General features: G+C 39.7%; 1 protein-coding gene across 1 annotated transcript; it reads right to left on the bottom strand.

Annotated features, from left to right (window-relative positions):
* Nucleotides 1-16,002: 16,002 nt before the first annotated feature.
* TXNRD1 (thioredoxin reductase 1) lies at nt 16,003-53,430 on the bottom strand. The gene is given in 18 exon segments (XM_032221776.1): nt 16,003-16,739; nt 21,221-21,355; nt 23,452-23,547; nt 26,404-26,511; nt 26,899-27,055; nt 27,688-27,764; nt 29,195-29,287; nt 31,466-31,714; nt 33,424-33,504; nt 33,506-33,529; nt 36,126-36,223; nt 36,226-36,262; nt 36,855-36,916; nt 36,919-36,981; nt 38,214-38,226; nt 38,228-38,287; nt 44,415-44,537; nt 53,282-53,430. Coding segments are annotated over 18 exon segments (1,608 nt in total). The 5' UTR covers nt 53,351-53,430; the 3' UTR covers nt 16,003-16,676.
* Nucleotides 53,431-60,948: the final 7,518 nt, after the last annotated feature.

Below are 60,948 nucleotides of genomic sequence, written 5' to 3'. Positions count from 1 at the left end.
CAGGGCTGTCAAACTCACGGCCCGTGGGCTGAATGCATCATGGCACTGGCCACACCCACACCCAGTTTAACAAAGGGGGGGGAGTCCCAATACGTCCACGTGGTGTATGGCACCCCTGCTGTTGAAATATGTTTTTTTTAATAAATGTTTTTTAATTTTAATTTAAAACAGGTACAGCATCTTCTTTACATCTGTAGAAAATGTATCAATCAATTACAGATAAGTTTTGGTACATCTCCTCCACAGTCAGACCACATAACTCATATTAACTCAAGCATTATTATATATCCATTTCATTTACTGTATTATTATTTAGAATATTTAATAAAAGTAATAATCTTGAACATACCTGCCCACACCGGTGGGAAAAGGAAAAAAAAAAAGGGCAAATAAAAATAGAAATTAAAATAAAAAATAAAAAATAATACAAAAAAGACAAAAACGACAAGAGACAAGGCAGGAAACAAAACAAAACACAGGTGTCTATTATGAAAAAAAAAGAAGTATATCAACTGGTTACGACATGCTTTGGTGCTTCTCTTCCATTAGCTCATATTAATTCAATATCTTAACTCGGATTTTTACCATATCAACATCATTATACCTCCAGTTTTAATTACCTATGGTTATTTAAACATCCTTCATCCTTAGCTATGCTAAAGAATTAATCCATAACACATGCTGACAATTCATTTACTTATTTGTAGAATCCTCTATTATCATCAAATCCTCATGTCCTATTTTAGCTGGACATCCATAGTATTTAATTATATCATATATCATAACATTTTCCCAGTATTGATTAACATTTGATTGTATGTATTTTATTTAGTTTTTTTAATAGTGATAATTATTGTAGTTAATACTCTTTATGTATAATCTAAAGATGTTTTCTCATATCCAATTGTTAGTTATCATATCAACTCCACATTATATACATTACTATCAATATCAATTATTATTCAACTATATCTGTTACAAAAAAAAAGCAATTAGGTTTAGCTAGTTTTCAATTGTATTCTTCAATCTATCAGCCAGTTCCAAATTATATATATTACTATCCATATCAGTCATTATTCAGCTATATGTATTACACATTAAGGTAATCAGATTTAGCTAATTTTAAATTACGTTCTTCCATCTGTCAGCCAGTGTCTCTCCAGTGTCCATCTGTGTCCATCTCTCCAGTGTCCATCTCTCCAGTGTCCATCTGTCAGCCAGTGTCTCTCCAATAGCAAAATCTTCTCAAACCAATTGCCACGCGTTGGATAAATTTACCAAATGTTTTCATAAGCAAATCCAGACAAAGATATTTTCGCACCTTTGGACTCTGAATGTCAGTGATGAAATAATAATGTTGTCCTGGGCTTGTAAAATTTTCCAAATTAACTTTGATTCTCAAGTGTGGATTTTCCATTCCTCCTGCACTCTGTCTCTTTAAATGAGTCTTCTTTATAGCTCCCCCCCTCCTTTCTCCCTCTGAGATAGACCAGACACCATTTCTCACATTTTCCATTTGTATTTCAGGAACATTTAAACATTCAACGATCTCAGTTTTTACTTCATATTTAAAATCAGATGATCCAATTTTCTTTCCAGCCTTTGATAAGAGTCAAAAAGCCCTCTACATGCGGAAAAAAGAATCTGAAATGAAATCTTAGAGGTATTTTGAGACGCCATGATGTGTCGCAGTTAAAAATTGCAAGCTCTTTTTTTTTTCCACAGACTTCGAAACACTTTTCTTATTCTCTTGCAGGCTGTGCAATCTTATCTGATCGTAAACAGAGCCAAGTAATAAAGTAATAAAAATGTCGAATCGTGCCGGGCTAATTAGTAGAAAATAAATTTTACGATCCACTTAGGGAGAGTCAGAGGGGGGAGGATGTCGAGGAGTTTCTTGAAGCATTTAAGAAGTAAAGTAACCACCAGCCATAAATCCATTAAAAAAAGCCAATTCGCCGCTAAATTTTCCTATTCTTTGGTTTAGGTTAGCTTAAGTTTTTAACGCGAACAGTCTCTCTTGGATAATAAAATCAGCTTACCAGATGACATCACTTCTACCATTCTTAGGGGCAACCTGCAGTTTCAGTTAGCACGCAGCTAATCCAGAAAGGAATTGGCACGAGGAGTTAATACCCCCCCCCCAGAGACTTGCGGGTGTCTCTGAGGTCCTGGGTCTCTCCTCACCTTCACTGTCATCTCCGGGACAGCTAGAGTTCAAAGAACCCGTCCAAAAATCCTTCGGTATAGAGGAATTTCAGGAGTAGCCTGAAACTCCATCTTCTCACTGCTAAGCCCCGCCTTCTTTCTCCCTGTTGAAATATGTTAACGTACTTATTAGTGTTCTGACCTAGGCTTCCTGAGACAGTAAAAAGCACATGCTTAGTCCAAAAAACCCTCTTAGTCCAAAAAACCCAAAAAAACCCAGCCAGTAATGAATAACAAATAGTTTATAAAGAGTCCGACAGAAGTCTGCCAAAGTCTTTCGGGATAAACTGATAAGCACCCACCTTTATCTCCCTTGAAATGCTGCCAAAGACCTAATTGGCAATTAGCTTTGCAAGGCCACACATAGCACAGAGTTCAAAACGGAGCTTCAGAATTTAAACTGACCAGCATGAATAAAGTTATTCCTCCAAAGGTTTCACCTCCTTTGCTCCTCTTGTATGTCTTATGGGAGGGGCCAATCATCTCCAAGCTTTCTGGCAGGCCTGCACATGTGTGCGCTGGGAACGGCCCCCCTGTTCCTCTGCCGTCGCTGATGTCTGACTCCGGAGGCTCCAGAGGTAGCACATAACTCCCAGATGGCCCTGGATCCCTCTCTGTCTCTGACACAGACCCCTCGGCCGAGCCTTCCCCAGACTCCATGACTAGCCCGTGTTCCTCCCAATCCTCCATCACTGCCAGGACTCTGCAGGCCGCCGGCAGACAACAACAATTAGTTAGACATTGCCTAAATTCAGCCCTAGGCCTAAACTCCTAAAAAGGCTAAAAACCCTATATTACTGTGTGAATGTGTTGGGTATATAAGCATCTCCCCCTTAAAGTTTAACTTATATCAGAATAACGGGAATGTGACTCTTGCTTGAAAGAGAAGGCTGTCTTATAACTTTTATGAGAAAGTATTATGAATCTGTGCTTGCTGAAAGTAAAACAAAGTATGAGCTTTACTTAGAAAATAACCTGGTGATAGGAATGCTAAGTTACTTATCTACAGCTAAAGCTGCTACAGTGCTTTTATCTTCCTCTGTTTTGAAATGACCATCATCTCACATCAAAGCTGGGTGGCTTCTTTTTTCTAGCAACTCCAATGATATGACTTTTATAAGAAAGGGTATGACAGGAATCTTGAGAATCCAGTAACAAGTCCACATGCATAATACATTTTTGTTGTCAGATTGTCTCTGTTTTTCATTGCACTTTAGTGCACTCAATTGAATTCCCTTTTCTCTCAGTTTCTCGTCATTTTCCCAACAACAACAGCTCATCTAGTTTGTTATTATTTTTATTATTATGATAACTTTGATGAGCTGCTAGAATTGGCCCTAATCGGAGATCCCATCTTCTCCCGGCCAGGTTATAGAAGCTTGGTGTGGGAAACCTAGAATCCTTGATGCCTTTTGATTTGGCTGTCAGATTTCTCCACTCCTACACGAGTAGAGAGCCTTAGAGAAGAAGAAAAGACCTTCACTGTTGCCAGTTAAGATACTATAAACCAGTTGTGGGCTGCAACCCAATTTAACACCAGTTCAGTGAGCGCGCACATGCCTAAAAGTGCTTGTTCAGAATACAGCAATTTTGAAGCTCGCTGCCTACCTTCTAAGGCAGCCCCAGTAAGTAGAACAGCAGAGACATGGAAATCACCTGTGCTCGTGAATCAGATTGAGCCAAAAGACAGGAAATATACTAGGGATAAGCGGGGGCAAATAGGTGGAGCCACTGATCTTCAGAACTACTGGTTCACCCAAAGCGATCCAAACTGGCAGCAGCCCACCATTGCTATAAACTTAAATAGCTTAAAGAAGTAGCAGTGGCTGAATTTTAAGGCATCCATAGGAGCTGAATTGGCCCCTGGTCCATTGGTTCTACATCCCTGCATAGATGTTAAATCTAGAGAGAGAATGGTTGTATCTTATCTTTAAGATGGATTAAGGACAGATGCATTTGTTGGAAAATTGGGCTTGAAGAAAGGCAGACTTGATAGTCCTTGACACAGAGTACTGCCTTGACTCTGAGCAAAACTGCCAAACAATAAATCCGGTAATTCATTTCCCTTGTAAAGCTAGTGACGCAGAACAACCTGGCCAGCAGTTTCATTTTTTCCCCCCAAATAACATTTTTAAGTGACCTCCTCATCTTCACCAATTGTGTGGGGACATGTAGCTATGATAAATCCCATGCAGGCACACCGCTCATTAGATAGATGGGATAAATTATGTTGCAAGTTGTGCGTCAATCATGAAGTGAGTGACTGATGAAAAGAAATGAGGGATTTAGAAACCAAGCAAGTAGTAAAAATTGATGATAGGACCTCCAGCATCCCTTAAATTGGAGCCAGCTGAGAATTTAGTTATCTTTCAGATTTGGGCCTTTAATTGTACCAATTTTATAGATAAGATACCATGTTAAAAAAATTGTACTGTATGTATTCTCAATAAACAAATTTAAAGGCATAGTTTCTTAGAGCAGCTGTACCCAATGATAATATGACTGGGCAGATATATCACAGACTGCACTGTAAAGCTAAATTAAGATGTCACCATACACTTATTTAAATTATCTTTGCTATATTTATATTGGATGAGGGTATATTTCACTGTGTTAATTAACGATGAGGATAAGGTGTGGAATAAATGTGTATGGTTTTATAAAACATGGCATTTCATTTGCGTCCTTTCAATATATCTTGAGAGGAACAGGGAGATTTATTTGTATGCTGTTGCCTGTTTAGCGAGAGCCATTTCTCTCTCCCTTCTGTGATGAACGGCATAGCATGTATACAGGGTGCCACCTAATGGAAGGAAATGCAATCTGCTTGCTGTGAGGAAGAAAATGGATGTTCACAAAAGGAACAGAAAGAATAATAATTACATGTATGACTACATATTAGTGTACGGGTATTCCTCAATTTAGAACCACTTATTTAATGAGCATTCTGCAGTATAGTAGTATAGTATAATATAGCCTTTATTGTCATTGTACATAATACATACAACGATATTGGTTTTAGCCTCACTGGTGAAATCCATGACAAAATATACAAACAACATAAATAATATGTTGAATAATCCCTGTGCAAGTAATTAGGGGAGGGGGGAGAAAAACTAGTTATACGTTTCTGTGTGTGCGTGGAGTGATTGTGGTTGTGTTTAAGAGTCTGACCGCCCAAGGATAGAAATTATTTTTAAACCTGGCTATTGTTCGGCTGGCTATACTTTGATGTCTTCTGCCTGATGGAAGAAGTGCGAAGAGACACTGACCAGGGTGTGAATCATCTCTGAGTGTCTTCCTTACTCTGCTAAAGCAGCGAGACCTGGCAAAGTCATCCAGTGGTGTCAGAGGGCAACCAATGGTTTCTTGTGCTGAATTGATCATTCTTGTTAGGAATATAATCTAACGGTTGGTTTGGCAATATATAAATCATGTAACAATGCTATACCTGTTTCTTTAAATCATACTGTAAAATGTGATCGGTTGCTGTTTTCGTCAATCAGCCATAAGAGGGAGTGTTGACTGTTAGCTCTCTGTCTGTCAGATGCTGGGCTGATCTGATCTGAGTGTTTTGGAAGCTGGCTGTTAGAAAGTACCGTGAGCTATTGTAAGTTTTGCAACTGCTAGCAAACTTTGAGTACCAGATTGTTTGTATGATTATGGACTATGTTATTGGATTATCCCTTAACGGAAAGACATTGATGACTGACTGTCTTATCCGTGTATGACTTGGACTGTTTGATGGACTCTGATACCTCTATTTCCACGAAAGTAAAAGCCTATTTAAACTGCAATGTCTCTGTATGCTGGTTTGTGTGTTCTCCAATACAACTCTCACAACGCTTCTCTGAATGCACTCGCTCTCCCAACGGGGAGCTTACCTAACGACTTTCTGTAGTTCCTTCCTGTCTACAGCAGTTAAACCAGCATACCATACTGTAATGCAGTATGCGAGGACACTTTCTATTGTGGACCGATAGAAAAGGTCATCAGGAGTTGTTCCACTTGATTTTTTCAAAGTTACAACAGCATTGAAATTAGTTACTTATGACTGGTCCCCACACTTATGGCGATTGCATCATTCCCATGGTGATGTGATCAAATTTGGGTGCCTGGCAACTGGCATGTAAATCTATGACATTGTAGCATCATAGAGACATGTGATCTTCATTTGCGACCTTCCCAACCGGCTTCTGACAGCAAAGTCAATGGGGAAGCTGGATTTGCTTAGCAATCGCAGGGTTCACATAACTACAGTGATTCGCTTAACAACTGTGGCAAAATAGGTCGTAAAATCAGGTATGACTTATTTAATAACTGCCTTACTTAGCAATGGAAATTCTGGTCTTAATTGTGGTGGTAAGTCAAGGACTATGTCTATATAAATAAAAATTATAATTGTGGGGATCAATAGGTTTGTACAAATAGCTATCCGCTAATATTTCATGCATCAAAATACAGACACATTAATATATGATTGATAATAGCATCCTTCTTCTTGTACCAAAGACCATAACAGAGATGCTCTTTTGCATATGTGAACCAATACACATCAGAGGTGGTATTCAGACAGTTCTCTCCGGTTCAGGCAAACTGGTAGCACCGGCTGCGGAGGATCCACCCTCCTGCCCCCAACATAATGCATGAGCACTGCACATGGGCAGACAAGGTATGTGTGCTCACATTCGCGAACCAGTAGGGAAGGTAAGTGAATCCCACCCTTGATACATGTACATACACACACTTGCTCTTTGCTAAAGGCTATTTGGCTATTGCCCTTCACAAAAGGATAACAGCTGTCCTCCCGAGACTCAGGAAAAACAGCTAGGAAACCATCACTGCTGTCCCACAGACTCTGTCACCCAAGACTCACTTATTCTATTGGTAGGGCAAGTCTCAAATAAAATTATACAGTAAAGAAATGAGAAGTTATAACAACTGAGTTCATACAATGAAATGTGTCCCTCAATCTCCTAGTAACTCCTGCTTGGAAGGAATCCCTTGGGGAAATGCCCTCTGATGGTCTTTTTGTATTTTAACAGTTCTGTTCCAGAGACAAGCACTGAAATATAGTTGATGTCTTAAGTAAGTCACAGATACGTAGGTGGAAGGGAGAAATGTCCTTTAATGACTGTTGTAAGCATGTATTTTTCTGAAATTTAACAATAGAGAACACTGTTTTAATAAGAGTCATGATATATAAGATGAAAACCTTGGCAGAGCTGGCATTCCATTCCCAAAATGGCTATGAATGGCATCCTCTGTATTTTTTATTTCCTGGTTAAAACTGCCAAACTGATGACTCTGTCTGCTCTATCCAGAATGAAACAACCCTTTCCCCATCCATTTCTCCATCTTTCCTGACAATCTGACCTTCAGATCTATGGGATTTTAACTGTCATAGTTTCCGGCTAATATTGGTCTGTGATTACAAAGGTTGGAGTCCATCAACTCTAGAGCATAGCAGATCAGGAAAATCCTTAAAGCCAATTATCCTATCCCAGTCTCTATCGGATTCCTTCTCAAGCATCTTTTGCAAGCATTTCCTGAATCAACATGACCTCACCTTTTCAGTGCTGTCCTGTTTCTCTGCCAAATGTTACTTCTCTAATGTAAATTGGTTCACTAATTATTGCAATAATAATATCAGAACAGCACTTGAGGCTTAGAAGATAGCATTGGAGACAGTTTTCTCCTAATGCTCTTGAACAGAATTGTTTTAGTGGAAATCATTTTCTCTGATTCTATTAATTAATTGTACAGCTGAACAATCTGTTTCTTGTTGCTTCCTTATGTGTGTTAAAACAGCATACTTGGATGCAAAGCCATAAACAATCTATAGGCATTAGATCATTTCTGCTGCTTAAAATACATTTTCTTTGTATCTGCTATGCATCCCCCAGACAAGTCTCCTAAATAAATATATTCTGAGCTATAACATCCTACAGGGATGCAGACGATAATATAATGTACATAAAGCTATTTGAATAAATCAGTGCATACAATAAGAATATTTGTCATCAAACTACGGAATTCTGATTCTAAAACAAGTTATTTTGGAATTAGGAAGAAACTGGAGAAATTCATAGACACACTTCAGCTGTGATATTTGAAAGGAAATAGAATTATTTTATTTATGTTTAATTGGGAATTCTTTTATATGCACTTTTCTAAAGTATTGAATATTTATCCCAATAAGAGTTCTTTTTAAAAAGAGAAAAGGAAAGAAAAGATTTTTGAATGATTTTAATCGGGTTTAATAAGTTTCCCTTGAACTGAACTCATGGGAACCACAACAACATAAATAAGTTCTTTTCTTGGAAATAATATTTGTTTCCTTGATCCAGATCCAGCCCGCAGGGTGCTTAGATCTGGCCTGCAGTGCTGCCCTGGAAACAATGAAGGACTGGCCCGTGGTGCCTCCGCCAGTAAAAATGGAGCTCAGGAGGACTCTGTATGGCCCTCTCAGGCTCCGTTTTCAGCTGCAACAGCCTCCCCAAGCTCCATTTTCACTGGCAGACGGCTACAGGAGGCCATCACGGCCTAAAATGGAACTTGGGAGCTCACTGGCAGAGCGCTTGGGCCTCCACAGGTGCCCTGACATGAGTGATATAAAGCTGGCCATGCCCACCCTGGCCACACCCACCCCTCTCCCCTGAGATCAAACACAACCCTGGTGCAGCTCTCAATGAAATCGAGTTTAACACCCCTGACCTAGGGTATATTAGTGATTCCTACTTTCTATTTTTCCTCCTTTATTTTTCTGAGAAAGAAACTTCCAAACTCAAAAGCTACTTACGTAATGATATATTCAGAGTCCATGAAAGATTCCCATTCTGTTACCTGGACAGCACTTTTAATCAGTCAAAAGGACAAAAGCTGTCCTTTTAAACACAAACACAACTTGACCCAGAGATTTGTGCTCCTGCCCAGCCTGTTGCTGAGATTTTCTACACAACCAATTGGCTTTCCCTTTCATAATCTAATTAAAGATGCCTCTGGCTTTTGCATTTAACCAGATTTCAAGAGCTTGGCACTAATGCCCTTCAATGGCTGATGATAGATTTGAAGCTGATTCTTCCTAGTGATAGTCCAACATCTTAACCCCTGCCACAACACTGTTTGTTGAAAGCAACCTCCATAGAAGGAACTAGAGAATTATTTTGCCATGCTTTTTTCTGCCCTTTTTTTCACTTCTCAGTCTAGTCTACAGTCCTAAGTTTATAGAAGAAAATAGGCTGAAATCAAATCATAATAGGAAGTATGTATAGTCGAGATCACCATCTCTTTTTATCCTTAGTACCTTCTTCTAATGTTGCCATATCTGGTGAGGTTTCAGGGGTCTTGTCTCTAAAACCTCACATAAAGTTCTCAAATTATCTTGAGCTCAATTCAGTTGCAATATTCTCTTGTCAGATGTTGATCTTCCTGTGAAAAGCTCTTTGTGAGATGTGTGACATCTAATAAAGAGTCATCAGAGGACACAAGGATGCTGTTTGTATTGCTTGACCCTTGATAGACCGTACACAGTAGAGGAACACACCTTAGATAGAGAAGGCACGTTTTTACATCTTCCAGCTTCCATCCATAGGAATAATGAGGCTGAGAAATCAACTTCTTGTAATAGGCAGGGCTAAGCAAGAGTGTTTCAGATTTTCACTCTATATAAATATATACATACATACACACACACACACACACATACACACACTCCAGGAACTCCAGGAAAGTGGGCAGTGAATTAGCCTGCATACTATGTGTTCTAGAATTTGATCTCAATCCTGGAAGTAACTTGAAATTAATCCTCCATACCACTAACCAAAATTTACGGAACAAGCCACATGCATACTGTACTGTTGTATTTTGTACACAATTTTGCCATATATTCTATCTCTACAAATAATTCCCACAACTGCATTAATTGTATTATTTTCACCAATACATTATTTTGGGGTTATCTTTCTATAAGTGGCCATTTTTCTATACAGATTTTGATCGGGCACTTACAATGCAATGATCGAAGAACTGCAAATGTTGGGTAGGTCATTGAGCTTCAATGTGCTTTTCAGTTTAGAAATGTTTGCAGTCCAAAAAGCTCGAAAAACCCCTAACGCTGTATGCTAACTCTTACTCATCTTGTCTAATACAAGTGCAAAATTATCTAAGCTGAATTAAAAGGTGAAGCAGAAGAAATCTTTGCTATCCCTATTTTCATTCTGCCTGTACACATGTTGACAGGTAGAACAAGAAACATATTGCATTATGACATAGATATCAGGGAAGATGTGCCTGAATAACCCCTCCCCTGAGGCTACATGCCTTACTCAAATCTGTCAGAACATGCTCAAATGTTGCCTTACTAAATGGTAATCTTCCAGATGTAATGAAACAACAATTTCCATCATCCTCAGAAAGGCTGCTGTGGAAGCAGAGAATTTCAAAACTTGATTTGATCTCCTCCTCCTCCTCCTCCTCCTCCTCTTCTTCTTCTTCTTCTTCTTTCCCCCTCCCCCTCTTCCCTCCCTCCCTCTCTTTGCTGCTTTGTAGAATTGTGAAAGTTGTGTCCACAAGATGTAACCTTATTTTAGTGATTAACAGAGGCCTGTTTTGTTAAACAGAATGTCTATACTGAATGTTTCTGATGTCCTTGCTACTGAAGTGTTTGCTATTCCACTCTGCTTCTTAGTGACATCCAGAGACATCTGATTGGTAAAACAAGACGGCAGACTAGACTGATCTTTGGTCTAATCCATCAAAATTCTTCTAACATTTTCCCCCGCACTGCATAGACCTTATCTACTTGCTGGCTCCATCATTCCCAAATGAATTAATAGCAGCCACAGAAAAAGTTATACACCATTCAGCAACATGCCATCCTGTCCTCTCCCTCCAGGTATATCCCGAGTGTCTGTTAAAATGACTAATTAGCTTAAATCCTTGCCTTTATAAATTCAGAAATAAAATAATTTATGGAACAGCTTGTGTCATAGTATCTTTGGTCAGTGTCCTTGACTTTAAATCTACCCTTCCTATTCTTCAGCAATGTATTCATTTGTTCTGTTTGTTTCTAATTGTTCTGACCTAGCCTTCCTTAAAAAAGCATGAAGCAGAGTCCTGGTGCCAGCAAAACCTCTTTTATTTCCACGACTTGTGAATTCCTTTCATTCACAATCAGCAGGCTTGCCAAACAGTCTTGATGACTTTCATAGACTACAATTCAGCCTAGATGGAAAAAAATCTGTGGAAAGCATTTCCAATAGTAAAGGTACTTGTCTTAAAACTTTGGTTTGATAGTTGCTGTTCTTGAGCAAGCTGAGGGTGCACAATGCTTAGAGTGCAGTACTGCAGGCTACTTCAGCTGACTGCTAGCTGCAGTTCGCAGTTCAAACCTCACCAGCTCAAGGTTGACTCAGCCTTACAATCCTTCTAAGGATGGTAAAAATGAGGACCCAGATTGTTGTGGCCGGGGGGGGGGGGGAATACTGACTCTATAAACTGCTTAGAGAGGGCTGTAAAAGCACTATGAAGCAATATATAAGTCTAAGTGCTATTGCTATTCTGATGAACTGTTTTAGGCTTGTTGGAGACTACCATCTTTACTTTGGCATTCTGAGTACAGTAATAATCCAAACATTAAGCTTTCCTTGTTCTATTACAGTCCTTGTTCTATTACAGTCTATTATAGACTCAGCTTCAAATCAAAAATGGTTGTTCTAATCTTGTCTCTGCTGTGACTTTCTAACTGATAGTCCATGAATTATAACAATTAGTTTAGTGACTGTTCAAAGTCATAACACCGTTGAAAAAAAGTGTCACACAACTGGTCCTCACACCATTGCAGCATCTCCACCATCACATGATTAGAATTTGGGAGCTAGGCAACTAGCATGCATTTACAAATGTATAGTATCCTGGGGTCAGGTGAGATCACTTTTTGTGACCTGCCCATCTACCTTCCAATAAGCAAAGTCAATGGGGGAAGCTGGATTCATTTAATGACTGCATGATTTGCTTAATGCAATCATTTGCTTAACAACTGTGACAATAAAGGTAAAATCAATTGCAACTCACTTTGCAACCATCTTGCTTAGCAATGGAAATTCTGGTCCCAATTGTGGTTGTAGGTTGAGGACTACCTGTATGTAAGTAACCTCTGGATCCCACAACCTCTGGATCCCACATCCTTGATTAGGTATAAGGCATGCCTCCTTCAATATCCAAGAAAGAAAAACCTCAACTCCATGTTAATAGAGATAAAGTACTTTTACTAGATATGAAGTGAAAGCAGCTAGAAGGAAAGCAAGATCTGAGCCAGAAAGGCGGGGAACATATACATATCAAATGTTTACCCAACACTCTCCCCCCAATTCCCCAACCAGTGTCCAAGATGCAACTCCCTAAGTTGTCATGTGGGGGTGCATCTTCAAACAGCCTCATCAAGTTGGTATGTGAGACGGTTGTCCTTGACCAAGTCCAAACATCAGCCACCAGCATGCGCAGAAGATGGTGAGAACAAGACTCCTCCAGTACAATATTTTCCCCTTCCCCAATACCATGCTTTCCCCCACCCCTTCCTATGGCCGATAGTAAACAAGTGTAGCAAAGCAGCTGTAAGCAAGTAACCAAAACAAGAGGCTGACATCAGGATTGCTTGCTAGGAGATGTAGTTTGATAGCCTCTGGAGAGCCTCACCAGGTTCTTATGAGGGAACTAAATGATTATGCAACACTGTGTAAAGTGCAGGAAACACTGAAATGGATATACTGTATGAACTATTCCATGTTGAGGATTGTACTTGACGTTTGAGGGGAAGGCAAGACTATACTCCAAAAAATAGAAGAAAAATAGAAATTCTATTTATTATTCCTTTCTTTTTTTAAAAAAAAAATTCTCCTGGCACATCTAAAAATAGGATTCAGTAGCAATGTTACTGTAGTAAGAATTCAAGGGATCACATTCAAGGCTCCCAGAAGCCATATAAAGCTCTGGAATTTCAGGGTGTGGCCCTCTAGCTATTAGGTGATTTTTTTTATCTTGCCTGATTGTATCTATGGAGATTGTCAGTCATCCAGGTCACAGTTGTCCCAAAGGTGCTTTTTCAAGATGCAATTGGACTTTCTGAAAGACATTTCACTTCTGTGTCTAGTTATAATCATAGAATAACAGAGTTGGAAAGGGACCTTGAATGTTTTCTAGTCCAACCCCCTGCTAGGCAGGAACCCCTACACTACTTCAGACAAATGGATATCTAACATCTTCTTAAAAATGTCCAGTGTTGGAGCACTCACAACTTCTAGAGGCAAATTGTTCCATTGAAGAACTTTCATATTGTCCTCCTAGCAACAAAAGTAATGGTGCTAGGAGCAAAACTAGCACTGCCTTCTTTCAATATTTTTTTTCAAAATTTCTCTATAAATCTAAAGCTAAAGGTTTCCCCTCCCAATTGTGATTTTTTTATCTTGCCTGATTGTGTCTATGGAGATTGTCAGTCATCCAGGTCACGGTTGTCCCAAAGGTGCTTTTTCAAGATGCAACTGGACTTTCTGAAAGACATTTCACTTCTCATCCAAGAAGCTTCTTCAGCAAAACATCTTCAAAGGAAAACCAGAAAGTCCAGTTGCCTCTTGAAAAAACACTTCTGGGATGGCATGACTGGGTTTCCATTTTTTCATTTACTCCACTTAGTCATTAATGTCTTTGGCTGGAATGTTACATGAAACTGTTCTTCAGCTATTCTCATAAACGCATTCAACAATGCAAGTCCCACACCAGAAAGGTTGTGAAGCAACCAGCACTTAGGTCAGCCAAGCTCTACAAAAATATCCTTAAATATCTGATGCTCTGCAATGACATAAGAAGTCTTATCCACAAAAGCACACTTCAAAGAACGTGGGATTTACTTTTGAACTCCATCAGCCATGCATGGTGAAGATTCATGAACTTTGAAAAACAACTGCGAATTATTCTTCTTCTTTTTTTTTGCTATATAAGTAATCCTTGATTTACAACAATTCATTAGCGACTGTTCCGCGTTACTGAAAATAGTGAAGCCTCCCCATGGTCACGTGATCACGATTTGGAGCTTTTACTGAAACATCTATGAAGAACCTTTGTTAAATGAAACTTGCTCTGAAGTAATTGTATCAATTAGTCTAGATATCTAATCCAGTTTTCTTGCTGCTATCCTCACTTCAGCCGCGGGAAGTGAACATTTCTCTTTTTGGTAATGCCAATAGCTAATTTGTAACACCAACAGTTGCTATAATATTCTATATTTCAGCATGTCTGCCTGATGCTACACAGACCTGCTACATCCTTGATCAAATTAGTACCAACAGAAGGTGGAAGTAAATCTAATCTCCACTTCCTAAAACTATATTTAAAACCATTAGCAGTTTTCTGGCGGGGAATTAAGAATGGAGTTTTAACAGCAAGACAAGATTAGGACTCAACTGTGCTGTAATTAAGATCTTCTATGGCTCTCTATATAGATTACTTTCTGGGCACACACTGGACTCTCAATAAACAGAACATGCTATATTATATATATATATTATTATATATATATATTATATATATATATATATTATATATATATATATATATATATATATATATATATTTTATATTTATTATATATATTACATATAATTTTGTATTCTTTCTTTCTTTCTTTCTTTCTATCTATCTATCTATCTATCTATCTATCTATCTATCATCTATCTACGGTATCTATTTAATTTATATAAAATAATAATATACTATATTCTGTATATATACATTGAATAAATTTGAGCCAACATTTTGACTCCTAAACCAACAGCCAATCCAAGAAAGATCATTTAGAGTTCAATCCAGCTGATAATGGAAGCAAACTAGCATCACATAACTAGCATCACGTGACCTGCAATAACAAAGATTATTTCATGTTTTGAAACATGAAATGAATCATGCTATGAAATAATGATTTGTTTCAACAGATTGAATAATCAGTTACTATATCAGACAGTTTATACTATAGCAATGGATTGAACCCAGCTGATTGCAGCTGGCTAAGCAAACCAGGATCTAATGTAATGTATGAAGCAGGACATAGAGAAAACCATTGCAACTATGTCCCGCACTACTTTGCTGAGGAAGGCACATATCATTCTCAGAACATACGTCACAGTGCCCTTAAATCATTATTCAAAATTTTAATTTATATTGGGATTGTATAGGAGGAGGAGTGGCAGAACCTGGGAGTGAAGTTAAAAGAGGAATCAGCCTAAAATCCATATGTAGCCACAAGCAGCTAAATTCAACTTTCCCTCCAGTCTTGAATTCGGTGGACCCTTATCTAACTTGAAGCAGATACTAACCATTAGTTAAGAAGATTCCTGTGCATGGGCTGTTAACAATAAATCAGTTTAATTGGACCTTTATGTGTGGATTTGATCTTTTGCACCTGCCAGATTGAAGGGGGAAGGAATATTTCTTTTACAAAACCCTTGGGAGGTACCAAGGAACAGGACTAAATCAGAAGTGACAAATACCATTCTTTCTCTAAGACTCCTTTCAGGGACTTGGGAGAGTCCTGCAATAACTAACTGATTAGAGAATCCTGCAATAGAGTAACTGATTACTTACAGAAATAATCTGGCTACAGACTGCCCATTTTCCTTCAGTCACAATTGAACAGGAGTGATGTGTGTGGAAATGGGATGTAGATTTAAACAGATACATTAATATCCAGCACATTGAGAGAGAGAAAGTACTTCAGAAGGCACGAAGGAACATTATGAACCAGAAAAGCTTTCAGGAACACATTATAGATCTTTTTCTATATAGTCTTTTATATAAATAATTCAGACATGGTTCACTTTGATGATGGAGGGGGGGGATTTTTCCTGTCGAAATGACTCAGTGTAATTAGCATCAGAGATACAGCACAGTTTCTAAACAGGAATAACAGTGACACGGTATCCCTTTCAATTTTACAGAATTTGAGAGGGCACAATGATCTGCTGTTTAATCTTGGGAACACATTTATTTGTTCAGAACCTGATCATTTGTTTCTGTAGAAGTCCAGATAGTTTTATATTGTTGGAGGATCTATAAAAAATCATGAAAGTGAAGCTAAGTCTCTTTATTCCAATGAGAGAAAGAGTTTCAAGCTGTGCTGGCAATTCTTCCATCATTGCCTACCAGAGAAACTGGTTTTAGGCTACGACTTCATGGAAGCATCTTGCCAATGCTTTGCCAGCAGCATCTTGATCATGGGCCTATCCAGCTGTTATGCCACTTGCCGTGCAATCATCACATTAATTTGCAGCTTTCAGGGTTTTTCATCTGCTCCTCTGCCGGCTGAAGATGAAGGAAAGCAGGTCTTAATGGTTCTTACATCCCAGCCGCGGACTTCTGAAGGTTGCAACAGTGATGAAAGTCAGTCTTTGGCAATGGCAAAACAGCGGGTGACTTTAACCTCAGCATCCAGACTGAACAACATTTTCACCAGAGCGCTTTGTCACCGACAATGTAGTGAATATCTAAAAAGACAAAAGGGAGAAAACACAAGCCATGGATATTGTTTAGAAAAGCTTTTCTGGGTATGGAAAGTTATGTTGATTTGCTCAGTTCTAAGATGCAGTTCTCCGTGGATGCGTGGCCTTCTACATCCATAAATAACTAGTCTGACTTTGAGATTGTTTTTCAAAAGCCAAAGCAGCCTATGGGACTGAGATTTTTATTTATGAGAACTTCTCAGAGTTTTAGAATCCTCATACATCCAATTCTTGGTCTATTCTTCATATTGTAAAGACTGTTTTAAAAAGACTAATGGGACTCACTTATAACGAAGTCATATTAATATATCTTGCATGGATGACCTTTTCATGACTGAAACAGGCATTGGGGTTTGTAAACCATGGTTTGTGATTTATCAATTTGTGGAAGTCAGTCAAACCAATCCATGGCTTAGTGTAGAGGAATGAATACCCACTGAAATTTGCACTGAAATTAGAGAAATGAGCCCACTGGTCTTTTTGACTTTTGCTGTCTGAGAACCAGTGCAATATGTCTCATAAAAACATTTTGGAAAGTTACGCTTTTCCAAAGGCAAGCTTCACACAGAATCGTCATGTGTGGCAGTGAAACAAGTGAGTCTCTAATATGTTGTGTACAAATATTCGGGTGGACAAATCAACAAGGGCTGAGCAGTGTTTCCTTTTCTAAAAATGTAAACATCGGCTAAGAAATATTTTCAAGAGACCAAAGTGATATGTGAGGGAATGTGGGACAACTTCATGCTCATAGGATCTAATTTGTTAATCTGAAAAGACATTCAGGCATCCCCACAAATAGAAGCAATCCCTATTTGACAGGAGAATATGGGCCTTGCATTTCAGTGGCAAAGACTATGACTTATATGCAGAAAGTATCAGATTCCATCATTTACAAATCGAGATGGGAAAACCTCTACCTGATGTCATTGGAAATCACTGCCAGTTCATACCGAACATGTGAGGCCAAGCTAAGCCTCTTTCAAGATGAATTCAACAGATTGAGTTGGAAGGGACCTTGCAGTTCATCCAGTCCAACCCTCCCCCCGCAAGCAGAAGACCCTACACCATTTCTAACAGATGGCAGTCCAATCTCTTCTTGAAAGCCTCCAGTGATGAGCCTTCAACAACTTCCGAAAGCCAGGGAAGTTAAGCCTAGGCATCTTAAAGTCTCTAAGTCGAGAAACACTGCCCTCTGGATTACCATCCAAGTACTAATAATCCTACTGACAAATAAGATGGTTGTTCCTGTTTTGTTTTTTGTTTTTAAATCTAGACTTAGAAGCTTAGCAGGGCTAGCCAGATTAGCGGATATAAGATTATAAATTTTATGAGGCTCTGCTTGTATAAAGCATGTTTCTCACACCATTTTTATTTGCACTTCCTTCAGCTGTTATGTTTTTTTAAAGAGATGTAGAAGACTCTACAATATATTGCCTGAAGGACCACCATGCTTGGATCTGAAGCTATAGCAGAACTCAAATCTATAGTCCCAAGGGGTGGAATTAGATTTGAGGGTAGCCCTGCATGGGTCAAATTTGCTCACTAGTATGAGCAGTTATAGCTTTTCAGAGGATTTTAGATATGTTTAGGATGCTTTTTCAATCCTAAACTCAGATAACAAATTGATGAGGAAATGACAACAAATATGATGAGTTGGCTTTGGTTATTTCGGTTACTTCCTGGGCAACCTTGCTACTGGGACATCTAAATACAGAAGTTGACAGGAAATTAAATACAATTCAATCTAAAAGGTTCAAAGCAAGGCAATTAGCTGTCATCAAAGCATCAAAGCCACCTCTTGGAGAAAATAAATAGGAACAGGATACAGCATCTACATATCTTAGCCATGCAAATTTAAATTTAGTGCACTTGAAAATACTAAGGATAGGTTTCAGCAGACTGAAAACCTTCCTCAAGCTCTGGCTTTGAGTAAGTATTGTTAGTAGTTGCTGGCTTTTTAAATACAGCAATTTATTTATCTTTGCTTATATCCAAATTAATTATTGCAGTACACTGATTTCTATGAAATATTTATTCTCATTTTTGAATAGTATTAAAAGATCTACTGCTAAAAGTGCTCTTAAGTGTAATAATTACACTCTAATTTATGTGAATGCAAAATGAAGTGTTTTGCAAACTTTCATGCCTAAAATTCAGCTTATCTTTAAATTCTACATTTACAGATCTGTGTAACATTACATTTACAGGACAGTGATGTGCGAACCAATAGCACGCGTGCCAGGAGTGGCACACGGAGCCATTTGTCAGGGCACGCGAGCGCTGCCCTGTCAGCTGGCCGGCGTGCATGCACGCTCTGGCCAGCTGAGTTCACCCTTTTTTAAAGCCATTTTTGTCCTCCCCAGGCTCCAGAGCCTTTATAGGAGCCTGGGAGGGCGAAAAGAGCCTCCTCCCCCCGGAGGCGTCATGAGCTTCCCTGAAGCCTCTGGAGTGCAAAAAACCGGCCATACGGCAAACTGGAAGTTTGGGAATGGACTTCCAGTTTGCTTGGAGGGTCGTTTTGACTGCTCCAGAGGCTTCAGGTCCCTGAAGCCTCTGGAGGATTTCCAGTGAGGAGGAGGGCAGGGGAGGCTGTTTTCGCCCTCCCTAGGCTCCTATAAAGCTTCTGGAGCCTGGGGAGGGCGAAAAAAGCATGCAAAAAATGGGGGGGGGGAAGCACCTGTAGTGCATGCATGTGCATTGGGGGGAACACACTGCATTATGGGTGCGGCACGCCAGCACACAACCCCCCCCGCACTCCCCCCACTTATGGCATGCGAGCCAAAAAAGGTTTGCCATCGCTGTGTTAGGAGGAGGGGGGAGCAGGGAAGGCAAAAGATTCATTCTCTTTGTTTTCATGTAGATTCGCATATAATTTCAATCCATTTTTGCTACTCTAACATGTAATTTTCCAAAGATACAACTAATCTTTCCATTTTAATGTTGAGAGAAATCGTCCAGATGATTCTGTCTTCTGTACCATCTGCACAGATATTCTGCTTTTAGGGGCCTTTCCTAGATTTCTCTCAACACAAGACCTTTTGAAGAAAAAAAAATGTTTCAGGTCAAACTTTTAAGATGTTTTGATGGGAAACAAAATTAAGGCCTTGGGTTAGATGGTGTGCTTTCTTCTTTTAACCTACTATTAGTATACCAGTGATACACTCAGATGAGTCTAGCTATGATGTAAGACAACAAGAACAAAAACAGATATGATTTCATGCTGTGGTTTCTTGGCACTCAGTCTTAGTTTTCAATAGCAAGTTTAGAACAGATTAATCAGTTAATTTACAGTAAATGCAAAAAATATACCTGAAATTAGATACACCAAATATAAAAGTAACACCCATTGGGTCTAGTTATAATCATAGAATAACAGAGTTGGGACCTTGAATGTTTTCTAGTCCAACCCCCTGCTTAGGCGGGAAACCCTACACTACTTCAAATTGTTCCATTGAAGAACTTTCATATTGTCCTCCTAGCAACAAAAGTAATGCTGCTAGGAGCAAAACTAGCACTGCCTTCTTTCAATATTTTTTTCAAATTTCTCCACAAAGCTAAAGGTTTCCCCTTCCAATTGTGTCCAATTTTAGGGGATGGTGTCCATTTCCATTTCTTAGCCAAGGGAGCCAGCATTATCCAAAGACACTCCCATGTTCATCTGGCCACTATGACTGTATGCCGAGGCACACAGAAAGCTGTTACCTTCCCACTGAAGTGGTACCTATTTATCTACTCACATTTGAATACTTTCAAACTGCTAAGTTTGCAGGAGCTGGGACAAGTGACAGGAGCACTCAGATCACGAATAGCCAGGGTTTTCTTGACATGTTTTGCTGTCAATACTAACCCGGTATGACTCATTAACTGCAGCTTCGGGGATTCACGGGAGAATTCACAATTCAGTATTACAGGGGGATTTGTAGGAGTTTAATAGGAGATTTTCCAAGACCTCTCTTGAAACACCAAAAATTAAACCCAAGAACTTTTACAGGGAAAACTTAAGTTCTGTTATTGAGGAGTTCTTTAGGTTTCTATTCCACTTTTTCTCCAGGAGCTTAAACCAGTTACAGGGGGATTGTCCTTCATTTTCACTGGTCCCAGTCAGCTTCAAAGGAGACTTGAACCTCAAACTTCCTTGTGCAAGTCGAACACATTAATTGTTCCTCCACACCAGGGGTCTCCAATCTTGGCAACGTTAAGACTTGTGGACTTCAACTCCCAGAATTCCTCAGCCAGCTTTGAAGTCCACAAGTCTTTGCTGGCTGAGGAATTCTGGAGTTGAAGTCCACAAGTCTTAAAGTTGCCAAGGTTGGAGACCCCTGCTCTACATTATCACTTTTCCCATCGCAGGACAGCCGACTGATTATAGTAAAAGGAGAAGAAAAAATTAGTTATCAAATTGCTCTCCAAAATAATAAAATGTCTATGAAAACATAGTCTTTTGCCAACCCGCACTAGATACCCACCTCCGCACAGACTGGATGGATTCCTATCGTGCTGTCCAACTGTTCTTTCGTCATTCCACATTTGATGGCTGCTGCAAATCCCTGAGTAATTTCTCCAGCATTGGGACCAAGCACATGGAAACCAATAACTCGATTCTAGGGTACAAGAGTAGCAAAAAAAGGACTTAACTGAGCCAATTATTTTATCCACCTTGTCTAAAGATTGCTCATTTCTAGAATACTGTAATTGGACTTCTTCTGTTCCTTATATTCTAACAGGAAAATTGCACAAAGGATATATTTTAATTCAACTGGGAAGTTTTATAAGTTACCAAAAATAATGCAAAAGATGACAACAGGCTATTTTTATCCTAAATATAAAACCAGGGAGTAATTACCAGGTTCTTGATATATAGATAAGCATTTCTTTAAAAAGCAACGATCACTTAACCATCATCTCTGTTTTCGACCTGAAAGGCTTTTGGTTATTAAAAGTGTCAGTGAGACGGTTTAAAGATAATGAGATTTGAAGAAGGCCGGCTGTATATTCAACCTAACCCTTTAACTCCCTCAAACCACAGCAATTGGCTTGAGGAAGATAAAGATTTCACAAAGAAATAGAAAATCTGGAAGCCATAGAGTCTTCCCTCAGAATCAGGAAAGGGCAGCAAATTGTCATTTAATTTTTATTATGCATTTTGCCAATTCAGATAAAAAAAGAATGTGGGAGGCTTTCTATCAAATAATCCAGCCAATCTGTCCATATTCAACATGGAACTCAGTTTGCTGCTCCCACTCAAGTAGCAGTTCTTGCAGCTTTATGAATTTAAGACAGGATTGTTATATAATCTATTGAAAATTTAAGTTACCACATGGGAAATGTCCTAGTGGAATTCATATTGGATATAGCTCCCTGGCTTTGCCAAAATCAGAAAAAGCACCTCATTCTTTGAAATAAAGAAAAGAATATGGATCCGAGAGACCTCAACCTTGGGGCTAGTCTTGCACATTCTATAGCTCTACCCAGTGGTGGGATTCAAATAATTTAACAACCAGTTCTCTGCCCTAATGACCAGTTGGGTAGGCGGGGTTGGGTGGTCATGCGACTCTGCGGGTGTGGCCAACTCAACATCACTCAGGTCAATGGGCGCTTTGCCTTAGCTGTTACAATGTAATAAAGGTTACCGGAGAGGCAGTTTCTGTAAGCGGGACAATAAAGATTAGGCTAGAAACAACAGCAGAATGTTTCCTTCTTGCCTTCTTTACAGGATTAGCCTTGTAAAGTGGGGAAAAAAATGAGATTTCTTCCAACAACCGGTTCTCCAACTGCTTAGAAAGTTAACAACCGGTTCTCCCAGACAGGTGCGCATTGGCTGAATCCCACCATGGCTCAACCCCAGTGCTGGGTTCTGGATCCCATTGCAACCGGTACGGTGCAACGGGGCCCGGCATCCACCACATGAACGCGCACATGGACTAAATGGGCAATTTTGAATTGGCTGGCTCTTTATGCCAACTGCTGCATTTTGACAGTAGCATCAGAGAAGGGGCATTCAGGAGGACTGAGTAAATGGTTCATATTGCTTGTTGCAAGCCTGGAGCTTCCAAGTCATCACTTTCAATGTAGGAGTCAAATTTCTGATAAACTGTAAATAAGGGAATATCTGATTTAGATGATAAATATGTGTCCAAATTAACTGCAGTAGAAACTGTGGGAAGGATCCACAGAGACTAAGGGCCACTTGCCCTGCCTAACACAAACAGCTTTTGAGCCTCAGGATACAATAGTTGTTCCACCACAGTATTTTGGGTTCCAGCTGTTGTTATAGCTAGCAAATTAAAACATTCACAGCTATTAACCAAGTAATGAACAAAGTTATAGAGGGATACTATTTAATGGTTGCAAAGCCTAGCAAGGGTGTTATTATGCAATGACTCTATAATTTAGAAGTGGATTTGCGGGTGGATTCTAACCAGCTAATACTTTCAAGATATCATTGATGGCTGCCAAATGAAGGCAGCAGTTTCATCCTTGGCTCCAGATACCTCCAATTTAAGGATCTGAAGATGACATAGATTCAATTAGCATCTCAGGTATACTTTAGAGAGAGAGAGAGAGAGGAGAGAGAGAGAGAAAGCAATCAGGTGGTGAGTCACAATGCGTGCAAAATGAATATTAACATTCCCTCTCCTCCTTCTGCAGAATGCTGATCATTTTGCAGGGGAAAAAAAGCAAAATGTTCTTGGCGTACCCTATCTAGAACATTGCAAATAATTTTTGCATAGCATTTGTTGTTGTCCCGGGATGGGACTGTCCACTCCAATGGCCAGAAGTAACTATGGTAAACCTGAAAAAGGGGAAAAAAGATATATAAATACCGATGCTAAATTTCAGCCAACTGTCATGCTTATGTCAGCACCCTTCATCACTTCAGTTAACGAGAATTTCATTTAACACGATTTACTGAAAAGAACAGGACCAAAGTTACAGAAAGTTCAGCAACTGGGTTACTTTTATTTTAGAACTTATTTTTACAGCTTAGTTAAGGCAGAGACATTTCATTTCTCAACTAATGGCCTTTCTCTAAATCAGTGTTTCTCAACTGTAGCAACTTAAAGATGACTGGACTTCAACTCTCAGAGTTCCCCAGCCTGGCTTCTTCCAAGCTGAATTCTTTTATTGTTCCACACCTATCCAAAATCTTGTCAAACTGAGTACTATACTATTTGAATCTACCATACACTCCAGTGGTGGGATTCAAAAAAAAATATTACCGATTCTCCGGGTGTGGCTTTGTAGACATGGCAGGGGAAGGATAGAAATAGCAGTTAGACTTATATACCGCTTCATAGGGTTTTCAGCCCTCTCTAAGCGGTTTACAGAGTCAGCATATCACCCCCACAGTCTGGGTCCTCATTTCATCCACCTTGGAAGGATGGAAGGCTGAGTCAACCTTGAGCCGGTGAGATTTGAACCGCTGAACTGCAGATAGCAATCAGCTGAAGTGGCCTGCAGTACCGCACCCTAACCACTGCGCCATCTTGGCTCTTAAGGATACTGCAAAATCTCCATTTCCGCCTGATCAGTTGGACTCGGAAGGCAGAGAATAGATAGGGACGGGGCCAGTCAGAGGTAGTATTTACCAGTTCTCTGAACTACTCAAAATTTCCGCTACCAGAACTGGTCAGAACCTGCTGAATACCATTTCTGATACACTCTATGAACTATTAGGGAGGAACTGTCTTCATCCTCTCTCTTTTGCACATAATACCTGCACCTCTCCTTCCTGGGAATCCACCTCCTCATTACATTCCATCACTGCTCTAAATGGTAAGGAACCTGTTCTTTTAACTGACAAATGATGAATATTTAGATCTTTCTTCAACTCCTGACAAACCATTAATTCAGATGAAAATTTACATGAACGTAAGCTTTCCCTAACCTGGTTGCCATCCAAATATGTTGGACAATAATATGCAATATCTCCAACTAGTATGGCTTACTGGAAATACTGGGAATTGCAACAAACCAAATAGAAGCATCCTGGGCTGAGATAACTGCACATCTATCTTATTTTTCAGAGTATAAGACGCATCGGAGTATAAGACACACCAAGATTATTAAGAGGCAAACTAAAAAAAAAGTTTTTGCACTCTGCAGACCTTCCAAAAATGGCTCGTTTTTGGCGAAAACAGGCCTGTTTTTTGTCAAAAAAGGGGGCATGCATAGCTTTTAGGAGACTTATAGAGTGTTCCTGGAGCCTGGGGGAGCAAAAACTAGCAACAAAAGGCCTGTTTTTCATTTCTATTTGCCCTCCCCAACCCCCAGAAGCACTCTAGAAACCTCCTAAAGGCTATGCACAGCCATTTTTGTGAAGGGGCGGAGTTTCAGGAGGCCAAAATGCTGTATTCAGTGTATAAGATGCACCCAGATTTCACTCTCTTTTTTGAGGGAAAAAGGTGCATCTTATAATTGGGGAAAATAAGGTAGGTATGGGGGGGGGGTCTATAGGTTTAGGCATGGACCAATTTGGACAGAGGAAGGTTTTAAAGAGTGGGGGAGGCTGTAACATCCCAGTAACTATGGGTATGGGAAAATTTAGTGAAATATATGGGAGGAAGCCAGCAGTTTTTCCCCCCCTTGTGGCACATTCCAGGCCCTTGAGTTCATTCCCAGGCCCCTATGGAGGACCTTTTAGATTTTGTGTTGTTGGCTGCTGCTGTTGAACACCAAGCAACTTGTAATAAAGTCAACAAGAGTTGATTATGGATGATGAAGCTGACCCAGCATGTATCATGGAGACCTGCCTAGGAGAGATGGGGGGAAGTTCCCCTTTCTGAGCCAGATCCAGCTGACTTCTGGCTCTGGCACCAGCCATGATCCCATATTGCTTATCAAAAACCGTTCTGCACACAGTATGGTGTTTTTCTTTAAAAACACAGAATTGATTTTCAGATCAAACCGACCTGCTTGTTCTTAGAGGTAGATCCCATCACACACAGAATAAAACCACAATCATATAAGGTGCAGAAGGAATTTGCTTTCAAGGGAGAAGTACCGTACTTTTGGACTATAAGACGCATTGGTGTATCACACCAAGATTTTGAAGAGGTAAATAAGAAAAACAAGTTTTTGTCCTCCCCGCCCTCCAGGAGCACTCTCCAGGCTTCAGCAGGGCTGAGGGAAGGCAAACACCCCCCCTCCGTTTTTGTGAAAAACGGGCATAAAACGTGCATTTTCTCCTTCCCCCAGCCCTGCTGAAGCCTGAAGAGTGCTTCTGAGGGCTGGAGGATGGGAAAAATGCCTCCATTTTTCACCTGTTTTTCACAAAAACGGGGGTAACTTTGTCTTCCCCCAGCCCTGCTGAAGCCTGCAGAGTGCTCCTGGGGGCTGGAGGAAGGGAAAAATGCCTCAGTTTTTGTGAAAAACGGCCCATTTTTTACCCCCCCCAAAAGATGCATGGGCGGGGCTTCAGGAGGTCAAAAATGGCTGTATTCAGTGTATAAGACGCACCAACATTTCCACGCTCTTTTAGGGGGGGAAAGGTGCGTCTTATACTCCGAAAAATATGGTAGATAAAAATCATTCACTTGATTGTGAACATCGGGAGTCTTGGAATGCAAAAAATAATAATAATTCTGAATTTCATGTCAAAACAGAAACCAAACAAGCCATAGTCTACATTAGCAGTTTCCAAAAATACCTCAATCCTATTATTGCCAAATCTTTCAATTGCTTTTTCTTCTGAGTAACCACAGGCTCCATATTCCAAAGGAGTGAACACTGTAGTGGGGACGTTTATATAATCACACTGTCAAGGAAAAATATTTGGAGATAAGCATTACAGTTGTCAGAACCACAAGCATATCATATCTCAGAGCATTAGATGATTTTAAAGTAGCAGCAATTAATTCAAGGGCGATCACACACTTCAAAAAAGAACACCACTAAAGCTTTCCCCGGTTTATTTTTCTCAGATGTGGTTGGACTGTAATGCCCATCATCTCTAAATACCAGCAATGGTGGCTGTAGTCCAAAGAGAGTTGTAGTTGAATCATCTGGAAGAATTTCACTTGGGATCGTTGCTGTAAGTTTATGAATGTTAGCTACCAATCACATGTGCATAAACTGAAAACAAAATGCATTTCTAATTTCAAAACCATTGTTTTTACAACCACAATGATAAGCACTACCTTACCTTTGTGTATGATCTAGCATAAAGCCTCCTCACCAACAGCCGACCTGCCTGAATTGCCACTGGGGTGAGTTCTGGTTTGCCTTCCAGGACATCTCCAATAGCATAGATGTAAGGCACATTTGTTTGTTCCCTGTCATTAACAGGAATTTTTCCTGTCCTAGAAGTTGATTGGATGAGAGAGAGAAAAGAAGATGATCCACATGCAAGATTTTAGTTGCAGATTAAAGGAATCATAACCTCATTAAAAAGGGACCATAACATGTGCTTTGGAGGAAAACACTCGTAGAGAAAAATTGGTGATTCGAACAAACAGAACAAAAATACATTAATTCAATTCATGTAGCCGCTCATCTCAAACATATACGTAGCTGGGGAGGGCTATAATTATTATAATGCTGCAACTGAAAAGCTGTGCTTTTCACGTTTTTCATCCTATATAACTACTAAATAAATAAGCTTTGCTTTGCTTATTTTATCAAAATAAGCACTAAGAAAATAGAACAAAATAAAAAGTGTTGCTCAGGGTGTTCTTTGCCCAATACATCTGGCAAGGTGAGATAACGCAAAAGCCTTAATGGCAAAATGTTAATCATTAGCATTTTAATTATTGCTAAGTTTGCCCTTTTGGCATATCCAGTAATAGGAAGCTGTAATTATGGTGCCTATCTTGCTGCTGCAGTTATTTTTAAGAAATGTATGTTTCCTTGAAAAATTATATGCATCAAGACTTCAAGATTGATGTTGCAAGAAAGAGACATTATAATAAAAAGACAAGGAATTTAGCCTTACTTTTCATTGATCCTCACTCCAACTTTCTGTAGGCCAATTTTTTTTGTGCAGGCATCTCTTCCTATTGCTAGCAACACCTGAAGAAAAGCAATATTTTAAATTAAGTCTACTTATCCTAGGAAGTTTATGAGGATTTTTGTGAATCCTCAATAGGACATGACACAATTAAGTTGTGAAAAATGTATATACCATAGCTGTTTCAACTAATATTAGTATGCAGTAGCTTTAATGTCACAATTTTATGATCAAGCACTAGTGTGAATTAGATTACACTGCACAGATGGGCAAGATTAAGATCTAAGATTTCATTTGTCCCTTATACTGTTTTTTCAGTCCTTTAATATCATTCTGTTATCAGCATTGTGGAATTTCAATTTCTTATTGTTATGAGGCTGGAAAGATACAAAGATACTTAGATAAACTGCATTTGTACAATCAAAAGACCAAAGGAAAGAATGATACAATCACTCGTGACTCGACAAATGCGCGCACAACAACAGCTCGCCGACGAAACCGTGGTGAGAAAACCACAATGTCATAAACGCGCCCACAACAACGCGCTGACAAAACCGCGCCCACAAAAGCGTGATTTAAGTTAAGGTAAGCGTTAGGGTAGGTTCAGGGTTAGGTTCAGGATTAGGTTCAGAGTTCGGTTTAGGGTTAGGGTTAGAGTTAGGGTTATTAGGTTGTTATTAGTTCTTTGTTGAAGGCGCGCTTTTGTCGGCGCACTGTTGTCGGCGTGCTTCTGCGCTCATTCATCGGCACGATTTTGACCTTGCGGTTTTCTCACCGCGGTTTCATCGGCGCGCTTTTGTCGAGCACGCATTTGTCGGTGAACCACAATCACTATACCCAAAGTGATATAAAAATATTACAAAATCCATGCCCATTCATATCCATGAAACCTAAATGACTATTCCATTAATATCTCACTATAGCCACTACTCTTACATTAATTGTGGCCCCATTTTGGCCCCAAAATAGTTGTCCACCACAGCCACCCAGGAACCATGTTTGGCGTTTCTTAAGTGCTGTGAACTTTTTACTTTTATTATTATTTTTATTTATGTATATGTTGTTGATGTTTTTCCAACATGAGCACAAGTACCTAGGTGTCAGGAAGTGAATATAGTTGCTCATAGATAGGGAAAAACTAAGCATCTGATCCAGCCTTGTAATATTAAAAAGCACTGAAACCACACTAGTTCTAGACAGTCAACTCAGGGAGCAGATCTTCAACATTAAAAAGCCAGTAGCTGTTCCTTAGTTTTGTGATTGTTCACTGATGCAAGATCAATGCAAGTAGTTCAGCCGGTTATGCATCCTTTTAAATTAGTTTGTGGTCCTCAACGTTTTGATAGAATCTATCTACCCTTCACCAATATGATTGAAGCCATCATGACATTGACCGTGGAAGCATCTTATTCTTCACTCCTTTGCCTATTCTGCTCAGAGGCATTTTACACAGTTTAACTGAAACTAAAATAAATAAATGCAAACTACTTACTGTGTTGTATTCTCCTTCAATTATGTCAGAGTTCTCTGTAGCCTGAGCTGTAACTTTTAGCAGTCCAGGAGTTCCTTTCGTAATCTGTTCAATCTGCAATATTTTTATAAATTAAATGTTGACTTCAAGTAGGGGATAGTTATAAACCTTTAATCACAAGCAGAGGTGGGTTGCTCCCGGCTCCTAGTTGGCTGAACCGGTAGTGGTTGCGGCAGGAAGCTCTGCCCACCCGCCCGGACGCTTCTGTGCATATGCAGAAGCGTTGGAACCCATCACTGATCACAAGTGTTTCTTCTGAATGTTTATATTTTCGTTATTATCTTGCGACTTAAAGAAAACAGCTGTTATGATCATTTTTCAAGACATTTTCTGCAATGAGCCTACCTGTTTTTCTTTCTGCTGGTGTTTCCCTCGAGAGAAACCAGCAGTTTGAACACAAAGGAAACCGATTTTGAATCTAGTGATACTGAATTTAGGAAGCTGTTCATGGGACCACTTCAATCCATGGCTCCTTAAAAATGGCCTAGGCACAGGGGAGGGCAGCCATGTCTCTTGCAAAAAGATAGATCAGCCTTTTAAAATCTAGGTTCTCATCAATTTCCCATTGCTAGTACCAAGAAACTTTTTAAAACAATCTTTCTTAAACTGATAATCAGCGCTGATTGTAGGAAGAGTCTCAGTTAAAAAATCTAAGAACAGAGATCAATAATGTCCTGTGGGTCACAGGCCAGACTCTCACAAGAGATTACCTGCAAGCTATGTTTTTTTTCCATTATTTGATATTTATTCATTATGTTCATAGCCTGACCTCTCCCTTTAGAAAGACAAGACAACATATTTTCAGTTACTCGTTTATTTTTACCCTCAAAAGCAACTCATGATGTAGACAAGCATGAGGAAGAAAATGGCCCAACATTCTGAGCTTTATGGTTCATTTCTTGAATCTAGATTTTCCTTGCCTACTCTGAAACTCCAACCACTGTATCAAATTGGCTTCCATGATACCTCGGAGGCAAACTGTGAGAAAATGTAATTTAAACATGTATTCATTTGGTGTCTGTAACATTCCACAGACAGATGGAATTCTGCCTAATGCCTTAAAATTGATTTCTGCCTAACAATATAATAAGCCACTTGGATTTATGTTTGCCACAAGTGGCTTAATGCATCTAGCTATTCATATCATGAAGGGAAAATCTACATAAGATGAATATTGGGGAAAAGTAATCCCGGTGTTCTAAACTTGTCACTCTTTAAGTGTTCAGCCTTGACGGGAGAAAAAGCATCTCAAAGACATGTCAAAGAATGAATAAAGCACTAAGGTCATTGAGTAACGGTAAAGGTTCCACTCGCATATGTGCTAATCATTCCTGACCCTAGGGAGTGATGCCATCTTTTATCCTTTTTAAAACAGTGGTGCCGTTTTAAAGCTGAAGATCCAGCGCTGTCCAAAGACGTCTCTGTGGTCATGTGGGCCGCATGACTAAACACTGAAGGCGCATGGAATGCTATTACCTTCCCACCAAAAGTGGTTCCCATTTTTCTACTTGCATATTTTATGTGCTTTCTAATGACAAGAAACGAGAGCTCAGTCCTTTTTGCGGCACTAGGGATTTGAACTGCCAACCTTTCTGATCGACAAGCTCAGCGTCTTAGCCACTGAGCCACTGCACCCCATAGGTCATTGAGTAGTCAAGGGTTAATCCCTGGATTAAGAGTGAGCTACTGGCGGTAAGAGAAGTAGATAATAGTTTAACTTAGTAAAAACAACTTCTGATATTCTACAATATGGATCGTATTGTTTTTGTCACTCCATGGATTGCATGTGGACTCGGGCATCAAATTGCAGCCCTTACAGGAACCACAGATTATGCCATTGAAATATCTGATTTTCAACAGTATGATTTTTTTTCATTGTAAATGCAGTCTGTTAGGTTCAGGAAAATGGGTGTGCTAAGTGTGAGCAGCAAAATACATCCACTGCCACTTTTAAAGCACTTCAACTCCTGAAAAACAAGTTTGTTTTCCAGTGAAATCAGTATGACATCAAACACACCCCATGCAGTCCCAAGGCTGACATTAATTATATATTTAAAACATGAATACTCTGTCCTCCAAATATTGCTGCTCTCTGGTTTAAAACATATGTGACATAAAAGAAACTGTGAAAGCCACAAGTGTCTTTGAAGTCTTACTAAGAAGGAATATGAACCACAAAGCAGGTTACCATGAAAGCCACTTTTAAAATTACTTCTTTTTGGCAAGTATTACCTTAGTGGGTACATATTGTCTTATGAACTTTACACCATGCTCTTCCATATGCTCTCCTATTTTATTTGCCATGTCCTGATCAAAGCCTCTCAGGAGAATGGATCGCACCATGACAGTCACATCTAAACCAAGCCCAGCAAGAAATCCTGCACATTCAAGAGCAACATAAGATGCTCCAACCACCAGTGTCTTTCCTGGGCAGTAAGGCAGTGAGAAGAGGTCGTCACTGGAAATACAGACATAAATTAACTTAGAGACAAAAATATTAAGTGCATGTATCCAGGGGGGAAAAGTAAATTGTGATGAGAGACGGGCAATTTGTATATAACACAAGGCAGGGGTCTATGTTATCCAGATCCGGCCAATGGGATGCTTAGATGTGGCTTGTGGGGCCACCCTGGAAACAATGATGGACCAGCCCGCGATGCCCCTGCAAGCAAAAATGAAGCTCTTTTCACTTGCAGAGTGCTCAGGCCACCACAGGCGCCCCCAACACGAGTGATGTCGAGCTGGCCATGCCCCCCAAGGTCAAACACAACCCTGATGCGGCCCTCAATGGAATTGAGTTTGACACCCCTGACATAGAGGATTCAGCAGTTAAATAAGGTTATTACATTCCTCTTTGAACTGCAAATGTTCCATATAGCTTTGCTCTAACCAAAAAAAAAAAAGTCATGTTGTTATTTTTCTGGCACCCCTGCTCTCGTTCAAAACTTAACAACTTTCTATGAACAATAAGAGCCCTGTTTCTAACTAGAGCCAGAGGAAATGTTTTTGACAAAGGGATGGAAACTGACTATTTTCATCAAGCTCTAGATCAGCATTTCTCAACCTTGGCAACTTTCAGATGCATGGACTTCAATTGCCAGAATTTCTCAGCCAGCCTGGGGAGTTCTGGGAGTTGAAGTCCACTAGTCTGAAAGTTGCCAAGGTTGAGAAATGCTGGTCTAGACCAATAATATTGGGATGAAGAGAGCTAGAATTATCAATCTCTTCTTCCACTTTGTTTTAGAACCGGCCTTTTTATCTTGTTAGACCTATTAGAAACTTTTTTAGTTGTGATTTGATGCTCACCTTTGAATTTCAGCAATGTAAGCTAGAGGTCACCAAGATGGGACTGGGAAGCTAAGTGGGTCCCTTAGACTATATATTCTGAACTGGAGCCTAGCCATCTCCCTTGCCTTTTCAAAGGTGTATGCATCAAGTTTTCATTTGGAAAACATCCATTTCAAAGCAGGTTGTTCCAACCTTATTGGAAGTGCTCTGAGCTCAAAACAGCATTATTTTAATCTTGAAACCAGTATTGCAAGCTCATAATGAGACTCTTTCAAGCTCAAAACAGTTGTGTCAAACCCTGAAAGCCTCAATACATTACGAATTCTCAACATTTTGCAGGCCATTACTTTTTATATCCGTTAATACAGAACAATTTTCTCATGGCTTGAATTTTTGAACAATGTAAATATAACTCAGCTTTTCCCCTTCCCTCAACCCGCCCCCCTCCTTTAGGCATTCTGCTTTTGCCTGCACAAAATAGAGCTTTGCAGAAACCAAAGATGTATTTTTAATGGAGATCAGCAAGGTAGGTTCTACGCCTACAGCCAATGCAAAAATGGCTTTAAACATTGGTAGACAAATTCAAAGGTTAGTCACACGACTTTAATGGTTTCTTGGGACTGTAACCTTCAAAATTCTCAGTTACAATCTTCAGATTATTGTATGAAAGTGTCCTCAAATGCAATTTAAGTTACTCCACAGTAACATCTAAAAAAAAAGCCCTGAAAACTGGTCTTCTGAGGTTGAAAAAGAAATATTTTCATTAAGGAACATTTTACCCCAAGAGTTCTATTAAGGAGCAACCTTGTCTTCCAAATGCTACATTTTTACCCAATTGCCTTGAGTGCCATCAGGCAGTACAAAAGACATAAATTCATTTATTTTATGTTACCTGGTGATGCATATTCTTTGTCTCCTGGAACGTTGAGATAGCGAGGTCTTTCTCCAGTGGCAATTAGGAATCTTTCAGCTGTGTAAATTTTTCTCTACCCCTTTATTATTTGTTGTCTGTAAATAACACAGCAGGTTTTTTGTCTGAACCTGAGATAGGAAATCATTCTCCTTATAATGCACAAACTCACTTTTCATTGAGCAGAGACCAGACATAGCTACTGAACACAATAAGGAATTTGCCCAAGGAACTTTGGAAATCAATCACTGTAGCTTAAAAATTATACTCAGGCATTCTGGCAGTAACAAGAAGGAAATATTCCCCATCTACGCTTTACCCTCCATGGCAGCAAATCTTGAAAAGCTCCTGTCATGCCTTAGCCCTCTTGCAAGGTATCTTCCTTCTGTAGTCTTCCCCAAACGATCAAAACTAGCCATTCTTTTCCTGCAAACCTTCCAGATTTGCCTGGCTGATACTATTCATCTAAATCCACAGTGAAAAATCTCTCCCCCCCCCCTTTCCAAATTTATGGATATCACCACATTGTTGTCAGTTGCATCCATTATTTCTTTTCCATAGAGACTGATTTGGCCCTCCAGCTGAAATTACATAAAGATACTGCTGGCAGATAATATTTGTATACATTATACCATCAAGGGCTGCCCAGGACTATTAAGGGACTGGCAGCATACACATTTCCTTTAATAACTAATGTTAAGACATGCAGGTGAATGAACCTACTTTGAAGATACGGATGATGTTTATTAAGAGGGATGCCTAAATGGATAGAGACTAGCTGGCATTTATGGCAAGATCTAGGACCTGGCTAGGCTATGCTGTAATGATAAGCTGAGGATGTGCTATTCTAGACCAGAAGGCAGTTTCTTAAGCAAGTAAACCACTGTTCATGGCTTCAGGCGAGAGAGATTATTTGTTTACGAAGAATGAAGACTTCAGCTTGGAGAACCTCTCTTGTTTTGTATTAAAATCAAATGATTCGTCAAGTACAGACAAACAAACATTATCCCCCTTTGGACAAAAGAATTCTGACCTAAAAATATTTCAAGTACTCCAACTAAACCAAGCTCCCATTTCTTCCAGCCAAAAATTCAATTCCAGTTATATCCATGCCCAGCTTTATTTTTACGGTGTATGGAGAATTCTTGTCTCATCTACAGTAAATCATAGAGAAATTGCTTTATAAGAAGATCCAGATGTCTCTGTTGTCCACCTTTGATATAGATAATCGGTTACCATTATATTTTGCCTATGTACTTTTTAAAATAGCTATACCAAATAGCAATAGCAATTGCACTTAGTCTTATATACCACTACATAGTGCTTTACAGCAATCTGAATCCTCATTTTATTGACCTCAGAAGGATGGAAGGTTGAGTCAACTTTGAGCTGATGTGGATTGAATTCCCTGGCAGTGGGCAGAGTCAGCCAGCAATACTGGATTCTAACCACTGCATCACCATGGCTCTAAATACCAGCAGCTCCATTGAATTTCATCACCTATACATTTTTTTTCCTATATGCATATGCGCTGTGTGTATATATTGACAAGTCAGCAATAAGGTGCAGTAATTTGGCCTCAACTTTGCCGTCCTGCCTACTTCCTAGGACGAGAATAGCAATAGCAATACGACACGCTATAGACTTAGATACCGCTTCATAGGGCTTCGTACACGCCTTGCTCTAAGCGGTTTACCGAAGTCAACTATTGCCCCACAGTTTGGGTCCTCATGTCACCCAACCTCGGAAGGATGGAAATGGCCTGAGTCAACCTTGAGCATGTGAGATTTTGAACGCGACACTTCAGCTAACAGTCAGCTGAAGTGGCCTGCAGTACTGCACTCCTACCCACCTGCCCATCTCGGCTCTAATCACTGGCCCAATGTGATCCATCGGTCAAGATGGAACTAGAACTCATGGTCCTCCCGGTTTCTGGCTTGATGCCTTAACCACTACACCAAACTGGCTTTCTCCCAGCCCTGGGAAGCAGGCAATGTAAACCACTTCTGAAAATCTTTGCCAAGAAAACCGCAAGGATTTGTCCAGGAAATCTCCAAGAATCAAAACACAAACTGAATAGAATAAGAAAAAAAATTGGTCCCAAGACTCTATGCTGGTTCTGGTTCTCTAAGACCTGAAACCCAGCTTTGCTTTGACATTTAATCAGTGGTCAAATTCAATTTTTTTTACTAACGGTTCTGTGGGCATGGCTTGGTGGGCATGGCAGGGGAAGGATACTGCAAAATCTCCATTCCCACCCCACTCCAGGAGAAGGATATTGCAAAATCTCCATTCCCACCTCACTCTGGGGACAGCCAGAGGTGGTATCTGCTGGTTCTCCGAACTACTCAAAATTTCCCCTACCGGTTTCTCCAGAACCTGTCAGTACCTGCTGAATTTTGCCCCTGTATTTAATCCAAGATCAGACAAAGGTTAAGGCACTTCATTGCTGCTAAATAACAGAAGCCAATTCACTGAATTGGCACAATTGATAGAAAGATACCTTCAGTCTACACTTTCAGAAAATGGAGAAGAACCCATGGTATCAGAGAAGCATGGCTTATCCAGAAGTACAGTAGGACCTTGTCATTTAACAGATAGGCTCCACACTAACTTCCCACACAAGTAAAAGAAAGATAAGTGATCCAGTGGAAAACAGGTAATATAACAAAGCTTTCAAAAGAAATCTAGTACCTTAATTGTGTGTGGTCCAGTGAACTCTCCGTAAGCATTTTCATATGTGACCTTATTCTCTCGGAGGGACACTCTGTATCCCCAATTCAAAGAGCCATATGATTCTGAACAGCTTCTGTCAAAGCGCTCCAGCTGTGCTTATGGCTAAGGTTCAAAGAAAAAAAAGAATCTAGCATTCATCTGTGTCTTTCTGCAACAAAAAACTTTATTCTGACAAAAACCCCTTTTATTAATTAAGAAATGTGAAGAGTGTTTACATTGCTAGAGATACATATGATTTTGGTTGTGCCTTCCTTTCTAAAAATGATATTAAATTCTCCTGGGTTTATTAAGCTTTGCTGACATGGTGCAAAGAATAATATTGGTCATATAGTCAGAAATGTGCAAGTAGTGTAGCATCTTCCTCTTAAGCCACTCAAGATTTATTTCATGCTTGCGTCAAATAAATTATTACAGAGATTGTTATCAGTTTTCAGAACATTGCACTGAGCTCTGTGCTTTAAATCACATTGGAGAATTGCTTCTGTATATCCCAGTTTGGAGGTAGCATTTATGAGTATGGTATTAAATCTTAAAATTAAAGGTAACCCACACTGTTCATTCAACCTACCCCTTCTCCCCACACTTTAATTTTGTACTTTATCCCCGCTATGCATCCCACCCACCGTCTTTTATTCCATGTCATTTCCCCCAAATAATAGTATAACATTTGCAGAAATGGAATTTTACATCCTTACGTTTTTCACCCAGCTGCCACCCAAATGTGGGTGCATCTTTTAATGCTTGCCCAGCAGAGCTGTCTGATGCATCAGCTTTTTAGGGATGCAGCCGACATTTACACAGGTTCCTCCAAGACCTGTAAAAGGAAGCATACCAGGATTAACCAGTGTACAATGCAGAAAACAGGGAAGCAATTCACTGGGAACTTTGTAGATGAGAATCTTCCAACATCCAAGCAGATGGGGGAGTCCTTTCAATTCCTGTTATATGAAAGCCAAAGAGAACTCTGAGAGCCAGTATGGTTATAGTGGTTAAATGTTGGACTGGGAGAAGGGTAAACCCAAATTCTAATCCACTTGTTCTGACATAGGCTTCCCAAGAGCATGAAGCAAACTCTTTATTCTGACAAAAACCCCTTTTATTAATTAAGAAATGTGAATTCTGCTCATTCACATCCAGCAAAGTCTTTCAAGGAAGGATTTACAGTCACAGACCTTATCTGGCTTGGAGAGCTGCCAGGCTGATATCTGCAAAACTTGGCAAGGAGTCTGAGAGTCACGAAGCAATTAAGCGAACTAATTGTCTCCTGCAAACTCCACTCCCCTTTCGCTCCTCTTTTATTTCCTCTGGGAAGGGCCATTCATCGTCCACCTGTGCCCTTATTCCCAAATCAACCCCTGTTTTTTAGCTGTTCCCTTCATCTGGCAACAACTCCAGCTATTCGTCTGCCTCATTGATGTCTGACATCTGAAGGCAGCTGATAACTGGCATATGGCTCTGGCCCTTCTCTGCCTCCGACACAGAGCCCTTATCAGAGCCTTCCCCAGACTCTAAGACTGGCCCATGTTCCTCCCCAATGTTCTCACTGTCTGAATCTGCTGCCAGCTCCACTGGCTGCTGACAGGCCACAATACCACTTCTTATTCTAATCTGCCAGGAAAGAACCAGTCACTGTCTCTCAACCCAATCTACCTCACAGAATTATTACTGTGGGGAGGAACTAAGAGGGGGAATTATGTATGCTGCCTTGAACTTCTACACAAAAGTCAGATATAAATTTAATAAAATAAATAAATCCCAAAGAATGTAGCTGCTTTCACATATTGCATTAATCCAGAGCTTACAAAGTCTGTTGAATAAATAGCAATTTGCTGAATTCATGCAACACGCTATTAAGTGTAATCATAGTTTACAACTACGGTGCCTGGGATATTATAGGTCAAACCAAGAAAAATAAATTAGTATACTGTATCAGCGCAGCTGTTTTTGTAATGTGCAGATGAAACATAAAAATTGTTCAGAAGCATAAGGAAAGCAAAACTGATTCGGGGTACTTATTTGTACTAAGATTGAGAAGCACCAACTTACCCCAAGTTGTTCCCTATAGGAGTAGGGACGACAAAATCCAGAACCAATACATTCTTGCCAAGTTTGGCTGCTTCCTAAAAAAAAAAACCCAATAAAGAGAGAAATGTGAAGTAGCCGCACCACTGCCCTCCATTCCTGATTTTTCCTTATTTTTCCTACCACCTCAAATGTTTTATATCTGAGGTTTATAAATATGTTCACACAACCACTTCCTCAGGGTTGTTTTTTTAAAACAAATCTCTCAATTATCTCAAATCTGTTGATACCTCTCATGCGTAGAGGATAGTGTTCTTTGGGAAAATGAGTTTATGGATGTCTCATAACTGAATTGTAGAACTGCTAATTTCCCTCATCTATTTAACAGAAGGGTGTATTTGTAACTCAAAGATGAACTGTGGAGTTCTTGGTACTCTCCCAGCTTGGTTGTTTGCTCACAGACATTTCATTACCCCAATGCCTTCTCTTTCTTCTCCTCAAACATCTCCTTCCTTCTGTTTTGAGGCCACAAATTATCCACTCTATTTTGAAAATTGAAAACATCCACTCTTCCTCAAGAACAAGTAATTGTGGGGACAAGGATGAGTTGCCAATTGGAAAAACTGAGCATGCCAGTCAAAAATGGAAAATATATTTCCACTATAACAATTTTGGTACAATGCTCATAATACCTCATTGCTATCTAAGTGCCGTTATCCTGGATTAGACTCCTATAAACTGTAATTCTTCAGATACACTATATTGCCAAAGGTATTCGCTCACCCATCCAAATAATCAGAATCAGTGTTCCCAATCACTTCCATGGCCACAGGTGTATAAAATCAAGTACCTAGGCATGCAGACTGTTTTTACAAACATTTGTGAAAGAATGGGTCGCTCTCAGGAACTCAGTGAATTCCAGCATGGAACTGTGATACGATGCCACAACAAATCCAGTCATGAAATTTCCTCCCCCCTAAATATTCCACAGTCAACCGTCAGATGTATTATAAGAACGTGAAGTGTTTGGGAATGACAGCAACTCAGCCACAAAGTGGTAGGCCACGTGAACTCGTCCAACATCCGTGTGTGACCTCACAAACGTGCTTCTGGAAGAATGGTTAAAAATTCCATAAACACACTCCTGAACCTTGTGGACAGCCTTCCAGAAGAGTTGAAGCTGTTACGCTGCAAAGAGTGGACCAACGTCATATTGAACCCTATGGATTAGGAATGGGATGTCACTTACAGTAAATTCATATGCGAGTAAAGGCAGATGAGCGAATACTTTTGGCAATATAGTGTATGTTGTAGTTGAAGTTTATGCTGGCTGGGAACTACAGAATTCTGAATTGGGGGAAGCTGTTTGAAATATACAGCTCCTTACCGATACTTAGTACAAGGATTTGTTTAAATGTTAGATGACTCAACTCACCAAAATAAGCCAATGTTCTCCCCACTAAAGTTACTTTAAAAGTATCTTATTAAAATAGACTTTTTAATCCAAAACAGGCCCATCAGTTTGACTTGAGTCAGAAGTCTTCTAGCACTGTGAGGCTCTAACAAGTCCTCCTTTCCATCTTTTCTTTTAACGAAAAGACAAGATTCATAACACTTAAGTGAGAAAAGCAATTGTTAGCTGAGCATTGTGGGGGCAAAGAAACTGAGGGGTGTGTGTGAATCTAATGACTCAGTAGTAATTAAATGTCAAGCAATAGATTTGGCTGTCTAAATGACACAATTCTATCAAAGGAAGAGAAGTCTTTCCACTAACGAGGTCACATGCTATATAAAATGACAATGCTTCCAAAGCACTGTTAAAACGAGCTTTATTGTGAGACATAAAGGGACTCCTTTGACACCCTGAGGTATTTGGCAGGTGACCTCTGTCTTTGCCTTCACCTACAATTCAGATGAAGCATTACATATAAACCCACCCAGCAATGGTGAATATGCTAATCCCAAATGGTTTACCACAAGTTAGAGGGACAAACTGCTCAGTAGTCAGTGTTTCTTCTGTTTCCCCTTTTTAAAGGTCAATCCTCAAAGGAAGCATGTTTGGAAGGAAATGAAGCTGCTAATTCTTGGTTGGGAAAAAAGCTCCTAATTATTTCCCACATTTCTCTTTCTTAAATTTCTATCTCACCTTTCTTACAGTGGCCAAGGCTACATGCACAATACCCTTTCCAGTTTTTCTTACATCCAATGAAGGAAGTTGGGTGATGAATTGAGACTAGCCTGAAGTCAGAGAATGAACCTCTGTGGGTGAGACACAATGTGAGTCTTCCAGGTTCCAGTCCAATACCTGAATTACTAACACTTCCTCGGCTTGTTTGCAATAAAAAGCATTTAACAGAGAAGAATCATGAAGATTTTAAATGGATAACTGATATTGGTCCTCAGTTCACATTGGGTGTAATACCTGACCATCACATTACAATTATTTGGAAAAATAAAGATATTAAGTATACTCATTTCCTGCCTAACAAGTGGAATGTTTAATTGGGCTTTAATAGGTATCAAAGGTATTTGATAGGATTAACCAACTATTTAAAAATCTAATACTTGTCATTTCTAAGAGTTATTCCAACATCTATTGGCATCTACCAGCCAGATGTCCCAGAACCAATGTTGCCTAGATGTCCAGGAGTAAATCATGTGCATCTAATCAAAGTCATATGAACACTTTAATGACAACGCGTGCATTATGAAGTCATCGGAACAATCATAAAGTATATAATTTGAGTCCATCACATCATGAAGTGAAATACAAGTTCCATTTGTGCATACCAGGTAGCTGGGTAGGCTATTATTTTAGTTTGCCGCTAGGTAACAAAATAACTTAGCTTCATGGAAAATTGGAAAGTTGACCAATGATTCCTAATAATCCTACACAATTTACAACACAGTTGCTGCCATGCACATAATATGGGTACGCTAATGAGAGCAACTGATGCAGCATTTTGCCAATGAAACTTAGATTTCAGTTCTGCTCCGTTTCTAAACAAAGCTACATTCACTAATAAATGGAAGGAATCCTTCTTCCTTGCCCACCCACCCTTGAGACTCTGATGGGATGTGGAAGTTTCAAATTCCTGAAGAATTCATCATTGCAGCCAAAAACGAAAAAAAAAGCACACACATACCAGCCCAATTATAAAAGTTGCCATGTTTAAGGTAAAGGTAAAGGTTCCCCTCACATATATGTGGTAGCTATTCCTGACTCTAGGGGGCAGTGCTCATCTCTGTTTCAAAGCTGAAGAGCCAGGGCTGTCCGAAGACGTCTCTGTGGTCATGTGGCCGGCATGACTAAAAGCTGAAGGCGCATGGAACACTGTTACCTTCCCACCAAAGGTTCTTCCTATTATTCTACTTGCATTTTAAGTGCTTTTGAACTGCTAGGTTGGCAGAAGCTGGGACAAGTACATGGCACTAGGGAGTTGAATCACCAAACTGCTGACCCTTCTGATCAACAAGCTCAGCATCTTAGCCACTGAACCACCACGTCTCTTTTGCCATGTTTATTGTGGCTTAAAGTTTAAAAACCAGGGCCTATTTTATTAAATGTATTTCTAAGATGGCTACTGATATACAAGCCAGTTGTGTGCAGTTATATAACAAAGAAATATCAGGGTAGACAATAATGCAAGGGACAGGAGTCCCACGTTACTATGCAAAAAGAAAAAGAAAGAAAGAAATCTAAACACACAAAAAGAAAAAAAAAAGTGTGATCCTTTTTAATTACTATGGAACTAACAAAGGCAAGACATGTATTTTATGTTATACCACAATTTAAAAAGGGACAATTAATTTTAGTGGGAAGCCCATCAAGTTAGCTAAGCTCAAGCTTGCATATCTGATACTAACTAAGCAGTTTGATGTAGCAGCTTCTCTTTGAAAGTCAACCCATCCCTTCTTTGGAACTAAAATGTGGCACTAGATGTCCTAGAAAATCCAGAGAGACAAAAATGCTTCCCATTTAATTGTGCTTTGTAGGGATTTCATGCCACTTGTTTGTTTATTGGCAGAAAACCTGTCCAGTTTGGTTACTTACAAGGTAACTTCACATGGGAAACCAAAAGCAAATACTATTTCCTGTATTTTCTAGGTACCTGGGGTCATAATCACTCCTAACTCAGCAAGAAGCTAAAAGATATCATAGCACCCGTATTTCCAGAATACCCATTCTACCTACTTAATTAAGGCAAATCTTTATTCTTTGATGACTCTTCTATTTTAGGAGTAGTTCTGCTGTTATATCCTATCTGGTTATTCCTTGTAAATCAAACTAGCTTCAATTCAGAGGCAGAAGCAGGGATCCTGGTAGATTTAGAAGGATTACTACCTTGCCAGCAAATATATTTGTTATATTCTTTAAAAGTTCAGGAGCTCTATTTGAAACACAAGTTTCATAAATTATTTGTAGGTTGGGAACAAAGCCACCACAGTCAAATATCTGTAGAACAGGCTTAGAATGGATATCATCACTACAAGTGTTGTGCTAGTGATGATAGAAGAATTGTGACCATGACTATATCAAATGGACAATTTATGAAGGAAGTACGTTTCTAGCTTTTTCTTCTTCTTAGTCTATCCAAGCTTGGAAAATTGCAAAGCCATAATTTAGTCATGGACTACTCCGTCTACTTATGAATGGTTGAAGGATCAAGTTCTGATTTCTTTAATTAGCACTGAAAAGATTTCCTGCCTGGAATCCTAAGGCACTTTCCATGAGCAATACTAAATTAGATGGTCCAACTCAATATATATTAACTTAACATATTATTGTGATATAATGCTACGGTTTTATGTTAACTTTAAATTGGTCTTCTAGTTGATGGAAAGATTTAAAGATGAACAAAGTTCAGGAGGACAGTTTCACATTCTAGTAGTAGGTTGAAATAGTTTGCTTTCTCCAACAAACCAAAATACATCAAAACCCCAATGAAATACACAAGACATTATATGAATCAACTAGACTAATCTTTCAAGCTATCAACCAAAACTCTAGAAGGACACAAAGCTCATCTGGACCACCAATACCCATAAGTCCATTTTAATTATGGTACTATTGGGAAGGAGAATCTAAATGAAGTAATAAAGTTTCTTCTAGGAAACTACATTGTGCTAAGGATTAAAGATAATACAGCTGCTGTGCTACTTAATTTATTTCATTTTCTATTTTCAATCTGTCCCACTTCAGGCATTTACTGTTGGCAACCATGCTTCCAATGCAGCTGGATACATATTTTATTTAAAAATATAAATATGACACTTTTACATGAAAAGGGAATTTAAATATTTCATCCTTCAAAACTATTAATACTTGTGGAATTTTAATGTTGTTTTTTAGTTTTTGTATGTTCCCCCTTCCTTTTTATCTGTAAGCCGCCCTGAGTCTCTCGAGAGTGGGCGGCATACAAACCCTATAAATAAATAAATAAATAAATAAATAAATAAATAAATAAATAAATAATAAATCTCATACTTTGTTCACACCAAAAGAATTAAATGGGAAAATATGGAAACACATTTCCCCACAAAGGTAAAATAATAGACAGGTAATTATTTTTCATTTATTTTAACAGATTCTAAAACAAGATGAATAGTTTATTAATTAAATATGTTTCAAATAATTCTCTTTAGATCAGTTTTTCTTTTGCCCTCAGTTGCCAAAGATTATGCCGAAAACCATATTTAAAATATCTGGGAGGATGAGGATGACAGACCTTACTATATATTCAACTCAGTTATCAGGAGACATGGCTAGATTTCAGTCCAATGTAATTCTGCTTTTTTGTTGGGTTTGTATCATTTTTTTTCCAAAGGGATTCTCAAAGTATTTGAAAAACATTACTTGGCATGGATCTATATGGAATAGTTTAAAGTTTCCACAGATCTGTATAGTAACTTCCCCTGTCACTTAGATTATAAAGCACAGTTCTCCAATCTGGTACTGGAGAAATCCAGTAATTTCAATTGCAACAATCTGGTGTTTTCCAGATGTGTTGCAATTAAAATTACTGGATTTCTTAGTATGGCTAACCTAGATGGCAGGAAACCGATTAGGAAGGTTGTCTGAATTGATTGTAAAATGTATTCTGCATTCCACAAACCTATCTGTAGCTTATCAAGAGAGAGCTCATTTTCTAGACTGCTAAAACATATTGGAAGAAATTCTAGCTATCAAAATGTTTTTTGTGACTCTAACTTGGCTGATCTTACCTTTGAAGCTGCCAGTCCGCCGGAACCTCCTCCAATGACAATCAGATCATAATCATACGATGAAGCTTGTTTCGTTTGCCAGTCTCCTTCAAGTAGTTTACGAAAAGTTCCTTCACGGTGTGCCTGAATACAGAAAATATAGAAACTGATCAATGTCCAAAGCAGCACTATAACTCAAAGGTGAAGTGGAAAAATTACTACTTCATGAAAAGAAATCCAGAGGAAAAAGAGGTGGGAAGTAATTTGGACACTACTAGAAAAAGATAATTAAACTACCTGGCTTAATGCAATTGAATGCAATCTCCCCAACTTTTGGTATTTTCAAATTACTTTTGTGCTCTACTCCCATAACTTCCAATGACACTAGAAATTGGGCCTAGAGTCTTCTACATGAAAATAATTTCTCACCCCTGAACAACTGGCAGTGTTTAATCCCATCTTTATTTGAACGACTGTGACACAAATGTGAAGACTTCTCTAGCACTTGCTTTCCAAATACCTGCAAGGTAGACATGACATCCCAGCCTACAGTGTTTTACGTCATGTGAAGCTCATTCCTTAAATGCTCCAAATCAATGGATTGAGGTTCAGCGTATTAGGGGCTACATGCATTAGTTATATTAATACTGTTCTTTGATAGAACATAGCATAATAGGATTGGAAGGGACCTTGAAGATCTAGTTCAACCCATGGTCGAACAGGAGACCCTATACTATTCGGGACAAATTGCTATCCAATCTCTTCTTCAAAACCCTTGGTGTTTGTAACACCCACAACTTCCGGAGGCAAGCTGTTCCACTGGTTAATTGTTCTTTCTGTCAGGAAATGTCTCCCTACTTCTAGATTGGATCTCTGTTTAATGACCTTCCATCCATTATTTCTTATCTTGCGTTCAGATGCTTTGGAGAATAGGACAACCCCCTCTTCTCTATGATAGCTCCTCAGTACTGAAATACTACTATCAAGTCACTGTTAGTCCTTCTCTTTGTTAGACTAAACATACCTAATTCCCTCAATTGTTCATTGTATGGTTTAGCCTGTTGTTTAGTCATTTAGTCTTTTTAAACTTATGTTGCCTCTCTGTTTCTGCAGACAAAAATATTTCAGTTAATACAAGACACAGCTTCCATAAACCCTTGAAATAACAACAAAACTGTGCATTTTATAGCTAGAAGATATATTCAGCAATGTATCTTTAAATAAGGCTGTTTATTCATTTTGTTTTTGAATGATGCTCTATACAGTACTCAGAAATGTCATTTGCCAAGAAATAATCTCTTAGATCAGGGGTGTCAAACTCGCGGGCCGGATGCATCACATGCTGGCCATGCTCACCAATGGTTTAGCGAGGGGCGGGGGAGTCACAATATGGCATGTGACAACAATATGATGATGTGAATTTGACACCCTTGTCTTGGACAGATGAGAGCTAAAAGGAGCTTGGCCCCATTGTAATGCGTAACAGGAGAATCCTCTAAAATCAAACTCCAGTAAGGGATATCTCTGGGAGGGAAGCTTTGGTTCTTAAACTTCCATAACCTTCATTGGACATTTTCCAAAACTTCCACTAGGAATGCGACTATATCTTACCAGGATCATCTATAAAATAAAAGGTTTAAGGGCAGCTACTCTATTTAGAATCTTGCTTTAACAAAACCTATGTTTTGTTTAGATGTATTATTTTACTGTTCCACACTGTTCAAATAGAAAGGACGCTTCAACTCCGACGGACCTTGAATGAAGCAGATTATCTAGACTCCATTCAGTCTGGTTTCAGGCCTGGGTACAGCACAGAAACCACTTTGGTCGCACTGACCGATGATCTCTGGCGGGCCAGGGATAGAGGACATTCCTCTATCCTGGTGCTTCTTGACCTCTCAGCGGCCTTCGATACCATCGACCATGGTATCCTTCTGCGACGGCTGGAGGAGGTGGGAGTAAGAGACACCGTTTTACAGTGGTTCTCCTCTTACCTCTCTGACAGGTCGCAGTCAGTGTTGGTTGGGGGGCAAAGGTTGACCCCTAGGCCCCTTAAATGTGGTGTGCCACAGGGTTCGGTCTTGTCTCCTCTCCTATTTAACATCTATATGAAGCCGCTGGGCGAGATCATTCGACAGCACGGGGTTAAGTACCATCAGTATGCAGATGATACACAATTGTATCTCTCTGCCCCATGCCAGCTCAGTGTAGCGGTGGATGTGATGTGCCGATTCCTGGAAGCTGTCAGGATCTGGATGGGGGTGAACAAACTTGTACTCAATCCCAAAAGACTGAGTGGCTGTGGATGTTGCCCCCGAAGGACAGCCTAGACAGTCCATCCTTGATCCTGGGGGGTGAAAACTTACACCCCTCAGAGTGGGCCCACAATTTGGGTGTCCTCCTGGATTCACAGCTGACACTGGAATACCATCTGTCAGCTGTGACCAGGGGGGCCTTTGCCCAGGTTCACCTGGTGCATCAATTGCGGCCCTACTTGGATCGGGAGGCACTTCAAACGGTCACTCACACCCTAGTCACCTCAAGGCTGGATTATTGCAATGCGCTCTACATGGGGCTACCCTTGAAAAGTGTTCGGAGACTGCAGCTAGTCCAGAATGCAGCCGTGTGAGTGATACTGGGTGTACTGAGATACACCCACGTTATACCTATCCTCCGTGAGCTGCACTGGCTACCTATTGGTCTCTGGATGCAATTCAAGGTGTTGGTTATTACCTTTAAAACCCTACATGGCTTAGGGCCAGCATACCTGCGAGACTGCCTACTGCCACATACCTCCCAGAGGCCGGTGAGATCCCACAGGGTGGGCCTCCTTCAGATGCCGTCAGCCAGACAATGTCGGCTGGCGGCTCCCTGGAGGAGAGCCTTCTCTGTGGCTGCTCCGACCCTTTGGAATGAGCTACCCCCAGAGATCCGGACCTTACCCACTCTGATGGCCTTCAGAAAAACTGTCAAAACCTGGCTATTCCAGCAGGCCTGGGGCTGTTGACCTCACTGTTGAGGTCCAGCCCCGATCAGAATGAATGCATGTGTGGTGATTTTAAATCTGTCTTTTTTATTTTTATTATTTCTTTTTTTCTCTTTGTTTTTGTAAGCCGCCCGGAGTCCTTCGGGATTGGGCGGCCTATAAATCTTATAAATAAATAAATAAATAAATAAATAAAGCTAGGAAGAGCGATTTCAATCAAGTACAGCCCTTCCTCCCTAAGATTTAATCAATATTTTCCTTTCAGCCTCTACTTCTTTCCTCTGATAATCTACAGCCTCTTTAAATGGTTAATCCAGGGAAAGATAGGTGCACCTGCATCTAATAAGGCTGTAATTCTGGTCTACAATTTCATTTGCAAAAACACTGGCAAGTAGAACAGAGAATGGGTTATTAAGTGGTAAATCTTAAAAGTAATTCACTTCACTGACTCATTGCATCCACAAACAAAGTGGGATTATATCTCAAGAATATCTAGGCATCCTAAATAATTACCAAACTTGAATATCTAGTTTACTAGAGTAGGGATTGTAGTCTGAGGTATATTCAGTGCATTTTCCAATAGCTGCAGGCACTTGGTCAAAAAATGGTGTAAAAAATAATTCTATAATGTTAGTTCTTTGATATGCACATGAAGACTTAATACTTCTCCTAGAAGTCATGGGATTAATATGAAAGGGTAAGGAAGTTGACATAGACCCAAGTTGTTTGGTGGAGAGAGGTAATGTTTAGGGGGGTGGGGAAGCTTTAATGACTGGTAAAAGAGAGAGTTCAGTGTAGTTTTAAGGAATGATTCATATAAAAATACTCTATAAAAGCAGAAATATTTGCTCAAGCTTCACAAACTAGATTAATTCAAGGTACAGTACTATATCAAAGAATTTGGCTCTTAATCCATGTAGATAAATTAGCTGCCATTCTTCTTTTTAAAAAATATCTTTCAATAAATATCCTTTTGGATAGATCAGTGGTTCTCAACCTGTGGGTCGGGACCCCTTTGGGGGTCAAACGACCCTTTCACAGGGGTCGCCTAAGACCATCAGAAAACACATATTTTCGATGGTCTTAGGAACCGAGACACCAATTTTATGGTTGAGGGTCGCCACAACATGAGGAACTCTATTAAAGGGTCACAGCACTGGGAAGGTTGAGAATCATTGGGATAGATAAAGACTTCCATTAATTTCACCATCCTCCAAGATTAAACCAGCTATTACACTTATAAGATCAGCAATGTAGCTGCATATTGACATATCTATCACCCTTTGTAGTAGATATTTTTAAAGGGTTTTTTAAAAAAATATTCTTGTTTTTATTGTGTTGTCGGCCACCCAGAGTTGGTTGGGTAATGTGATGGGCAGCATATAAATTTAATAAATAAAATGTTCTGCATAACTCTGTATCCTACATCTTTATCAGTATAGTAGAAATAGTCCTTGACCTCAACGTATGACTAAAATTTATGTTGCTAAGTGATAATTTGTTAAGTGGGTCTTGCCCCATTTCCTGCCACAGTTGTTAAGTGAATCATTGTAGTAATTGTTATTAAGTGAATCTGGATACCCCATTGACTTAGCTTGTCGGAAGGTCACAAAAGCCGATCACCTGATCCTTGGACATTGCAACTGTCATAAATATGAACAGATGCCAAGTATCCAAATTTGATCACATGTCTGCGGGGATGCTCCACGGTCGTAAAGTGTGAAAAACGGTCATAAGTCCCTTTTTCAATCTATTGTAACTTTGAGCTGTCACTAAATGAACTGTTGTAAGTTGAGGACTAGCTGTATGTATACATCTTAATTCATGGATATGGGTAAGGGTGTGTTGTCTTCCAAAATTATAGATCCTTGTTTACAAAGAGTAATGAGAGCACAATTAGAGCAAAACTGGGCTTTGGTTGTACCTGTAAGATACCAAACAAAATTGGCAAAACTAACTGATACACCCCTTATTTCATTTATCTTATGAAAAAGCACTATGCAAAAGTTTCAATAGACCAAATTTATCATAATAAGCTTATCTTATGACAGTAATATATGGCACTTTGGATAGCAAGAGGATGAAGTGGTAAAGAACATGAAAGACTAAAAAAATGGGGGGAGGGTAGGCTCTGTGCCCACAAAAGGAAAAGGAAAAGAAAGCATAGATCTAAAGGTGGCTTGATTGTAAGCAGAAATGATATGCAGGTTTAATTAAAAATTGATTGGCCTAGAGCAGGGGCGTAATACTCGATTTCCTTGAGGGCTGCATCAGGGCTGTGTTTGATCTCAGGGGGGCAGGGGGGGGCATGGCCAGCTCAATGTCACTCCCCAGCAGAGGTGGGTTCCTACCAGTTCGCACCTATTCGGTAGAACCGGTTCATCAAATCTACTGAACCGGTTAGAAGAGGTTCCACCAGTGGACCCAGAAAGCAGGTCACACCTACAGAAGAGGTTCCAAAATTTTTTGAAAACCACCACCGGCAAGGATCTTGTAACTTGACAGCTTTAAGACTTGCATGCTTAAATGCCAGAGTTTCTGAATAGCTACTTGGACCGACCTAAGTACTAATTCATAATTTCATATCCGGTCACATGGGTGGCAAGCCACTCCCATTCGGTCACCTGGGTGGCAAGCCACTCCCACAAAGGAGGCCACACCCACAGAGTAGGTTCCAACAATTTTTGAAACCCACCACTGCTCCCCAGGCTCTGTTTTTGTTTCCAGAGGGTTGCAGGAGGCCGTTGCGGCTGAAAACAGAACCTGGGCGGGCTTTGCGCGGCCTACCTGAGCTCCGTTTTTGCTGTCAGAGGCACCGCGGGCTGGTCCTTTGCTGTTTCCAGGGTGGCCCTGCAGGCCAGATCTATGTACCCCCAACCCTCAGGCCTTGAGTTTGACACTCCTGGCCTATAGTATATGTCAGAAAATAGGAATTAGTAGCATGGACTTTGCTAGGAATGTATCTGAAATTATGAATCCATAAGATGGATAAATTGCATGTTGTGCTTCAGTGAAAATAAAACAATCAGCGATAAATTCAGAGGGAAACTGACCGTTCTAAATACATTCAATGGAGGGCAAACAATTATTTCGTTGGGCGCATGACTAAATAGATGAAAATGGGATCGGTAGCAAGAGAATTAATATATAGGCAGTCCTCGACTTACGACCATTAGTAACCCCAGAATTACTGTGCCAAGTTATGCTGGTCATTAAGCAGGTCACAACATGACCATGTCTAAAAATACCTTTTTTTTGCAGCAGTTAAATGAATCACCATGGTTATGAAGTGAATCCACTGTATGTAACGGGCATTTTTTCCCAAAAGGGGAAGAAAACACTGTTTTCTGGCAAAGGCCTAAATTGTGGTCACATGACCTCAGGATGCATCAATCAATCATAAAAGTGGGCCAGTTGCTGAACGCCCAAAATACAATCACATATTGTGGGCGAGGGGTGGCTGTTAGAACTTTAAATCTAAGTTGTAAGTCAAGAACTATCTGTGTGTATGTGTGCGTGCGTGCGTGCGTGCGTATATATATATATATATATATATATATATATATATATATATATATATATATATATATATATATATATATATATATATATATATATATATAAAGGACAGATGAAATAATTAGATATATTGGTGATGACAGATACAGAATCTGGAAAGATCCTTTTCTAGCTATGTCAAAAGTGGTTGAGGAAACAGAGGAAAAAGAAAAAGATTTAAGATTAAAAAAAATAAAAGTATGATTGCAGGAAAAATATAAGACATGTATGAAAAGATGTGGAATCATTTTCTAACAAACTGAATGGAAGGTAAATATCAATAGACTGCCTGAGATGATTGGAAAAATGCTGTTATTGCTTTCCTATAAAATAAAAGGAAAGGTAACAAGAAAAATAATGAAAACAAATAAAAATTATCAAAATGTTGAATGGTTTAAGTGGACGAGCATTGAAGTTTGCATATGGTTTGCTTATAGAGTGGCTGTTTAATCCATGAAGTCTGCCTGAGATGATTGGAAAAATGCTGTTATTGCTTTCCTATTAAAAAAAAATAGGAAAGGAAGCAAGTGTGAAAGCTAACAATGATTTGTTACTTGTGCCCAAAAAAAGGCTTTGGCAGGACTGTGATTGAAGGGTACAAACGATTATGACAATGTGCAAAATTTGGGGAATAGATTGTGGCATTATGCCAGAGATATTTTGGGGCTTCAACAGATCACTGTGAAAAGTATGTATGTGAGAAAATATTGCACAATGTAAAGAAACCATGTGATGAATGAAATGAGTCTGACAGAATATTATGCACAAACATGAATCAAGGCTGGCTGTTGAATGGGATACAGGTAGTATACAATGGAAGTAAAGCATGGGTGAGAATAAACAAGATGCTTTATAAATTGGTACTGAGCAGGGAAGCTGAAGTTCAAATACTATGGCCACCAAATGAGAAGAGAGGATTCAATGGAAAAGACCCTGATGCTGGGAAAGACTGGAAGCAAATGGAAAAGTAGACGGCAGAAGATTAGATGGTTAGATAATATCATCAAGCCAACAAACATGAATTTTGGCAAATTCGGGGAGACAGTGTAGGACAGGGGGTCCTGGTGTGCTATGGTCCATGGGATTGCGAAGAGTCAGACATTAACTTAGCAACTGATCAACCACCATAGAGAATAAGGCCAGGGTGGGTGTTTAATGCATTTGTGGATAACTGCATAAGGGATACTTGAGCAATGTTAGAAGTCTCATGGGACTGGAGATGATATGAAGGTACGTATGCTACACTTTTGAAGGCAGATGATGCCACGGTATTGGCTAAGAATCCTAACGATTTGCAGTGAATGTTAGATTGATTCTATGATGCATTAAGGAAAATGTACCTGAAATTCAATATACCAAAGACCAAGGCAGTTGTGTTTGCTGTGTAAAGGGAATGAAGAATTATAAGGTATACATAAATGTGCTTCTCTCCCCCCCCCCCCCCCCACACACACAAATGCAAGCCAATTTATAGACCAAGAAGATGAATTGTGCAGTTTGGTAGTATTTTAATTAAGACATGAAATGGAATAGAAAATTTTAAGATAGGCAAACACTGTTTAAAAGAAATGAGAGGTATAGTAGCAGCTTTTTAAACTAACCCGTTTTATTAAAAGGCTCAAGTTTTTGTGCAAAAGAATTAATGGACCCAAGCTTGACACCAAGACTCAAAATAAGAAGGAAGTAATATTTAGAGGATCCTAAACAATTATGTGTAATGAAACCTTTTAGTGCCTTCAAAATCTCCAACAGCCCAGTGTTGTTCCACATCCTCCTGAAACTCAAATTGCTACCAACCTGTTTTTCTCTTTACTATGCCTTACAGACGGCCATGGCATCAGCAACCAATTTACTTTGTGAAACACTTGTGGCCATCAGCAACCAAATTAATTTGTGAAAGATTTGAATTTCACACACCCCAATGCCTGCAGAGTTCCTACAGCATCAAGTGTCCAAAGATCTGTGACCCTGGACTCTGATTATAACTTCCGTTGGAGAGGGCAGATCCCGCAAAGCTGGTTGGCAAGAGGAGGAAAACCGCCTTTCTCTGCACTACTAGAAATCCCATGGAGTTCAATGGGACCCTTACCTTACCCTCAAGGAAAAGCGGAAGAAAAGGACCCCGAAATCAGCGCGGGTTTGCTTGAGGCTTACGTCGGCTAGGATGCACCCAGCATTAAGCCAGCTGCTTCCTCCCCAACCCGACAGTCGATCGTTTTATTTCAACATCTCAATAACTTTTGGGGTGCTATAAATGGGAGTTGTCGCCCCAAACATCTGGAAAACCCGCAAGTTCAGAGGGGAAGAGCACACTTAAATCACCGGCACACATTTGGTTCCCTACCTTTACAGTCCGGTCGTAGCCGCCTACGTAGTGCCTTTGGGCAAACACGGCAGGCAAGGAAGGCTCCATCGTGAGTTCAAAGAGCGCGTTCCTCAGTTGATGCCCATGCTCTGCAACACAAAACAGGCGAAAGAGAAAGAAACGCGCCGGCTGGGAGCTCCGCCTTTTTATGGATTACACGGCAGAGGCCCCGCCCGGAGGGGGCGGGACTCTGGCCGCCCAACCTTTCGCTCTAACGCCGGACGCGATCCTTGGCTTAAAAGTGTCCGTGAGTCACTCGCCAGTAAGCATGACTTGCTGGTTTTTGCTTTGTCCCTCCCCCCCGCCCCGCTTCACGTCACAATTCTGATCTCCCAACTTTGGATTTCAAGACTGTACTTGGTGCTTTGGGGCAATTGTAGAATCCCCGACTTGTGCGCGTCATCCTATAGTAGACATTTCCAAGCGCAAGTGGCCTGCAAGTCTGCGCGTCCACCCAACCCCCCGTTCGAAAACGGTACTCTTTGAGTTCAAGGCGGCGTTGCTCGCTCGTCCCAAGGAAATGGGTACAGAAATGCAGCCTTAGTATAGCATATATTGGGCTCTAGCGTGGTTTGGAGTGCAAATCCCATAATCCCCAGCCAGTATGTCTCAGAGTTATGGGAAATGGATTCCAACACTTCAAGCCCGTTCTCATTTGGCCAAAGCTGGAATATGCAATTTGGCCAATTTCTTTCTGGCATTAAAAAAGACACTTTAAAAAAAAACAAAAAAACGTTCTCTTGAGGATTTGGGATGTTAATCTCTTTGGACAGAGCTTGAAGTCTGGCATTTTTTTCCTGGTAACAAAATACTCTGAAATCAGAATGTTTTCCTATCAGAAGAATAGAGGCTGTGTTCACTCAACACACTAAGCCAAAACAAGACAAAGTACATTATACCTTAGAATGATGTGTGTGTTTGTGTCACATGTCAAGCTGTGGTTTACTATGATTTATTGAATGAGCTGCAATTGGCTGAGTTTATATAACATGTTAAGTTTCTGATCCACAATTAACTATATATACAAAACACTATGAACCAAAATTAACGAAAAGTGTGCCGTCAGAGAAAATGTCTTTAAAAGGACAAAAATAATAGACAGTAAAGATCATAGAAAATGTTGATTTGATTTGATTTGATTATATTTATATGCCGCCCTTTTCCCCCCCGAAGGGGACTCAGGGCGGCTCACAATTCAAATCAGGGAAGGGGGGTACAGACAGAAAATGAAAGACGAAACATAACAATACATAATTTAAAAACACACAACAGCCATACCATTCGAGACGGGGGCAACAGCTCTTTAGCCCCAGGCCTGTCGGAACAGCCAAGTTTTAAGGGCTTTGCGGAAGGCCTGGAGGGTGGTGAGGGTTCGAATCTCCACGGGGAGTTCGTTCCAGAGGGTCGGAGCAGCCACAGAGAAGGCTCTCCTCCGGGTAGTCGCCAGTCGGCACTGGCCGGCAGATGGAATTCGGAGGAGGCCTAATCTGTGGGATCTGTTTATATAGTAAAGGTAAAGGTTCCCCTCGCACATATGTGCTAGTCGTTCCTGATTCTAAGGAGCGGTGCTCATCTCCATTTCAAAGCCAAAGAGCCAGCGCTGTCCGAAAACGTCTCCATGGTCATGTGGCTAGCATGCCTAAATGTCAAAGGTGCACAGAACGCTGTTACCTTCCCACCAAAGTGGTTCCTATTTTTCTACTTGCATTTTTACATGCTTTTGAGCTGCTAGGTTGGCAGAAGCTGGGACAAGTAATGTGAGCTCACTCCGTCATGCGGCGCTAGGGATTCCAACTGCCGACCTGCAGACCTTTTTGATAGATAAGCTCAGCATCTTAGCCACTGAGCCACCGTGTCCCTTTTATCATTTATATAGAACGATCTTTTAATACTAACAGTTTTATTGAAGAAAGAACAAGACCAAAAAGATGCAGATTGTGAGAAGTTGATAAGAGAGCTATATACAGCCAGGCATACTGGCACCAAAATAATTGGCAATAAAGCAATGGCTGTGATCAGACAGCATGGTTTGCCGAGGGTAAATAACTACAGATAGTCCTCAACTTACAACAGTTCATTTAGTGACTGTTCAGAGTTACAACAGCAATGAAAAAAGGGACTTATGACCTTTTTTCACATATGACCATGATCAAAATTTGGATGCTTGGCATCTGGTTCATATATATGAAAGTTGAGGTGTCCAGGGATCAGGTGATCAGCTTTTGTGACCTTCTGATAAGCAAAGTCAATGGAGAATCCAGATTCGTTTAACAACGTTATTAGCAACTGTAATGATTCGCTTAACAACTATGGCAGGAGAGGTTGTAAAATGGGGTAAAACTCACTTAACAAATTCTCACTTAGCAACATAAATGTTGGGCTCAACTGTGGTCTTAAGTCGAGGATCTGTACTGCCAATTGTCCATGCAACCCTCCCAGCCACGGGAGGCTAACCAAGAAGAAAAAATGTACAAATTAATTATATGTTTTCCTGGATACAAAGATGAACAGCAGTATAAAATATATTAAAGGGATATATATATACCTTGGAATACGTATGTTAGCATTAGTTAGAATTATGCAATAATCATGAATGCCAAATATGCCTTTGGGACATCCAGAGAGGATCAAAAAAGTTACAATGGAAGCTGCAATCACTGTTCAGCTCCCAACTACATTTATCCACTAGGATGTTGTTGCTAACATCTTAACATTTTGCCCCCCCGATAGGAGGAGGATTTTTTCTTGATGAATATATATATATATATATATATATATATATATATATATATATATATATATATATATATATATATATATATATATTCTTCTCTTTAATTATGAATGTAAAAGAAAATTAAATAGGAAGCTTTCTAGCATACCTTTCATTTTTTAAGAACACTTCCAGGTCCAACAGCCATTCTACAGAAAGCAAACATACTGGGTGATGCAAGCCAACCAGACAAAGGGACAAAAGTAGTAAGGTTGGGGTGGATTACAGGGTGGGGTGGATCACGGAAGTGTCAGGAAGAAAATCTTACCCGCTGGCTTCTGGTGAATGGATTGTTTGTGATAGTTTATCCCCCAGTACAGGATATAGTGAACAGAAAATCTTTTTTCCTTGCACCATTTATTTTATTATTATTTTTTTTAGAAAACCCAAGACTCTCAAGCTAGGAATGAGGTCCTGTGACTCCCAACGTTCTTTTTCCTTGCTGCAGTGGGGGTGTTTCTTCCTATGGCTTAATCTCTGTGTTGGATATACGTATATGTACGCATCAAATGAAGAAAATCATTGTGTTGCTGGTATTCTTCATTTGAGTCATCTGAGTTCCACCACTGGAAAGTTTATATGATGTCCATAACTTAGTATAAATCAATTTCATTTATAGAGTGATTTTTAACTTCAAATTGCTAAAAGGAAGTTACTTTCAACTACTGGTGGCCAAGTCAGGAGTTGGGAAACATATAAAGCTTCACATTATGTAAACAGCTTTACAACTGGCAAATATTTGTAACACTCAATGAACTTGTTTTAATTAAGCAATTTTCTGCCACCTTCCTGAAATTGAAGAACCGAAGAAGACGCACAGGGATATATAAAACACTGCGCTTTTTGAAGTTTTTTAATCATGCTATTCTGTTTTGAATTGCTATTCTCTTTTGAACTGAACAGGCTCTGCCAGCAGCTGTATGAAAAAGCAAAAAAAAAAGATCAACAACGCTTAAACATTAGCAAGCTCCCAGATCAAAAGGACACAACTTCATTTATCTCATAAATATAAGAAAGAAGGAACATACAGTTAGTCCTCAGTTAGGATTACAATTTCCATTGTTATGAAAGGGTGCAGGTAAGTATACTCGATGTTATGACTTTGGCTGTGGTCGTTAAGTAAATCACTGCAGTTGTTAATTGAGCCACACAGCCATTAAGCGAATCCGGCTCCTTCTCTCAATTAACCTTGCTTGTTAGAACCCAACTGGGAAGGTCGCAAATGATGATCTCATGACCCTGCAACAATTGTAAATACAGGATGGCTGCCAAGCACTAATTTTGAATACATGACTGTGGGGATGAACAATTGTAAGCGTGAGGACCGGATGGAAGTCACTTTTTTCAGTGCTGTTGTAACTTTGAATGGTCCCTAAACAAATGGTTCTTCTCACATAAAACTTCTGCTTTGCACCTACAATAACTTGTGGGTTTTTCAGCTCTCTGCCTTATAATTAGGGTGTTCTTACTAGTATTTAATGGCAGGGGGAAAAGAATAACATAGGCTTTTCAATTTTTGGTGTAACTTGGGGTTTTGTCTTTTTTTTTTTTTTTTGGTTTGCTGGGATACTTTTGCACCATTTTGGCTTAAGCAAAATGTGTAGCCCTTTTGCCAATCTTAACAATATCCACACCTGTTGTTCTTTTATTCCTTCTTGCAGAGTAACAAAATCCTTTCCATTCAGTTCCCTTTTTCTATTTTAGCTAGGGTTGTAAGTTGATGCAAGTTCATGGAAGAGAGTGATAAAGTAGCTGGTGCTATTCAGCACTCCTTAGTTTAGGCATAAGGAGTGCTGAGGGCAAGGCAGAAGCATCTCTGAGTTTGGTGCTCATCTGTGTGGGCATGGTTGATATGCTGGATGGGGTGATGGAACCTTTGGCAATGAGGATGGAACAGCTAGGGTTGGGGGAGATTGGGGAGTGGTAAGAAGGGGGTAATAGCTAATAGGATGGGGATGGATCAGGAATGGGCTGCTACAGGTTCACCCAGGTTCGGGAGAACCCATAGAACCCCACGTTATGGCTGGTTAGGGGAACATCCAAATCCCAACCCTGTCTGACCTCGCCCACCCTACCCCGTCCTCCCACCCTGATCCACCCCTCCCAGGAGTCTCCACACGACCTGTTTTGGATGCAAGGTAAGTGCAGGGCCCGTGCGGAGGCGCAGAAATTCTGGCTTCCAGGTGTTGCTGCTTAATGCGTTGTCAGCCTATAATAAAGTTGGTCTCTTCCAGAATTTAATTGTGGATGAGAGAGGTAACCTTCTTTGCATCATCAAAAAAACACGCTGGGCCAAGGAGGTTGGTATGGTGTTATTTGTTTATTTAGTTTATTTATATGATTTATAAAGATTCCCATCTCATACAAGTCATTGGCTCATATACAAGGATTGAAAACACACACACACACACACACACACACACTTACACATACATACACGTGCATATACAAACACAAAAACCTCATGACATAACCTCAGGCGTCCAAAGACAAACAATAACCAGAATCACCTGGGGAGGGAGAGGGATGTGCAGCAAAGCTCATCTAATCACTTGACCCAAATGCCTGGGGAAACAGCCAGGTCTTCAGGATTTGTCTGGTTTTGTAATGTTCGTTGTATTTTATAAAATACAGAATATTTCCAGAAGACCAAAAAAAAAACAAAAAACCCAGCTAAATATAATAATTTTTACAGAATAATCCTTCATTCTATAAAAATGAAGGAAAAAATAATGGAATTCTCCTCCCAGGGAGGTTTTTAAAAGGATTTTTAAAAATGAAAAGAAAAAGCTCAATAAAATTTATATTAAAAGCATCGTTATTAAAATTAGATATTAAACACAGATAGGAATAGTCACTGGCTTACTAATTTATACCATATAATACTATAGTATGATCAATGCAAAATATATTGAAAAGTATCATAAAAGCTTTTGCACAGTAGTGCATATAGATTTAACCTTTGATTAGTAGAAAACGTTGCCCTTTTCCAAGCTAGGTAAGTAAAGCATTTCTAAAAGCCATTCCTTAACATCTGGAATAATTTTACTTTTCCCATATCTCAATATAATTCATTTAGCTACTCCCACCTCCAGCTCCCACACAATGCAGCCATAATTCCTGGAATAAAGTCAGATTCCAAAGTTTTACATCACAATGACATCTTTAATATTTAAAATTGTCTCATCAATCTATCTAGATACACTGAGCAGGAGCTGAGATCCAGGAGGACCCTAAAAACAGTGTACCAACTCTGGTCAAGGCTATAAAAGTAGTCCTTGACTTACAATAGATCCCCAAATTTCTGTTGCTAAGTGAGACAGTTGTTAAGTGAGTTTTATCCCCATTTACGACCCTTCTTGCCCCATTTTATGGTCTTTATTGTTAAATGAACCATTGCAGTAGTTAAACTAGTCACGTGGTTGTTAAATGAATCCAGCTTGTTGGCAAGTTTCTGAATTTTGATCACATGGTTATGGGGATGCTTCAATGGTCATCAGTGTGAAAAACGATCACTTTTCTAAGTGCCGTTGTAACTTTGAACAGTTCCTACATGAACTGTTGTAAGTCAAGGACTACTGACACATCCCCAGCAAGAGTTAAAGATGGAAAATCCTGAGAACCAGGGAACCTTAAAATCCACAGCTGCTCAGTCTTGCAGGTTGAGCTGAAGCTTTTTCTCGTTTATCCAGACCAGGGGCATCAAACTTGGGCCCATGAGCCAGATGCGTCACGCACTGGCCACGCCCACATCTGGTTTAGTGAAAGGGGGGAGTTGCGATATGTCATGTGATGCCACCATGACGACAAGAGTTTGACACCCCTGATTCAGACCTTCATGGCCTCTAGGTACTAGGAAGGGATCTTGAGTGCATCAAATGTTTAGGCCAGGCTAGAGATGTATAGGGTTCATCAGCATACCAGTTACATAATAAGAAGTTCATGACATTTTATGAGACTGTAATAATGTCATTCATACACACACATGCACCCATATCTTTTAAATAGTACCATAATTTTTTTTTAATAAATACAACAACAACAACAACAAAACTAAGGCTTTATGTCTAAGGCCATTTCAACGGCCTGGATTTTAAATCCTTCTTAGAAGTATATATAGTTTTTGGTATTTATGTGAAGATCTTCCCTGTGAAACAACTTTAAATAAAATGTTCCGCCTCTCCCCAGAAACTATGTGCCTGTGTAGAAATGCTATAAAAGCCTGGCGTGGAGTTTTCACAATGCCACCCCTTATGCATTGTGCAAACTGCTAGTGGCAGCATGACAATGCAAAAATAATTTATCAAAGGTATTCACTGAAGAAGTGCGTTCTGTCCCACTGTGTGTGAATTCTTTTCCCGTTAAGGCGTTTCCTGCCTGGTAATATTAGCACTTGGAAACAATTGAGCAATTTCTCTGCTGTATTTCCTGTTTCTGTTTCTTAATTCCATTTACTGGGAAAGGTTTTTGGACCAAAAATAGGTAGCTAAACTTTAGCCTTTACAGCAAAAGTTCTTCAAACTACAAGAAGATCCTGCTGGTACTTCTAGCAACTATTATTTGCAACATGATGTCCTCAGGTTTATGAGATCGTATAAAGGTCTACTGGCTATTTGATAACCATATTTGTCTAGTTCCTACTCTAAAACATAAACTGGTTTTGAGACTCTGGTTGAACACTTGTATCTGGTTGCATTTGCCTCCAGATGTTCTGGCCATCAACTTCTTTCAACTTTTTAGCCTGTATGGATAATCAAATTAGTAATTCAATACATTCAAAGTACACCCGATTGGGGATGGCTACTAGCATCCAGAAGACAAAATAGAGGGAAAGCCTTATAAGGAAAAAGCTACCACATTTTTATATATATAG

The sequence above is a fragment of the Thamnophis elegans genome, chromosome 7 (assembly GCF_009769535.1).
Source record: "Thamnophis elegans isolate rThaEle1 chromosome 7, rThaEle1.pri, whole genome shotgun sequence".
NCBI classification, from domain to species: domain Eukaryota; kingdom Metazoa; phylum Chordata; class Lepidosauria; order Squamata; family Colubridae; genus Thamnophis; species Thamnophis elegans.
This window is presented reverse-complemented; position numbering and strand designations above follow the sequence as displayed.